Source organism: Tenrec ecaudatus, chromosome 16 (genome assembly GCF_050624435.1).
Source record: "Tenrec ecaudatus isolate mTenEca1 chromosome 16, mTenEca1.hap1, whole genome shotgun sequence".
Lineage (NCBI taxonomy): Eukaryota > Metazoa > Chordata > Mammalia > Afrosoricida > Tenrecidae > Tenrec > Tenrec ecaudatus.
In genome coordinates, this window is record NC_134545.1 from 56,939,164 (window position 1) to 57,011,252 (window position 72,089).

Below are 72,089 nucleotides of genomic sequence, written 5' to 3' on the forward strand. Positions count from 1 at the left end.
TGGTTGTATACTGTTGCTTTGTTTTCCTCTGTCTTGTTTTTGTGCATGTTATTATCTCCACAGGTCTGTCTAAATAAGACAGGCTAGATGAACTATCTGGAAGAAAAACAACAGGACCGACAGTTCCGGGGGGACTTGGGATAGGGGGAGGTGGGGGGGAGGTAAGGAAGTAGTGTTAACAAACACAGGGACAAGGGAACAACATGGGATCCAAATCGGTGGTGAGGGGGGAGTGGCAGGCTGGGTAGGGAATGATCAAGGGTAAGGTAACATAAGGAAGAGGTATAGCTGTAACCCAGGTGGGGACGGAGCATGATAGTGGGGCAGGAGAAAAGTCAAGGGAAATAGAGGAAAGAGCTAGGAGGCAAAGGGAATTTATAGAGGTCTAGACAAAGACATGTACATCCAAATATATATATGAGGATGGGGAAACAGATCTATGTGTCTATATTTATAGGTTTAGTATTAAGGTGGCTGAAGGACCTTGGGCCTCTACTCAAGCACTCCCTCAATGCATGAATACTTTCTTCTATTAAATTGGCATTCAATGATGTTCACCCTCCCGACACAACTGCTGAAGTCAAAGTGGGTGAACAAGTAAATGTGGTGAAGAAAGCTGATGGTGCCTGGCTATCAAAAGAGATAGTGTCTGGGGTCTTAAAGGCTTGAAGCAACAAAGCCCACATTGAAGCAACAAAGCCCACATTGAAGAACACACCAGCCTGTGTGATCACGTGGTTCCGAAGGGATCAGTTATGAGGCATCAAAAAACAAAAAAAATCATATCATTGGGTGCATACCTCCATGATATGATTGGCGAGGACAAACGGTTGCATAAGCAAATGTGGCGAAGAAAGCTGATGGTGCCCGGCTATCAAAAGAGATAGTGTCTGCGGTCTTAAAGGCTTGAAGGTGAACAAGCGGCTATCTAGCTCAGAAGCAACAAAACCCACATGGAAGAAGCACACTAGCCTGTGTGATCACGAGGTGCCAAAGGGATCAGGTATAAGGCATCATCAAAAGAAAAAAAGTCTTACCATAATAAATGAAGGGGGAGGTGCAGAGTGGAGACCCAAAGCCCATTTGTCGGCCACTGGAGATCCCTTCACAGAGGGGTCTAGGGGAGGATATGAGTCAGTCAGGGTGTGATGTAGCACCGATGAAGAATACAGCTTTCCCCCAGATCCTGGATGCTTCCTGTCCCCCAACTACCATGATCCGAATTTTACCTTGCAAGTCTGGATAGAGCAGAGGTTGTACACTGGTGCATATAGGAGCTGGAGGCACAGGGAATCCAGGGTGCATGATACCTTCAGGACCAGGGGTGTGAGGGGCAATACTAGGAGAGTAGAAGGAGAGTGGGTTGGAAAGAGGGAACCGATTACAAGGATCTACATGTGACCTCCTCCCTGGGGGATGGACAACAGAGAAGGGGGTGAAGGGAGACACCGGATAGGGCAGGATATGACAAAATAATAATCTATAAATTATCAAGGGCTCGTGAAAGAGCGGGGAGCGGGGAGAGAGGGGGAAAAAAAAGAGGACCTGATGGAAAGGGTTTAAGTGGAGAGCAAATGCTTTGAAAATTATGAGGGCAAAAAATGTACAGATGTGCTTTATACAATTGATGTATGTATATGTATGGATTGTGATAAGAGTTGTATGAGCCGCTAATAAAATGTTAAATAAATAAATAAATATCTTGAATTATTAAAAAAGGATTATCATGTCTCTTTTAACCTTGCTTTATTCTTACAGAATTATGTTGAAACTTTTTTAAAGCATATGGAATTAGAAAAAAAGAAAATTAACATATGCATATTATGTTAGAAAAATAAACAAATAATAGGTGTTACTATAATTTGCTATAAATCTATCTTCAAATATAAAGAAGAGAAAGAAAATTGAGACAAATGCTAGCCATGTGACTTCACATATTCAACAAGTTAATGAAAATGTTCTAGAAAACTCTATAGAGGGGCCATATCTAGTTTTCAACCAGTAGCTTTCCCTCCATTTTTCTTCTCTATTTTTAAATCCATGTTGTTCCCATCCCACACACAATGAGATACACCGATTATTTAACACTTTTATATATAATGCAGTTGATATTTATCTTTATGCCTCCAACCAACCCAAAATATAGACATTCCAAAAATCTAGATATGCTCCAAGTAAAATCTTCTTAGAAAAATATAGGGGGGAAAGTCAGTTCTAAGAATTTTGAGGAGAAATTCCCCATAAGGATGATATCATAAGCCATACTGGCATCCTGTGCCCTTCTCCATGTGTCAAAACATGATAGAGAATTGTACTGTGACAGGGATGGCACATTCTCCTCTATGTCAATTTTCTGCTACTGTCAGATGAACGACACAGATCTTACCCTAGACGAATCAGGATATTTTTTTAATTGTAGTTTTCATCCTAATCTAAGATGAGGCAGTTCTCTCAAAAAGTACAATTAAAACATCGTACTATTTTCAAATTTCTGTCTAGTTTTCAAACTTCACTAACTTTTCAACTTGTCATAAAAGTAGCAAAGACTTATTTATTATGGTACAATACACAACAATCTCTACAAAAAACTACTGCTTTTTATGTAACAGCATTTGTCCATAGTTGACAGTTTACCTGTGCTTGCAGCAAGAGATTCCATTTCTCTGCCTCCTTGAACTATGATGCTCCATGATGCTTCAAACTGCTGTGCAGCCCATTGTAACGCAAAGAGACCCACTAGGACCGAGTTCAGCAGCCGATATGGTTTCTGAGGCTGTATATCTTTATGGCAGAAAATGAGCTCATCTTCCTTCTGGATAACACCTGATGGCTTAGAACAATTGATCTTGTGGTTAACAACCTGGTGCCCAACAAACTGAGCCAAGAGGTCTCCATAATGATGTATACAGGAAGTTATAAGATAGACCTTTAAAGAAAGCTCCTTAAGTGAGGTAAACAGTTTGTGTGTGTTCTTCTAGCTTTTCTCCTTTTTCACTTCCTGCCTGTAATCTAGCCATGATGCCTGAAGTTCCCCTGTCACATACCTTGAGAAGAGAAATCAAGAACGTTGTTGTTGTTCAATGTCATCGCATCGGTTCCAACTCATAACGACACTATGTACAACAGAGGAAAACATATGAAAATTAACATACATATATTTTGCTAGTTTGTCATAACATAAATAATTAGGATGTTATTCTAATTTTCTATAAATCTATCTTTTCAAATAAAAGGAAAAGAAAGAAATTTGGAGCCAATGCAAGTGACAAAGTCTGGTGCCATCCTCAAAATTGTGTTTATGTTTGAGTCCATCGTGATAGTCACTGTGTCAGTCCATTTTGTTGAGTGTCTTCCTCTTTTTTGCTGCCTCTCTAATCTACAGAGCATGACGTCCTTCCCCATGGTCTCATCCTCCTTGATCACATGCCCAAGGTACTTGAGACAAAGTCTCTCACCATCATGCTTCTAAGCAACATGCTGGCTATGTGTGAAGGAGCCAGAATAGGGATTAAAAGGAGTTGTCTCCCCAGAAGCCTGCCCAGGACCACAACAAAGGGCCTCCAGAGAAATCAGGCACCCACCCACTAGACACCTATGAAGAGATCCAAACTGAGCATGCTCATACACAGGCTCCCTGGGCACAGGTGGGAGGTACACCAGTGTGCTCAGACTAGGCCCAGCTGCATGACATCGCACGGGTGGGCGCTAAACTCAGCCAATACCTTCAACCACACACCACAGCCTGAGCAAATAAAAGCTGCCACAGGCGATTTTTTTTAATAACTAAATCATTTTATTGGGGGCTTGTACAACTCTTATCACAATCCACACAAACATCCATTGTGTTAAGCACTTTTGTACATTTGTTTCCCTCATCATTCTCAAAACATTTGCTTTCTGCTTGAGCCCTTGGTATCAGCTCATTTTCCCTTCCCTTCCTCCTCCCCCCACCCCCATGAACCCTTGATAATTTACAAATTATTATTATTTTGTCATATCTTACACCATCCAACGCCTCCCTTCACCCACTTCTCCAGTTTGTCCCCCAGGGAGGAGGTTATATGTAGATCCCTGTGATCTCCTCCCCCTTTCTCCCTCGCCTTCCCTCCACCCTCTTCACCCTTTTACTCCTCAGTTGTCTGAGTGTGCTCTGCAATACAGAAAAACAAAATGAGTGGAGGAATTTAACTTGAGAAGCTCCGAAAACGGACAACAGTTCAATAAAACCCCATGCCTACCTTAAGTCAGAGCAGCTGAAAGTGCTGACTGGCACCACATTCCTCACTTGGACTAATTATCTGGAAAATGAGATATCTGCCTTTAGGTTAAATAACTAACTTTTGGATCTGCTTGTGGAGAATTACAGAAAGTTCAGATAGATCATACATCGCCTCAGGGGAAAAAAATGAACCCCAAATCCACGAACATGACCCATCTTCCACTGTTCCATGGTCCTCACAGAAGACATGGATGCGAAGGGTATCTCAGATCTAAAGATCAGCACGTACCTATGAATCCCCACGCATTCAAAAAAGAGAGTGATTTTGTGACTTCGGTAAAACTTTTCATAAACATTAGTCTCCCATTCAGCACATTACGCAACCGATTGCTTTATGATAATTGTTTGCAATCCCCAGATTGTGTCTACATTCTATTTCCAGCTGGGGTTGTCCTGTTCACCTACTTAACTTTGCTTTGGGGAAATTGGTTCCCTTTTGCTCTCTTAACTTTGAGTATTCTGAAGCGTGTATTCCTCTATGGGGTTTATTGAAGGGTGATCTCTGTGGGAGATCGAAATTATAAATGTCTCTAAGAATCATGGGCTCTATCAGCCCAGTAAATCTGCTTCTTTAATGAACTTTAATTTTATTCTACCTTTCTCTTTCACTCTATACCATAGCTTTTATCTTGTATTATCTATCTTTAATGTCTTATATTTTTATTTCTATCTTCTTTTATTATACATTTTATCTCTTCTCTTTCACTCTGTTCAGTACCTGCTGTTGTGATCCCAGTCCAAGTGGTAGTTGGGGGTAACTACACACCATCTAGTTCTGCTCTCAGGTTAAGGAGTGTTTGGTTCACAGGGTCCATTAGTCATTTTTTTCCGTGCATCTTTGGTTTTCTTTATTCCTGTTTGATGGCCACTCTATAGCTTTCAAGATTCCTGTGATGATTTGCCCAAGTAGGACATAGAATATTACGTTTAAGGTTTATGTTATGCTAATCAATATGGATGTCCCTGGAGATGATAGTTCCTATCCCTCAAGCCCCTTCCTGGGATGTGTTTGAATATAGCAAAGAGCATTTCATAACTGTGCCCACTCTAGGCCCTATTGTATGCATTGGTATATTAACAGCAGACACAAATAAATATGTAGAAAGATTCACTCTTAATCCTACATACGCATGTAGGTATTTTCTCGGGCATCCTCTCATCCATGTTCAGTTCAGAAAACTAGCTATGTAGCCCCCCATACATACATAATGTTTTATTATGACTGCTCTTGCAGGGTTTTAAGTGTAAAAGATTTGCCGTTGTTCTCTTGGACTCATATACTTTCAGTGTCTTGCTTTGCATGGTTGATATTGTGGTGATGTCTTTCCCTTCACCAAAATTAAAACATCCTCTTCTATCTAGTTTGTGATTTTGTCTTATAACCCCAACTGTTGCTTGTTGTTGTCGTTTTATTGTTAGTACCCTGAAGTCAGTTCTGACTCATCGCGACCCTCTCTCCAGTTGAGTGAAACACTAGTTTGTTCTTCCCATCCTCCCAGTTGTGGTTATGCTTGAGCACGTTGTGGCAACCACAGTGTGAATACATCTTGTTAAAGTCTTCCTATATTGTGCTGCCCTTCTCTTTTACCACGTATCATGCCCTTTTCCAGAGACTCGTCTCCCCTGATAACTGTCAAAAGTATGTGAAGCTATATCAAGTCTCACCCTCCTTGCTGCTCACAAGCATTCTTGTACTTCTTTCAAGACCGGTTTGTTTGCTCTTTTGGCAATTCATAGTCCTTTCAATTTTCTTCACCAGCACCATGATTCAGATGCATGGATTCTTCTTAGGATCTTATTCAATGTTCAGCATTCACAGCCAGCTGAGGTGCTTGCTGAGGGCAACGGTAATACAGAATAGGTCATAGTAGAAGGTAGTTCTACCTATCAATTATGACCACATGATCAATTGCAAAAGCGAGGTTTATAATTGTCAATGTATTTTCTTTTTATGTGCTTTTTGCATATCTTTCCTTTGTTCAGGTATGATGTATCAGATACAATTGGACTCAGTGTGCTTTCATTTATATGTATGATAGATGATTCATGATAAGTATAAGTGTGATTTCATCAGTGTCCGGAAATTATACAAGTATATATGACTAAAGAATTGTGTGCAGGTGCCAGGTTGGCAAGGGGTGGATTGAGATAGTTAGTGTATTGTGCCAGCCTGTCCGATAAACACAAGTGGGATTAATTGAAGGGTGGAGAGATAAATGGCTTGGTGAACCTGGCCTTTCTTGTCTCTTGTTCTTTGATCATCAGAGCAGTGTACAGCTGCCTTGCTTGCTCTGTGCCTCAATTTTCAAGCTACACTACCTGTAGGAAGCCTAGCCAGTGGACTGTGTCACTGTAAGTTGAGGTCCCTTTAAGGCCACATGATTGGAATGCACATCTCTGGAGCTGGGGACCAACACTTAGTGACAGTTGGTGACCTGCCTTGCTGTTTGCTGCCTGTGTATATATAGCCCAGCTCTCTCTACAGAGGATGAACTGGCGGCCCTCAAGACTTAAAGGAGTGCTAGTGTCTCACAACTCTCTCAGGGGAGTGAGTTGCGCTGAGCCATTTTTACTGCTTTATAATTTAACTGTTCATTTCTTGTATTAACTATCTATCTATCTGTACATAAGTTAACAGTTCATTTCTTGTGTTACATATCTATCTTTATAAATATATATAGATAATTGCTAGCAATCTGGTTTTGTCTCTCTAGAAAACCCTAACACATGAGGTGATTGAAAATACCATGGCTAATGTTAAGCATACTAAACTTAGTCCTCAAAGAGAACTTGTGCAGCAGATTTTCCCAATGCAGTGCCTCATCTTACCACATCACTGCTGCTTCTATGAGCATTGATTGTGGATCCAAGCACAATAAAAAATGTGATAACCTCGATCATGGCTGTTTGTCATTACATTATCAAAGCATGCTTTATTTTCTATGTGTAAACTATTTCTAGGTTTTCTATAGCAGTTTCCTCTTTTTTGTCCTTTTTTGATTAACTTATTTCACTTAGTATAATGTCCTCTAAGTATATCCATATTGTGAGGTATTTCACAGATTCATTATTCTTTAACCTTGTGCAGTATTCCATAGTATATATTACCTCAATTTGCTTATGTAGTCATCTGCTATCAGGCTCATAGGTTATTTCATATTTTTGCTAATGTTAATTATGCTACAACTCTTAGGTTTGTGGAGTGGGTTTTACCTTGATTCTTTGCTTTGCGCACTGAAAAATTTCACACCAAAGTATGTTTTGTACTCCAAGTGAGTTTTTATGAAGGAAAGGAAAAGTTTCAAGCTTTAGAGTCTCATAAGAGTACTCACTGTATCTGGAAAGTGTGCCGAGCTGCCTGAATGCTACCTGAAAAACCACGTGAAGAAGAACACTCGGAGTCCAAAAGACCAAGAGCATGTGGATCCTGAGTAGGTCCAGAGTGGGCCCTGAGGGAGCGTGCAGGTGTGTGTGTGTGCCCCCCACACTAGGGCCCCTCCTTACAGCATGCCCTAGAGTGAGGGCAGAGCAAAAAGAGACTGGCGGCACTTCAAAGGGGGGTGCCAAGAGCAAGTGCAAGTCTATGCTTCCTCTCTTTACTAGATCCCGTGCCCTGGCTGGGAACACATGGTTGAAGGTATTGGTTGACCGCGTTGGCTGAGTTTTGGTCCACTGGGTGATGTTAGGACCTCAGTGGAGGCTAGGTTTTAGATTTCACCTGTGCTAAGGGGTCCTAGTCTGTTCATGCTCAGTTTGGGTCTTCCAAAGGGTGTCCAATTAGTGTCTGATTCCTTTGCTTCCCTTCTATGTGGACATGTGAGCATGGGTGTACATATGTCTCTCTGTGCCATACTTTTTATATGTCTGGAATGTGTACTTAGTAGTTTGAGTGATGGATCACATTATATTTATTTCCATTTTGAGGAAGTATCATGCAGCTTTCAATTACAGGATTATAATTTTGCATATTCATCACCAGTGTATTGGAGTTCCATCTTCATATATTTGCTTGTTTATGTTTATTGGGCTCTTTTGTATTTTAATAAATGTCATTATTGTGGGTAGGAGATAGTATCTCATTGCCGCTTTGATTTGTTTCCCTCTAATAGTGAATGATTTTGAAGATATCTTCATGAATGTGTTCCCGACATGAAACTGTTTGGTGAAGTGTCTGTTCATGTCCTTTACATATTTTCATGTGGGTAATTTGTCATTTTATGGTTGAGATACAGTGGTTTTCTATGAATTTTAAAGATTAGATTATCATCAAATATAGCATTGCCAATTTCTCCCCAATCCTTAGGTTCTTGCTTTATTCTTCAGCCTTTTGATAGGCTTGTAGGAGGTCCTAGTTGTTTAGAGTATCTCCTGCTATTTGGGAAGCTATGTTATGAGTGATAGTCTATTGGTGTCATAAATTAGGTTTACCTCCATTTTTCTTCGATAATCATTATAATTTCAGGTTTTATATTTAAGTCTTCATTCCATCTTGATTTAGCTTTGATATATACATTCTGTTTCATTTTTCTTCAAATGAATATCTAGTTGTGCTAGCCCCACTTGATACAGGGCCACCTCTTGCCCATTTCATGGATTTTGACTCTTGGTCAAAGATAAACTCTTGTTAGGTAGATGGATTTATTTCTGGGTTCTCAATGCTATGTTATTGTTGTCTCTATTATTGCAATAGTACCAAGCTGTTTTGATTGTTTGGCTGTATAGTTATGTCCTGGTGGTTCTATAGAGTAAATATTTTGCATGTTTTGCAGTTGCCACCCACCAGCCATCCCATGAGAGTCAGATAAGGCTATTTACTTCCATAAAAATGTAAAGGCTCAAAAACTTAAAAAGGCAATATGAATCAGAATCCACCCAACAGTATTGAGTTTGGGTTGGCAACAGTTTAGATTCTGAGATCAAGTTGTATAAAGTCTACTACTGTATATTTTCACAAGTGCTTACATATCAGGGCTTTCCTTTCCATATAAAGTTAGTGATTAAATTTTACCATTTCATTAAATAATGTTGTTGAGATTTAGATCAGGATTGCATTATATCAAGGAACATACTTGGTACAATGCTTGGCTGGCTGTTAACTGAAAAGTTGGCAATTATAACTACAAGCTATTCCATGTGAGAAGGGAGTGGCAATCTATTTTCTCAAAGATGCATAGTTTTGGAAACATTGGACAGTTCTGCTCTGACTTATAGGATCTCAGAGATTCAGAATCAACTTGATACCTATGGATTTCAATATATCTAGAGATTACTTTGGGTAGTGTTGGCATTTTTACCATGTTAAGTGTTTCTATTCAACAGCATGTTATGCTTTTCCATTTATGTAGATCCCCTCACCCCCTGCCAAGGAGCATGGATGGCATAATGAATTATACTTTGAGCTGCTAATGGCAAAGTCAGGTGTTCAAACCCACTAGATGCTCTGAGGCACAAATATAAGAAATTTTGCTCCCAAAGGGGTTGCCAGCCTTTCAAATTCCAAGGGGCCAGTTCTACTCTGTCCGAAAGGTTTTTTGTGAGTCACAATCCCCTCAATGGCAGTGAGGGAGCTTTTTTATTTCTTACAATAGTATTTTGTAGTTTTTTGGGGGCGGGGGTTGTCCAAGTTTTTATGTTGATAGCTGGATATATTACTAAGTATTTTATCCTTAGAGAGATTTTGTGATTGGAAATTGATTTCCTGGGTTCCTTCTCAGTTCCTTGTTAATTTAGAGGAGTCTGACTAATTTTTTATTTTTGTTCTTGAACCTAACCACTTTGCTAATTATTTGAATTCCAGTAACTTACTTGTAGAGTCTCTGAGGATGTGTATGTACAGTGTCATTCATCTGTAAGTAGGGCAGTTTGAATTTAACCTTACTATTTCAGAAGCCTTTTCTTCCCATTCATGCCTTAGTGCTCTCGCACTTCTAGTTCAATATTGAAGAAAATGGTGATAGTGGAAGTCTTTGGTTTTCATTCTCACGAGGAATGTGTACATCCCCCTATCCCCTTTCCATTGAGAAGAGAATTCGCTGTTGGCTGTGTATGTATGACTTAATTTTATTGAGAAATCTCTCATATTATTATTTTTTCTCTCGTCATTTTGCTGAAAGTTTTTATTAGGAATGAATAGTGGAGTAGATCAAATGCCTTTCTACACCTAGTGAGATGATTACTTGAGTCTTTCCCTTTGTTTCACTTTTGTGGTAGATTATGCTGATTGGTTTTCTAATGTTGAAAAATCCTTGCCTACTTGCTAAAAATTCCACTCGGTCAGGTTCTAGTATTCTTTTGATATGCTGATGATTTATCTTGGTAAGAATTTTATTGAGAATTTTGCTTTTTTTATTCATGAAGGATGATTGTCTACAATTTTCTTTTTAGTGAAGTTAAAGTTATGCTTACTTCATAACAGGAACCAAGGAGTATTTGCTTTCTTTTCTCTGTCTTGGAATAGATTTTGTAAAACTGGGGTCAACTCTTGCTACAGATGCTTGGTAGAAATGAATTCCTGAAAGAAAACCAATCTCCTTAAAAAAAGGTAGCAAATCTGAGTAGAAAGAAGGTACTAACATTATTTTAAAGTACTACCAGAATTTAAATATTTAGGAAAATATAATTAACATATCCATACATTTGAGAGAGCATAATAAGAGTTATTAACAATCATGGACAAATAGCCTGGGTGATATAGTCAATGAGCAGATTCAAATAATTTAACAACTGATTCATTCCCTAATTATTGTTTTAAGTATAAAAGAAGCATATACAAAAGGTAGTTTATTATTTCATATAGTTAATATTTCACTAAGAACAATAAAAGAGGTACACATTTAAAAAGAGTAAACACAATAAATTTGTGATTTCCACACTGTAAATTGGTGATTCTACCTTAGAGAGAACCCTGATTACAAATATTATTTCAAAAATCATTTTACCAAATTCAGCAAAAAATTAAGTATAGATTCAACCAAACCAGTGCTAACCAGCCAAATCTCACCACTGGCATAGCAGGGCTGTAATCGCATAGTCAGCAGTTTAAAATCACAGCTTTTCTGAGGGAGAAAGAGGGGGCTTTTTATTGACATAAAGAGTTATATTCCCAGAAACTATAATTTTACCCTGTACAATGGGGTCATTATGAAATGGCCTCAATGCGATGTCAGTGAGTGAGTTGAGTGAGCGATCATGAAACTGAAAATAATTTATTCTGATTTTGGATAAGTAGTTTTCTATTTATTTTTAAAAGCATTTATTGTTCTCTTATTAAGTTTCAAATATTAATTTAGGTACTCTTACACTAGGGAACAGAATAATACAAGGCTTTTTTTTTTTTACAAAACTTTAATGTCTAGATGGTGAAGACACAATAATTTAAATATGTCTTGAATGCCTTCTTTTCTTTGAGGCTACTTTAAAAGAAAGAAAGGAGGATGAGAAAGAAGAAGAAGAAAAAAAAGAAAATAGAATCTCCATTGAAACTAGGAAATAGAAACATCCCTTTGATAGGTTTGATGTCAACTTGAGTGGGTCAGGAATTTCCCATGATATCATTTGATATAGTGTGGCCAACTCCATGAGCGTACTCATGCCTTTCATGATTTCAATTTTAAAAGTTGATCAAAAGGTAACTGAGACTCTAATTAAAAAGTACAAGAAGCCCACTACTCTCATTGCTCACTCTGAACAAAAGAAAACAAACTTTTTTGCCTGGGATTGGAATTAATTGACCAGTTGATGTCAGAAGGTTTCACTGCCCCTTTATCTAAACTCCCAATGATAATTCTCCTCTCCAAATGAATATATATGTTCATGTATTCATATGTATGCATTTAACGGGGCACCCCCCAAAATTCGAATTGCACTGGGCAGAACAGAGCTTTCATAGCATGCTTTTTTCCCGGTAGGTGAGCATCCAGCATCTTGCTCTGAGTTAGTGCACCCAGTGGCATCACCTGGAAAGCTTCTCTCTGGTTACAGTGAATTTTTTTGTTAAGTTGTTTTGTTTGAACCTTATTTTTTGTAATGACTGATTTACGAGAACAGTATGGGACTGTGACATTTTGTTTCCTGCTTAAGAAAAGTGCCGTAGAAATGGCTGTGATGTTGAACATAGCTTACAAGGACAGTGCTATGGGAAAAACTCAAGTGTATGAGTGATTTTCTCTTTTTCAAAAAGGTGAAACGTCAGTTGATTACAAACCTTGTCCTGGATGTTCATCAACTTCTCTAATATGAGAAGGTTGACTTTTAGTGAATTTGGTGTTTGTTCCACCAGCTCAGACTGTTAATCAAGCTTTCTATTTAGAGGTTCTGAGATGATAACATGACAGTGTGTGACAAAAAAGGCCTGCTTTGTGGCAGATGGGGCTATTTTTGCCACAGTGGCAATTTACCCTCTCTAACATTCATCTCCAAGCACCAACTGTGGGCAAAAAAGCACCAGCATACCTCTCTTGCCCCCATATACATTACCTGACCTTGTTCCCTGTAACTTCTTTTTGTTTCCACAAGCAAAGATGGACATAAAAGGACAGCAAATTGAAAACTTAAAAGTGAAAGACACAAGTAAGGTTCTATCATCCATCCAAAAAGCTGAGTTTGTAAAATGTTTCCAAGAATGAAATCGCAGGTTTCACAAATATATTAAGTGTAAGGGAGGCTACTTTGTTGATAATAAGGTTGTTTTGTTAAAAAAAATTAAATACATCCCTTTGAAAAAAAATCTGAGATTTTTTGCATCCCTTCATATATTTCTGTGAAGATATGCACAGTAATTGAGTGTCCTGTTTAATAATTGTATGACTCACCTGTGCAGTATAAGTGAGTGCACTCTTGAGAATGCATGAACATTCTCATTATTTCCCATTTTGGATGTTTTATTTCCATTATCTAGATGCCCTATCCCTTGCATTCTCCTTTTGGATTTAATGTAGTTGATGACTATTTGGTCTCATACATGTGAATTTTTAAAGACACATGGGAGAGGCAGTTTGGTGTTTAGATATAACATGACCTAGGTATTAGTGTTGTTGTAAGGTTTCATGAGGAAACCAAGGGGATCATCTCAGGAAGTCCTCCTGTCTCAATCAGTCTAATAAATCTGGATTTTTTTTAAGTCTTTGAGGTTTTCTTTTACATTTTTCTTCTATTCCATCAGATTCCTGTAGTGTGGCCCTTATCAGAGCAGTTGATAGTATTAGTAAGACATTTTACCGTTCTCTTCCCAGAGTAGATAAGTCATAGGCTCAGGTAGACTTTGAACACTGTAGAATCCAGACACTACTCAACTTTATAAACTACATTAATTGACTGAATTGGATCATGAGACTATGGTCCAAAGCCTTGAAACCCAGAAAACAAATCCCATGACATGTTTGGTTGTGCCTATAAAATATTATAATTCGTGTTCCTTATGTGCTTTATGATAGGAATATACATGAGTGCACATGCATACCTGAATATACATACATACCAAATGAAATTTTAAAGTCTATATGAGGTGGGAGTGTGGTGGAAAGAGTATTTGAAGGAAAATGAAAATCTAAAATGATGGTTCACAATTATTTTCTACAAAGATTTACACCAATTAATAACATTTTGAAAATTTTATTTTCCAAAGACAATGCAAATTTTTTAAACATTTTATTAGGGGCCCATACAACTCTTATCACAATCCATACATACATCAATTATGTAAAGCACACTGTACATTCATTGCCCTCATCTTTTTCAAAGCATTTGTTCTCCATTTAAGCCCTTTGCATCAGGTCCTCTTTTTTTCCCCCTTCCCTCCCTGCTCTCCTCTCCCTCATGAGCTTTTGCTAATTTATAAATTATTATTTTGTCATATCTTGCCCTGTCCCGTGTCTCCCTTCACCTCCTTTTCTGTTGTCCGTCCCCCAGGGATGAGGTTGCATGTAGATCCTTGTAACTGGTTCACTCTTTCCAACCCACTCTCTCTCTCCCCTCCCAGTATCGCCACTCACACTCCTGGTCCTGAAGGTATCATCCGCCCTGGATTCCCTGTGCCTCCAGCTCCTATTGCACCAGTGTACAACCTCTACTCTGTCCAGACTTGCAAGGTAGACTTCGGATCATGATAGTGGGAAGAGGGTTGTGTGGCATTTAGGAACTAGAGGAAAGCTGTATTCTTCAGTCAGGGTGCAATTTTTTTAAATTTTAATTTTAAATTATCTCATATGTCTAATAGTTCTAATGACTTAAAAAGGTATCAAGGCCATTAATGTCTATAAAAATTTCTAGAACAGATGAGATCTGGAGTGTTTAGGATAGTATGGCCACAGAAGGTGGAGAGAGGAGAGAAGAAGGGGAACTGATCACAATGATTGACACATAACCAAACCCTCCCTTCCAATGGGACCAACAACAGAAACCATGAGGGAAGGGAGACAGCAGTAAGTGTAACATATGAAAATAATAATAAATTTTTGTAGGGAACTGCATGTCCCTCAGCCCTGGATCAAAAGCCATATACAACTTTCATGTATTTACTCTCGGGTTTCTGTCATATAAATTGTGCCTAGTGGTCCTCCTGCCCTTGTTCCCCCTGCGGTCATTAGTTACTTGACCTTTGCTAGGATTGGTGTTCAATTGCTAGCAGCCGCTATGCTCATTGGACAACACACCTGGCAGCACTTCTGCCAGGCGCCCGGTATGCCTCATTAGCATGCGGACCGGTTTGAGCACAATCACCCGCCATTTGGCAGGTGCGTGGCTATTGGCTACCCCAGCTATACCTTATTTCCATATGATGTAATGGTGCCCACCCTTCACTGGCTATTTAAGCCTCTCCTCTCAGCTCAATGAATGAGACTTGATGGGACTCCTGTCTTGTCTCCATTATCCACGTCTCTTGCCCATCTTCATTCCCAGTCCCTCTTTCAGGTATCCACGTTGTTGATGACCCGTGGGATGGGTCAAATTTTAAATTATTAAGGGGTCATGGGGGAGGGAAGAGGAGCTGATACCAAGGGTTCGATAGAAAGTAAATATCTAGAAAAGAGTGATGGCAACAAATGTAAAAATAGGCCAGAGACAATTGATGTATGGATTGTTATACGAGTTGTAAGAGCCTGCAATAAAATTATCTTTCAATATAACATTTTAAAATTCCAGAACAATAGAGTAGACTAAGAATAAAGTGTCTCCTAGCATTCATGCTTATGCGAGATATTATTATTTTCAAAATCACAAATGAATAATAATTTAATGTGAACAAGACCTAAAGTGATACATATATCAATATACTTGGTTTGAGGGATGGGGTAATCTTTTTCTCTTATCATATAGAAAATATTTTTTATTATAATACTTATTCTCTTCCCTATTGCAGATGAGAAAGAGGAAAACAGTTATCAAAACCTACATAGTTTTTTTGGGAGATTGTTGTTGTATTTTGCCTAGGCTTTTATTTAGCAATTTGTCTGTTAGCTAGTGAAGAAATTCCATTAGTCGAATTTCTGTGTATTTGCATTTGTTACCAAATTACATGTCCTACAGTTCACCATGTATGAACAATGTAAGTTGAAACAGTGTTCAAGGCTAAAATTTAGACCTATAAATTAGAGGATTCTTTCTAAAAGAAGTTGTCCAATCTATACTTTTGCATTTAGTAAAACATTGCTTGAAGTGGAAATCAATTCCTAAGTTAATTTAAATCTAAAGTACTTTGAGTGTCCAGAAGTCTCAGAGCTCTTTAGGGCATCTTGTTACAGGATTTCCATCTGCCCACTACCCACTACATTTGAGCCAATTTTGACTTAGAGTAAACTGTCACATAGAGTTTCAAGATTCCATTAGGACAAATATATATAAAACAAAGTATTCATACTATGCATATATGTGTATTTGATTAACTAACAGGAATATTAAAAAATTATTACAATTTTCCAGAAAGGTTTTCAGATTTATTATTTCTAGATACATTATCTCAGATTTATTCATTGTTATAATCAAATATATATTTGAATATGTACATATGCATATATATGTTTTAAGTTTCCAGAAAAATATTATGTGTGTGAATATATATATGTATATATATAGTGTGTGTGTGTATGTTGTTTTAAATTTGGATGTTGACGTTTCCAGAATATATATGTCTGTATATGTGTGTGTTCATGTATACAGAAATATACACACATTACATATATATGTATATATTATATAATATAAATATAATAAATATATTTAGATATGTATTTATATAATAAATGTAAATTTCTAAATATATTTAGCAATGAATATCTAAGTTTTATATAAATACATTAATATATTTATATGTAATGTAGAATAAGTAGATAATATTGATATATATATTCTGGAAACTTCAATCCAAAAATTTAAAGCAATGTAAAACATACATGTAAATAATTATCAAAGAATAATATCGAAGAATTATCATGTAATATTTGAATTGATTGTGTTTTTTGACCATGGAAAATCCCCCCAACATTTTTTATTGTTTTATTTACAACCTCAATTACATTTAAAATATACATAAAATGCCTGTAAACTATTCAATATCTTTATTTGGAATATAAGTTACCTTAATTGAGTTTCTGGTACCACCAAACAAATAAGGTCTTCTTTATTTTAAAATAAAATAAGAATTTATTATAACTTTTAGGAATGCTACATAAAATCCCTCTCTCTTCCTTCAAGGTCTGCCTGTCTCTGGTTTGGGGGTCCCTCATCTCTAATACTATCTATAAGTAGTATAAATCTGATTAATGTCCAATGGTGAAAATCAAAATTCTGGACATTTCAGGACCCTCCTCAAATGATCAGCAAAAAACAAAACAGTAACAAATAAAGTCCAACATTATATATCTTTAAAAATATAGAAAGAAAGAGAGATAAACTGGAGTTAATTCCAGGATTTGTAAAATGGTTGTAGTGATAAAAGTTTTAGTCATAACATCAAGACTCATCTGGCTTCATGAGGAAAAATAACCAGAATTGAAGGCCCTGAAATGGCAGGGTACTTAAAGTGTTAGGTTTCTAAAAGGAAGGTTGGTGGTTTGAATCCACCAGTAACTCCTTGGGGTAAAAATGAGGCAGCCTGTTTCTAGAAAGGTTACAGCCTTCAATCCCTGAGGGGAAGTTCTCCTCTGACTTATACAGTCCCTATGTATTAGAATCAAGTCAAAAGCAAGTGATCTATTTTGTGTGCATATGATTTTGTGTGTATTGTATGTAGATATATATATATATTGTGTGTGTGTAATGACCAGGTTCAAAATGAAGATGATTCCTATGAAGTGAATGTCAGACGTACAACCATTCTCCAACCTGTACAGAAATTCTGACACCAGTCATTCCTCGACAGCAGTCTCTACTCCTCTCTGTTGGATAACCTTTTTCAAGGGCCACAGAAAACTCACAGACTATACTTATGTTCAAGGGGCTTTTAACTAATAAGGTGTAACTCGGGGTGAGGATCAGCAGGCTATCCTTCAGAATTAGGATCAAGAAGTATGTAGACAAAATCTTCATTCTTTAGTGTGAGCCAGCTCTCTCAGCTCTTCCCAATTGTGCAAGTCTCCTCTAGGACCTCTGAGGAGGTTTCTCCCAGCTCTTTGAGGACAGATTTCCATCACTTATGTCACTTCTGGATCTGACACTGGACCTTGATTTAGCTCTCTTAGTGGGACCCTTGCCTCCTCTCTCTCTCTCTCTCTCTCACCATTATCCTGTTTCATATTTTCTTCTGTTTCTTCCTGTTGATTCTCTTACTGTTTCCTTTTGTCTACTAAACTTCTGTGGACCTGACTTTAAAAAATAAACAAAAAGAACTCTTTATTGATTTCAACGATGACTCTACTATCAGGGCTATGAAGTGATTCATCTCCCTCCCCTGTAGGCCACAGATACTTTATATGCATATTGGCAATAGTTCAACTCATTTTCATAGTCTACTGACCAATCTCTGCAAGGTGCACACCACCAAGCAGAACGCACATTGTTTTCAGGGACTGTCAATTCAGCTAGGGCACGTAGTGACCTATGTTCAATGGAATTCAACATTGCCTATTCTCGCCATTCCCATGAAATAAATCACTGTGACAACATGATTCATTTAACCACAAGTTATGAAGTAAATTAAAAGTAGCATATCAAACCAACTTTACGTTATAAGCATAAAGTATATTTACAGAACAGACTAGAGAATAAAGGGGTATAAATAATGAATTTCAAGTGATATATGAAAAAAGGAAAGTTATTTGGGGGGGGGGAAGTCTTGAATTCATGATCTGCAACACTTGAGAAGTATATGTGTAAAAGCATAAATAAAAACCATGACCTAATATCATAAACAAAAGTTGATATGACATTATTGAAAACACCAAGTATTAGTCAAGCTGGGAAACAACACGAACAATCTTACAATTTTATTAGGACTGATTTCAAATCATTATATAGAGTAAGATAATTCAGACAAAACAAATTAAATGCTGTATTGTCACATTTCATGAAATTTAAGAGCTAGTAAAATTAATTTTTGGTGATTGAAATCATCACACCCATTTCTATGGGGTCAATAATTTCTACGATAAACAAGGGGATTGTGAGGGATGGGAATTTGACAGTAACAAGTTTGATCATTTATCAGAAGCAAATTTCACTTCATAAAATAAAGATGTACCATATATACATGTGTAGAAGCTGAGTTTTTCAGCACAAAAATGTGCTGAAAAACCGGGGTTCAGCTTATACACGGGTCAGTAGCATGAATGGATGTCATCTGGTCAAGCCCGACTAACAAAAGGAGGAAATCTCATGAAGCCTGACATAGAGTTAAGAGCAAAGTGGGTTTGAGATGCATGGGAAGACATTCCAGAAGACATGGTATGACGACGTGCCATCCAGAAATGTAGGATTAGTAATGCTATGGATGGCAGTGAAGACTGCACTTTGTATGACAATGACAGCAGTGATGGTGATGACGGCGATCTCAGTGAGGACAGCGTCTATGAAGACCTCACACCAGCTGAAGCTCTGCATTGGGATACGGATGATGATGAGCAATCCAGTTTTGCAGGATTTTAACTCTTTACATTTTAGCTTGGTTGCTGATTGAGCTCAGGGAATAGTACTCTTATGGCATCATTGTTGATACCTTATTGTTTTTGTTGAACCTATTTTCCACTTACTGTGCTGGTTTACGAATGTTAAATGACTTGTCCTTTTATTTATGTTTTTATTTAAAATAACTATTGAAATACATTATCCCACTGATGTCTCCATTTTTAGTAATTTTATTTTCATTTGTTTTGATTATTGAAACTCATCAATATTTTCTGCATTTTCCACCCCAGGCTTATACTGGAGTCAATCAGTTTTTCTGGTATCCCAGGTAATAATTAGGTACCTCGGCTTATACTCAGGTCAGCTTATCCTCGCATATACACGGTAAGTAGATATTTTAAATGGTGGAGAGGGGACATTTTGATTCATATAATCTAATCTGGAAAACTTCATTCAGAAAGTTGACTTTGACAAAAGTTCTAAGGGGGAGAATGTTGAAGAAAGAACATTCTGGCAGAGAGCTTCAGAGTACACCCCCCAAGGCCAGGGCATACTTGGAAAATAAGAGGAGGAAGGAGGACTCGTGGTGCTGGAAGCAGCTAATGTACAGTGCAGGCAGGGTAGTTTAGGCTGTTTCAAGGACATTGGATTATATGCTAAATTGAATGGGGAGCCAACATTGCATTACTGGTCTTTGTGAAGACTGCTTTTTCAAGGTCTCTATATAGAGAGATTATTTTCACATTGGCATGTATAAAGTTTAAGAAGTTGTAAATTTGGTTATTATGTTCATACTGAGTTCTACCAAGTTCAACCTCCATTAAAATAAAATTGATATTTTAATAAGACTGAATTGGGGAAAATGAAAAATAGTTTTGTTGTCTGTTACTCAGTCATTAGTCTTATCTATATTTCTAAACAGTATCATGTAACTGTAGCATTCTTATTTCAAAAATTACAAAGACCATAGATGGTAGACAACATAAAAGGTGGTTTTCTAAATTATAGAATGATAATAATATGAAAAGATCCTTCCTTCTAGATATGTGTGCAAGTATTCAACCAATCTACAAAGCAGAGAAAATTTTGAATACTTTAAACGGAGAATATTTTTGAAAACTTCCATTAATTTTTGCTGTCTTTGACTCTTAGAAAATGCATAATCAAAATAGTCTTGTGCTGCAGTATGCGGTGTGAAACACTTCTCAAGTGTGGCTTTATGTTTATAGGTTTAGGGACTGTTTGAGGAAGAAAGAGAGGAAAGAGCCTCTGGGGGAGAAAAGTAGAACCTCTTTAAGCCAGTGTGGAAGGCCACCACAGGCCTCATCCCAGCTAGCCTGTGAATGCTGCCTTGTAGGACGAAAGGGCTTTTACAGAGGTGCTTAAAGTGGGATGATGAAGTGGAAATGCCACTCTGCATTACGTGAGTGGGTCCAATATAATCCCAAGGGTACTTATAACTAAGAATGAGAAAGCAATCGATCAACAGAAGATGATATTATGAGGAAAGCAAATAGAGATTTTGAAGATACTATTGCTGGCTTGAAGCTGGAAGATGAGGTTATGAGTCAATGATGGATATCAGCTCTAGAATTTAAAAAAAAAACCAAGAAAATATTATATTTAAAAGCTTACCAATAGAATTACACTGCCAACACCTTGATGTGAAATCAGGGAAGCTGACTTCCATCTAATCTCCACACTGGAAGACTATTCATCTGAACTATCTCTAGCAAGGAATTCTGTGGTAACTTCTTATAACAGCACCTAGAAACCAATACACCCTCATTGTGAATTAGAAATATAAAACTTTCTTTATTGAAATATGAGCTAAATGGCTACTAAAAAGTATTACTCAAAACCAAAACATTTTCCCCCATGTACTTATTTTATTTGCTCATATTTTTAAAACATCATGAAAAAAATAAAAATTTTACTTAGTTATGATCACGAATAAAATATTAAAAACAAAAATATATGAAAGAAATCAAAGGCAATTTACTTTTTTCTTCTCAAAAAATAAAAAGGAATTTTGTATTTGTATTTTGTATTTGATCTATCAGAAGGCAGAACTATTGTAGAGCTTAGGAATTATTTATTGAGTACATTCTTCCTTAAATGGAGGAGATCTAATGATGGAAGCAACGTGAGAATATTATTGTATACAATTAGAAAGAAAAGGAAAAGAAAAGCCTGAATAAAAATGCTAATAGAAGAAGAGTGGGGTTTTTCACAATAATATTTCAGTGAACTTACTAATTCATGTTAACAATATTTGTTGAGCAATTATGTCCTATACAATGTGCTAACCACATAGAAAATAAGCTTATTGAGAAAATGGGCAAATAAATTGCAGTAGACCCAGTAAATGCTAATACAGAGATAGGAGCAAATAATCATGCCATAAAAGTTACAATATTGAGCTCTGTGTCAAGAAATGAGCTGGCATTTCCACAGCAGGTGATGTGTGAATTTTCCCCTTAAGATGAGTTGAGAAATCAAGTTTTTTAAAAAGGTGCTGGAAAACATTTTCTTGGGGCTAGAATGTGAAATTTCTTACAAAGAATGAGTCTAATTTGTCAAAAGCACTTTTAAAAGAGAAGGAAGAATGTGTTAATAAATAGAAGATATAAATTTATCATTAGTAGTCATGTCGGTGGTTTTAAACAAAGTAGCAGCTGAAATAACTACTTCCATTGAGCATTTAAACCAAATACTCTTTAGTTCTTTACCTGTTTTACACCATCTGTTTATCAAATTTATGGGGCAGATTGAAGGTCTGTTGTACTGATGAGAATGCCAAAGTTCACAAAAGGTAGAGGGTATTTTAGAACATGTGTGTACGAATACATATTGAGGCTAATGTTTATAAAGGAATCCTGGTGTACCATGGTTAAGCTGACTGCTAATCAAAGGTTAGTGGTTTGAAACCACCAGTCACCCCATAAGAGAAAGTGTGAGCAATGGGATTCTATCGAGATTACAGCCTTGGAAAATCCAGTGGCAGTTTTATTACATCGAGTCTGGTTACAGTGCCATCAGTCAGAATCTGGTTTGCTAGCACACAGAAACAATCGGTGGAAACATGGGCCCAATCAATAAATTGACATTTTCTTCTTTAGTTTTCATTACTATTATTAAATAGAAGAGTGATGGGATTGTTTTGTTTTGTTTTGTTTCAAAAGCATGGTGCTGGTAGAGAAAACATATCACAAATTTGGCAAGGAAGGAAAACTGAGGGGCTTTGATGAAGTAGCTGGAATAGGAACTTAATTAGTAGTTAAAGATAGTAAGATTCTTAAGCATTAGTTTCATATATTGCTTTTTGGAAATCTCAGAATTCATCTCAGAATGAGGCAATGGCATTCAATACATGTTTTTGCAGAATTTAAAAGAACTAAAAAATGAACTAGAATGATAAATCATTCAGAAAAATGAAAAAGAAATTATGTGAGAGCAAGGAAAAACTATTACTATAAAATCACATAAACCTTTATTAAACAAACATGCTAGCTATTGATTCTCAACATAGCCTCTTTCCAGGGCGACTCAGGTCTGGAGGCAGATTTCCTATCTCTCTAACCTTTCCCCAAAGAACTATGTAGTCTTCTACTTAAACCACACCAAAAAGGCCTTCCCAAAGCCTCCTGGGTGGTATGTGCCTGCACTGATTATTTTACATAATCATCAGATAAATCTATTGGGATTATTGTTATTACAATTTTAGGAACTATAAAACGAAGACCATTTCATACATGCATGGATTTGCTTCAACAACAAACAAGTGTTCAGCTATCTCTGCTCCCAGTGGATGGTTCTCGGAAGTCACTCACCCTGGTCTCATTAGAGTGCCTTCTAAAACAAGGTGTATTCAGAAGAGTAGCTTCTTTCATTACCAGCTGGCCAGGGAAATCCAGCACAGAAGGTTATAGTGATTATTTTTGTGGATTTCAAAGCATTAAAACTGTTCGATTTTATTGAAGAACACAAGATGATAGACTAATGAAGCTTTAAGACAATTAAATTTTCATTGGTGATAAAAAGACCTGGAAAGTTACTTTGAAGAACTCCCCCCACCCCTCAACCCCCCCCAAATCAGGACAATGATCATTCTTTGAAGCATTTCATAGGCAACCTTACCTCATTTAACTACAATCAAAATCTTGCCCCTTATGACTTCTTGTTGTTCTCCAAACTCAAAGAATACAGTAAAGCAACAATTTGTTTCCTTGATGGTTTTCAGAATCACTGTTTTTATGTGGTTTAAGTGAGAGTCCCTACTTCTTTAGGGAAAGGTTAGAAAGAATGAAAATTGCCTGAGGAGTGGGTAGACCTAGAAGGAGGCTATGTAGAAAAACTATAGCTAACCTGCTTGTTTAATAAAGGGTTATGTGACTTGATAATAATATTTTACTTGTTCTTTCATACATTCAATAATTGAACTGACTTTAGGTTGACTAATGTCCTGGTAGTGCTGGTGTATAGGTGCTGGGTTCCTACTTCAAGGCCGGTAGCCACTCCAAGGGAGAAGGATGCGGCTCTCTGTCCTGTAAAGATTTGTCATCTTGGGAGCCTGATAGAAGGTTATCATAAGTTGTAGTCGCCTGGGTGTTACTACGCTTGGAGATTGGGGTTCTGGCTAATCTAGGATGGCTCTAGCAAGACAGACTTGTTCCTTGTTCGCATGGCAATAGTACAAGCAAGAAATGCAAGACTGACTGAGATTTATGTCTAGAATTAGCATATCATCACTTCTACCATATTCTACTGGTCAAAGATATCACTAAATCAACCCCACTCATACAATATGTTAGTAGATTCTACTTCTTGATGGGAAGGTGTTGTGACTCTATTACATAAAATAAACAAAAATAGTGGTAATCACCACCACCCCCCAAAAGAATCAGTAACAAAACTGATTTGGAAATAGTATTGGAGGCAAAGCTGATCTGAAATATAGCCCCGGGGTATTGGCCCCAGGTGCTGTTGCCGCTGGTACTTTCTACCAGGTTACTCTCTGTTAGATGACTTTTGCAGTTCCTGAAAAGTATTCAATGAAATAAAATGAATCTAACTGATTTCTTAGCTTTATCATAAATATGAGAACGTTAAACAACAAAATATACTTAACCTGCCTCGAGCTTGGTTTTGAAATATGCCAAATGTTTTCCCTTAGGATATCAATTGCAGATTACCAGATCTTATTAAACTAAGCCCTGTTTCTTTCAATTAATTCATCTACCGACCTATTTGCGGTAGAGTGAAATTTCTTAATCTGACTCCTCTATCCATTTCTCGGTAATTCCAACCAGATGATTGGATGAGATAATGCAAATAGGGTGTGTGTGACGTGAATTGAAGAGATTGGTCAGTTTTAGTTTCTACTTGCCTGGCTTTAAAAAGGAACCATTTTGGCGGGGAGTGAGAGACACCCAGTAGCACTGGATGTGGAACACATTCACCGTTGTTGTCTGAAGTTCAGGAGGCTGAGACCAGAAGCACCAGGGGCTGAGGCAAGGAGACCATGAAACACAACGGGGGAACAGCATCCTGACTATGAAACTGTGAGGCAGAGTCATGAGCTGCTTCCTGAAGCACAGAAGCAGAAGCTGAAGGACCACATGGCTTAAGTGGCTAAGTAGTAGAAAGAGATTCAACGACTGGCTAAAGAGATATGTTTGTGTGGACCAATGACCGTGTCGTTGTTGTTTGCTCATCCTGTTTTGTTGTAATCCAGCGGTTCTCAACATGTGGGTTGTGACCCTTTTGGGGGTCCAATGACCCTTTCACAGGGGTTGCCCAATTCATAATGGTAGCAAAATTACAGTTATGAATTAGCAAAAAAATAATTTTATGGTTGGAGGGTGTCATCACCACATGAGAAAGTATATTAAAGTTTCACAGCAATAGGAAGGTTGAGAACCACTGCTATAATCTGTCAACTACCCCCCCACACACACACCCACACACACCCAAAGATCCCTTAATTGTGGTTAATGTCTGTGAGTTCTGTGTGGCCATTGCAATCAATTATTGAACCTAGCATAGAAATGGACCTCTGTCGGTTTAGGGTAAAGAAGATGGAGTGTGGAAACCTGTCTGACTCCTGTCTGTGTCAATAAGGAAGCCAGAGGAGGTCAGACACCACTGCTACATGTTGTTTATGGATTCATCAACAACTTTGGGTTAATAAGATACAAAAATGGGGGTTACTTTAGCTTTATGCCACACAAATTAAAAGAGTCGCATTTTTTAATTAGGCTCAGTCAATATCAGGATTGTAAGATGGGGTACCCCCCAAATAACAGAATATTTTTTCAAGCAATGTATTTAAATTTTTGTATAAAACAACCTTATCGCCTTCAAAGTATTTTCCCTTACACCCAACACATTTCTCAAATCTATGATTCCACTCTTGGAAACATTTTTCAAACTTCTCTGTTTGGATGGCTGACAGCACCTTCTTAGTTGTGGTTGTGGTTTTCTTCACCTATTCTACAGCACCAAATTGCTGTCCTTTCCTATCCCTCTGCATTCAGGGAAACAAAAAGGAGTCACACAGAGCTAGGTTAAGGGGTAACGTGCATGGGCAGGAGAGGCATGCTGTTTTTTGCCAAAAGCTGTTTCACTGTGTCAGCAGGTACATTGTTGTGGTGGCAAAACCAGTCCCCTGTCTGCCACAAATCAGGTATTTTTTTGCACACTGTTAAGCAATCTTTTCAGAACCTCTAAATATAAAGCTTGATTAACATTCTGACCTGGTGGAACAAACCCTAAATGCACTATGAGTCAACATTTTGTCACTTCAGGAAGTTGATGAGTGTCCTGAATGAGGTTTGTCATCAATCAAAATTTCATCTTTTTTGGAAATGAGGAAATCACACATACACGAGTTTTTCCCATAGCACTGTCCTTGTAAGCTCTCTTCAGCAGCACAACAGTTTTTGTGGCATTTTTCCTGAGCAGAAAACAAAATTTCACAGCTGCATGCTGTTCTTTAAATCAGCCACCACAAAAAAAGGTTCTAGCAAAAATGCTATTACAAACAAATTCACTGTGACCAGAGAGAACCTTCCCAAGTGAAACCACTGGGTGCACTAACTCAGAGCAAGCTGTTGCTAGATGCTCCCCTAGTGGGAAAAATGCATGCTAAGAAAACTCCACTCTGCCCTGCGCAATTCCAGTTTTTGTGTGTGTACTCCCTCGTATGTATTCCAGCCTGTTGTTCAACTTCCAGATCGTTATCTCGCTATTTACAGGAAGTCAAGGTGGTAGACGTAATGCTGTAAGGGAAATAATCAGTGTAGCGGAATGCTTTCAGGAGTTATTTTTTTTGAAAATATATGTAAAAGAGAAAAGTCCATAAGAATTGGTTATGAACATCAAGACTTGTTTAAAGTGGAAATTGGGTATTATGAAAACCCATGGGGACATCACCAAGAGGAAGGTGTCTCAAGAGAAGGCAAAATGTTTCTGCATGTAGGTGGAGCAAAAATCTAGGATGAGTAAGAATCAAGAGAACATTTTATGAAACAGAATGGACACTTCAAAAGTGACTCTAACCTCAGTCACTCAATGCTATCTAGTCCATGCTGACTCATAGTGACCCCTTGTGAGTTTCTGAAGCGGTACCTGTTTGTGAGAGTAGAAACCCCAATATTTCTCTCATGGAGCTGTTGGTGGTTTTGAACTTCCCACCTTGTGGATCACAGCCCAATGTGCAACTAACTGCAGCACCAGTCATGCAAGTAGTGAGCTCATTTTCTGATGATTGGGAATTGAGAATAAAGTGGATACATTTTAATGCAGTGTCTATAACATTTCTGAATTGGACTTGTTTATGGAAAAACAAAAGAAGTAGGCACCAGGGACAGTTGAGTCTGAACAGAATGAACTTGTATTGTTTTTACAAGTTCTTGTTTTACAGAATGGCCTATCACTACTGGTGCTAAAAAAAAAAAAGGTCAAAAGGAAACAGTTTGAGATAATTTCTTAGAAACATTCTATTTCAGTAAATTACCCCTCAAACATTCAGTGTATTATTATTCATGTTGCACACAAGTATTCTGATACATTACAATACTAAGAGCTTTATAGGCACTGTTATTAGTTATATTTTTCTGTTTGTCTGAAGGCTTCCAAAGTGTGCAAATAACTATCAATTCATTGAAAGTGTATTATTGAGTCTTTGAGGCTTAATGCTCTCAGTTGACAGTAATTTATTAAATTACGCTCCTTTACCCAGAGATGTGAACTCAAACAAAAAATTAAACATCCTATCCATCTTTTAAAAAGCTTAGTATAGGATTGTGATTGCACAACTCATGAACAAGAGTACCACACATCAAAGAAAGTGGATTCCCCTTTAACAATATATTATTTCCAATTGGCTTATAAAAAGGAAACTGGAATATAAAAAGTATGCAATTTTGCTAATTAGATCAGCATGATCTCTGACGTCTCCTGCAAAAGTGTTCAATACTTTTGGCAATTTAAATTCATTTAGCCCTTTTTGAAAAGAGCCAAGTGAAGAGCACATTTTAAGTAGTTGCTATAGCTATCCTTTTATGTGGGGAAAAGCCTGGCTTCGAACTCACCGAACATCTTGTCCTCAAGTAAAAGGAATTTATTTCATGTCAGTTCAAGCTGTCCTATCTACCACAAATGATCTGCATTCAAAGACACTCACATAACTTGAAGAAATCAGCTCAGTCTGGGGTCTCTGCAAGGCAGCAATGAAGATGATTCCATGCGCAACAATGAATGGCTCGAGGGCATTTTCAGACCTACACAAAATATTAGAACCATGGGGTGGGGGTGGGGTAGGCACTTGGCTAAGCACCAATATGTAGAAGATATTTAATTCCAAGTGATATGCTCAAAATGCATAAATGAAGAAACTTTCAGAACAGTTATAGATACTTTTTTACTATGTTTAATTTCAATAACAATTTATAGAGCACATATATTACTCCAAAGAGCTCATTAAAAATTAGTTTCTATTGGAATAAAGATAGCAAATCAATCAGGATTTAACTGTGAAAGACTATAACATAACATAACAAAATTTTGCACAAATGTACTTAATAAAACATCTCAATTAAATAGTTTGAGGTGCTGAATCAGATTTAACATAAATGCTATTCAGATTTGCATGTGCATGCATGTTCTTAGATAAGAAGTAAAATCTGTGAGACATGTTATTAGCAAGTGGGTCTGCCTTTTGATATCTAGGCTCTACAGATGTTGTTTCTGTAGATTCCCCCAAAAGGAATTAATACAGAAAAATCAAGGTAAGTAAATGCAATGAGAATATAGATTAGCTCAGAGGAAGTACTACTTACCTGAAGTATGGCTCTTTCTTTATAGTTTTCAAAAAGAGAATATTTGCAAATATACGTATTTACTTCGAAAGATAAATAGCAGAAGCTATTTTTCTTCACTTGTTTCTCCCATAGATATTGTTTCCTTTACAACAAAGAATGCTAATAACCAAATCTGTTCAAAGGTAGTATGAAAGGGAAAACTCAGAGCTAGTCTATGAGTGGAATTTTACTTACATCAGACTACTAAAATACATAACTTATATCCAGCTCACCATACTTATATTTATGCCAGTGATATGCTCCGTGTATTTAAAAGAGTAGGCTTGGAAATACCAAAAGAGAAAAATAAGTTATTCATATTTCATTTAATTTGTCACTCAGTATAGAAAATAAAATAATATTCATGTTTTGGAAGTAAACTATCAATAATGTGGATTGTTCTGTGTCAATGTTTTATTAAACAATGACAAGAATATTTTAATAGGTAATATTAAAAAACAGATTGAATGAAAAAAATCAGATGAACATTTTTAGTTTTAGCAAGCAGATTTGTTTTTATTCTGCTTCAAAGATAATACTTTCTGATGATTGAAAGCTTTTTGTAACCCTGAATAGCTGTCTAATAGCACCATCTTACTCACAAAAAGTGCTCACTTAATGTCTCTGTATCACATTTTAGTAATTTTCCCAAATTCCAAGTTTTTTTAAAAAAACACAATCACACACTTAGTAAACTAGTGAAACCAAAAAAAATCAAACTGACTGCCATTAAGTCCATCCCAACTCATAAAAATCCTATAGGCCAGGGTAGAAATTCCCCATGCATTTCGGAATCTATAACTCTTCAGTACAAAGCCCCTTTCTCCTATGGAAGGCTGGGGGTTTCACACTGCTGAACATGTGGTTATGGGCCCAATGTGAAACAATGTGCAGAGTGGAGACCCAAGGCCCAAGTGTCGGCCAATGGAGATCCCCTCATAGAGGCGTTTAGGAGAGGAGATGGGTTAATTAGGGTGCGAGGTAGTACCGATGAAGAACACAGCTTTCCCCCAGATCCTGGATGCTTCCTCCCCCCAACTACCATGATCTGAATTCTACCTTGCAGGCCTGGATAGGACAGAGGCTGTACACTGGTACATATGAGGGCTGGAGGTACAGGGAATCCAGGGTGGATGATACCTTCAGGACCAAGGGTGTGAGGGATGATGCTGGGAGAGTGGAGGGTGAGTGGGTGGGAAAGGGGGAACTGATTACAAGGATCCACATGTGACCTCTTCCCTGGGAGAGGTACAGCAGAGAAGGGAGGAAGGGAGACTCCGGATAGGGCAAGATATGACAAAATAACGAGGTATAAATTACCAAGGGCATATGAGGGAAGGGGGAGAGGGGAGGGAGGGGAAAAAAAAAAGAGGACCTGATGCAAGGGGCTTAAGTGGAGCGCAAATGCCTTGAGAATGATTGGGGCAGGGAATGTATGGATGTGCTTTATACAATTGATGTATGTATATGTATGGATGGTGATAAGAGTTGTATGGGTCCCTAATAAAATGTAAAAAAAGAAAAGAGGAGAAAAAATGATTAGGGCAAAGACTGTACAGATGTGCTTTATACAATTGATGTATGTATATGTATGAACTGTGATAAGAATTGTATGAGCCCCTAATAAATTGTTAAAATTAAAAAAAAAACTAGCTTCACAGAAGGCATTAGCCACAAACAAGCCTCCAGGGATTTATGGAAAATCCATTGAAATGTTTCAACAAACTGAGGAACCATTGGAAGCCTTCAGTCACATATGCCAAGAAATTTTAAAGGCAGTTGTATGGCCAGCTAGCTGGAAGAGATACACATTTGTGCCCATTCCAAAGAACAATATCAGAAAGCAGAAATCATCTCACAATATCCTTAATATCACATGTAAGGAAACTTTTGGTGAAAAATATTCAACAATGCTTGCAGGAGTACATCGGCAGAGAACTGTCAGAAATCTAGTGAGATTCAAAAGAGCACATGGCATGAAGGATACCGCTGCTGACATCAGATGGCTCGTGGATGAAAACAGGTAAAACCAGAAAGATGTTTCCTCGTGTTTTACTGACTATACAAAGGAATCCGACTGTGTGGACCAGAACAAATGATGGAAATGCTGGAGAACTGTTAATTGTGGAACTTGTACTTGAAGAAGTTGTTGAAACAAAACAAGGAACTACTCTATGGTTTAATTTCAAAAAGGGTGTGTGTCAGGTTTGTACCCTTCCATCTTACTTATGTGACCTGTATAAATTTATTCAATCTGTATGCTGAGCAAGTAATCCAGAAAACAAGACTAGAAGCTGGACTATATGAAGCGCAGCATGGCATCAAGTCTGGAAAAGGTTCATTAACAACCTGTAATATACAAATGACACAGTTTTGCTTGAAAAGTAAAGATGAATTGAACCGCATGCTGCTTATGAAAAAGAATTTCAGCCCTCATTCTGGATTACAACTGAATATAAAGAAAACCAAAATCTTCACAACTGGACCAATAAGTACCACTGTCACTCCACTTTACCAAACATGATGTCCTTCTCCAGGGACTGTGTTCACTCCTGACAATATGTCCAAAGAATGTAGATGAAATTTTGCCATACTTGTCTCTAAAGAGCCCTCTGGTTGTACTTCTTCCAAGACAGACTTTTTTGTCCTTGAAGTTCATGATACCACAATTCAAATGAATAGATTCTTCTTTGATCTTCCTTATTCAATGTCCAGTTTTCACATGCATATGAGGCCATGGAAAATACCATATCACAGATAGTGTCTGGGGTCTTAAAGGCTTGAAGGTAAACAGGCGGCCATCTAGCTCAGAAGCAACAAAGCCCACATGGAAGAAGCACACCAGCCGGTGTGATCACGAGCTGCCAAAGGGATCAGGTATAAGGCATCATCAGAAAAAAAAATCTTACCATAGCGAATGAAGGGGGAAGTGCAAAGTGGAGACCCAAAGCCCATTTGTTGGCCACTGGAGATCCCCTTACAGAGGGGTCTAGGGGAAGAAATGAGTCAGTCAGGGTGCGATGTAGCACCGATGAAGAATACAGCTTTCCTCCAGTTCCTAAATAATTCCTCCACCCACCCCCCTCCCCCAACTATCATGATCCGAATTCTACCTTGCAAGTCTGGATAGAACAGAGGATGTACACTGGTGCAGATAGGAACTGGAGGCACAGGCAATCTAGGACATATGATACCTTCAGGACCACGGATGTCAGTGGTGATACTGGGAGGGTAGAGGGAGAGTGGGTTGGAAAGAGGGAACCGATTACAAGGATCTATATGTGACCTCCTCCCTGGGGGACAGACAACAGAAAAGAGTGTGAAGGGAGAGATCGCACAAGGAAAGATATGACAAAATAATAATTTATAAATTATCAAGGGCTTATGAGGGAGGAGGAGTGGGGAGGGAGGCGAAAAAAGAGGACCTGGTGCAAAGGGCTTAAGTGGAGAGCAAACGCCTTGAAAATGATGAGGGCAAAGAATGTACAGATGTGCTTTCCATAATTGATGTATGTATGGGTTGTGATAAGAGTTGTATGAGCCCCTAATAAAAGGTAAAAAAAGAAAAGAGCCAAAGAAAGAAACTGATTAGGGCAAAGAATGTACAGATGTGCTTTATACAATTGATTTATGTATATGTATGGATTGTGATAAGAGTTGTATGAGCCCCTAATAAAATGTTTAAAAAAAAAGTTGTATGAGCCCCTAATAAAATGTTTTTAAAAGAAAATACCATACCTTAGTCCCCACAGTAAACTCCTTGCTTTTCAACACTAAAAATCTTGTGCAGCAGAGTTGCTTAATGCAACATGTCATTTTGTCTCTTCAGTGTTGAGTCCATGAACCCTGTGGATCCACATAAGATGGGTCCACTTGACTACTTCTATCTTTCGTGCATCAATCATGATGTTACCTATTGGTTTAGTTGTGAAAATTTTGATCTTCTTTACATTGGCAAGTGGTGGTCATACTTAGTACTGTATTGGTAATGAAGAAAGAAGGATATTGGGCTAGGATCTATGCATTGGCAATTCTTTCTCTTCCAGTAAATATTTTTCTAACCAAGGCTGTACCTTGTAGACTATGTTTGATCAAATAATATTAATTTGTAATAATAGTTAAGAGAATAAACCCTGAAAAAATATCAGTGTTCAAATCATGGCTATGTCATTTGTCAGCTGTGTGATATTAACCTAGTTATATAATTTCTATATTCCTCTTCAGATCTAAAATATTAGGAAATTAATAATATTACTAATATATTACAGGGGCCTTAAGAAGACCAAATGAATTTATGTACGTAAGGAGAATCAACATTCATGTTAAACAGTATGATGAAAGATCTGTTTACTATAATGATTAAGAAGACAGAATAGTAACCAGGCTGCCTGGATTCAAATTCTGGTTGCTCACATACTAACTATACCAGAACAACCATAAACAAGGTACTCAAAATTGTTCTTTTTCTACTTATTCACCTGAAAATTAGGAAAAGTAATTGTTGAAAATTTCATAAGAATTTTGTAAAAATAAGTAATTACTTATAGAATTCTCAGAATAATACCTTGCAAAAGTAACAGGGTCTAGCCATCACCAAAAACAGCTGGGTTCAGTTAATTCCAATGTATTGTCCTCCCACGAATGTCAAGTCAGAACTGGGTTCGACAGAGTTCATATGGCTGATCTTTTTTCTTAAGACTATCACCAAGATTTTTTTTTTAAGTTCTTAATATAAATATTCAAAGTATTATTATTATTATTATTATTGGATTATGGATTACAAATTTGTTTTTTATAACATCATATAAAAATCATAGGGATTGGTAGACCTGAAAGACTTAAACATAAGCTCCCAATATTGATGCTAGTCTCCCTTTTTTATATTGTAAACCCACAACACTAGTCTCTTAGTAATTGCTGCAAATAAGTTACAAATTTAAGTAAACGTGGCCAATGTATTAAGAACAAAAATGAAAAACTCCAACACGTTTTACCCAAGGTCAATGCTGGGGTGGGGAGTGATAGGCAAGAATACTTTCATCAATAACCGCATGCACACTGAGATATCTGCCTTTATCTGGAACAAATAGCAAGCCATGTGTTTAGAAAATAAGTTCAGTGAATTATATTACTGTAAATATGCTGTACTATAATTATGCAAAATGTTACCACTGATAAAATTGAATAATGGGTTCCCTTTGCATTTGTCCTTACAACTTAATGCAAATCCACAATTAACTCAAATATACTTCCATTAAAAATATGTTTATGTGTATGTTTTAGAGTTTAAAGTATCCAACTCTCCAATCTATCAGGGACAATGTTAATAAGAAAAAGAACGTTCCCCACCTCCCCCACCCCCCACTATCATGATCCCAATTCTATGTTATAAATCTGGCTAGACCAGAGGGTATACACTGGTACAGATAGGAACTGGAAACAAAGGGAATACAGACAGATGAACCCTTCAGGACCAGTGGCCAGAGTGGCCATATCGGGAGGGTGGAGGGAAGGTGAGGGAGAAAGGGGGAACCAATTACAAGGATCTACATATAACCCCTCCCTGGGGGACAGACAGTGGAGAAGTGGGTGCAGAGAGACATCGGGTGATGTAAGATATGACAAAATAATAATAATTTATAAATTACCAAGGTTTCATGGGGGTGGAGGGAGCAGCGAGGGAGGGGGAAATGAGTTGCTGATACCAAGGGTTCAAGGAGAAAGCAAATGTTTTGAGAATGATGAGGGCAACGAATGTACAAAATGTACAAATGTACACAATGGATGTATGTGTAGATTGTGATAAGAGTTGTACAAGCCCGTAATAAAATTATTTAATTATTTCAAAGAAAGAATGCAAGATTAAATTTTAAAAAGTATCTGTGTGTCTACAGAAGATTCTACAACATGAATACAGAGAGATACATAAATGATACAGAAAGGTAACATGTACCAGCCATATTCAATGGATAAAGTTTACTTTTAAATGAACGAGTGGTCTGTTGCACTTGGGTTGCTAAACACAAGGTCAGGAGTTGGAATAATATAAAATAGTTGCTCCACAGGGGAAGTGGAGGCTTTCTACTCCCCTAAAGAGTTACTGTCTCGGAAGCTCTCACGGGGCTGGACTACTCTGTCCTACCGGATTGCTATGAGTGGGACACAACTCAATGACAGTGAGCTGGAGAATGAACGGAGAACCTGTAGTTCATGTTGGGATTTGGGGCATCTGCAGAGGTAAACATTAAACACTTTCTACTAGTTTGAATGCCTTCATTTTTTTGAATTTTGGTAAAGTAATTGCTTTTGTGAGTATTAATGTATAATATATTTCTACCACACTATTTATATGTTGGAATTGTTCAAACATATAGTTCCACAAAAATACTATTTTATATTCACAAAGTTATGTAATTCAAAATAATCCTTTACACAAACACCTGTGTAACCATACAAACCCATCATGCATCTTTGCAATGTTGTCTGTGAGTCTTTTGAATATGCTTATTTTCCTTTCCCTTAAACTCTCTCAGGTTTCTCAGTTCTTCATTGCATAAGCTAATTTTTTCTGCTGCTAGACACAACAAAATATTTTTATTACCATTAGAACTTGTTTCTTCCTCTAGGCTGGTCCCAAAACAAAGCTTAGACATGGTAGATTTACAAATATTCTGTTTTACCTAGTCATCCACAATCTTTTTTTCCTAAAACTCCTTGGGTCACATCTAGTTTCTCAGGCAAAATTTGAATTTCATAGCTCACGCTTTAATTTAGGCAATCATAATTCAGATCTATAAAATGATGTGGGAAAATAAATTAAATTCATATACTATAGACATTCCTTTATCTTTTCACATCTTACAATAGACATAGAACTACTTTTCTTTCACATTTCTTTCTTTTTGTGGGAAATAACCTCCCTTGAGAAAAAAATTTTTAAAGGGTTAAAACCAAAATAAAATGGATCTTCTCTGAGACTTGCTGTGATTGAGGAATTATTGGAAACCCACATGTGTTTCAGAAGAGAGAGAACAATAATTAAATAGTGCTACAGAAAGATAAACTTTTAAATAAATAAGTTGTGTGCATTCTCAAGAGTACAATATCTGTGACCAATATTTATATTAAAAACATAAAAGCTGAACAAAAACACTATTCAATAAGTGAATTCAACTACCGAAGTGAAAAAGGGAATCTCACCAGAAAATTAGGGAATAAAATATAAAAGTCATTAAAAAGGAAAATGTATCAGTTTGGTAAACTATAGAAACAAATCCACAAAAGCTCATATATATATATGTATATGAGAGAGTTTTATATATAAAGGGTAAGTGTACATTAAGAAAGCATCCCAACCCAGTGCTGTACAAACCCATAAGTCCAACATTAGCCCATCTGTCTGACAACGATCTACAAAATCCATCCTGCTTAATCTCACTAAACACACACTATGATGCCGACTGCAGGAGGAAAGCCGAGTCAGTGAACGTGTAAGCTTCTCAGTCCTGGCCCCTGGTCTGCATATAGCTGCTCCAGCATCCAGGGTTGCATTCAGGGTAGGTCCATGTGGCTTCTACTCAAGGATGTCTCACAGGAAGTGAGCCTCGCCAGCTGAAGCAGTGAACTGGCTAAGCCAGTTGTACACTTGTCCAACCTTCAGAGAGCAAGAGACCTGAGAACCAGGAAGGTGAGGCTCACCAAGCCATTTATCTCTCTGCCCTTCAATTAATCCCACGTGTGTTTATCAGCCCGGTTGGCACAATAAACCTTGACCATCTCAGAAAACTATGACTAAACCACTGTGAGAAGTATAAAATATAGAAACTGAACCTTAAAATCTGAATTTTATGAAAATAACAATGTATACATTGGAAAGTGAAAATGTATATAAATGTAGTTTTACTGTTCTCAAATAGGCTTCTATTAACTTTCACAAGGTAATATTTGACTTGAATTAAATGATGAAAACATTTTGGCCTCACAGAAAATGCAAGGGTCTTTTCTTTTCTGTTTGTTCCATGGGCTGCATAATTGATTGATGTAAAGTCGAGTTATGCCTTGGTTGTGTCTAGAAACATTCTAATTCATGGCAGGGGTAACTCCCTCCAAAATCTGGGAAAAACCTCCACTGGGCAGAGTTTCCATAATACACATTTTTCCAGCTATGCAAGCATCAGGCAACTTGCTCAGAATTAGTGCACCCAGTGGCATCACCTGAGAACGTTCTCTCTGATCACAGTGAATTTTTTCCTAGAAGCGGTGTCTCTCAAACCTCATTTTTGTGATGGCTGATTTAAGAGAATAGCATGTAGCTGTGAAGTTTAGTTTCCTGCTTAGGAAAAGTGCAAGCTTAAAAGGACAGTGCTATGGGGAAAACTCAAGGATATGAGTGTTTTTCTCATTTCCAAAGGGTTAAATGTTGATAACAAACCTCACTCTGAATGTCCATCAACTTTCTGAACAAACAAAAATATCGAATTGAAGTGCATTTGAAGTTCATTTTAATCAGGTCAGACTGTCATTCAAGCTTTCTATTTAGAGGTTCTGAAAAGATTGTGTAACAGTGTGCAATTGAAAAAAAAAAGACCTGATTTGTGGTAGATGGGGGACTGGTGAGGCACCATGGTGATGCACCTGCTCACACAGTGAGCCAATTTTTGGCAAAAAACAGCATGTCTCTCTTGTTCCATGTACCTTACTCACCTGACCTCACCCTGGGCAACTTATTTTTGTTTCCTTGAATGCAGAGAGTCATGAAAGGAGAGCAATCGGGTGACACAGAAGAGGTGAAGAAAAAATGAGGGAGTTACTGCAAGCTATCCAAACAGATGAGTTTAAAAATGTTGCCAGGAATGGACTTGCAGATTTGACTAATGTATTAAGTGCAATGAAGAGTACTTTGAAGGTGATAAAGTTGTTTTATAAAAAAAAAATACACATTTTTGAAAAAATAATTCTTTTTTGGTGGGTACCCCCTCATCTGTATAATGTGACTATCGATTTTTTGCATGTAAAATGAAATCATTTCTAAAGTAGTTTTCTAATGTGTATTTAAAGGTACTAAACAAAGCTTTTGGCATCTACTACTTGTGAGAAAAATAGCTTGAGTATACATACTTCTTGAATAGGAGATACATTTCATTAAAATACAGGTAGTACCTGACATTCAACATTACACTGGCTTTGTCATAAGTTAGTTATGAATTTTGTTGTTTCCATTGTTCCTGCCTTCAGATGTTATAATCGGTGTCTTTATACATCAACAAATTATTGCTGCAACACTGTATGTAATATATATTACTAACAAGAAGATATTTTAAAAAATACACCAGGGATTTTTTTTTATGATTTGATAAAGTCATAATTTAAGGAATGCTTTTATGTACTTAATATTTCATGTTTCTATATATTCTCATTGTTCATGACTTTAAAGATATTAAGAACATTAGCTAAACTATTAGCCTCATATTGCTGTTTTCAAACTTCAGTTACAGATTTTTGACGTGGTTATTAGTTGCCGTCTAGTCACTTCTGACTTCCAGTGACTCCTCCTGACTCCACCTGACTCCTCCTGACTCCTCCTGACTCCTCCTGACTCCTCCTGACTCCTCCTGACTCCTCCTGACTCCTCCTGACTCCTCCTGACTCCTCCTGACTCCTCCTGACTCCTCCTGACTCCTCCTGACTCCACCTGACTCCTCCTGACTCCTCCTGACTCCTCCTGACTCCTCCTGACTCCTCCTGACTCCTCCTGACTCCTCCTGACTCCTCCTGACTCCTCCAGGCTGTAACACCATGTGCTCCTAACTGTCGCGATGCCTCCTTACCAGGGGCTGGTCCTCACTGACAACATGGTCCAAGTATTTGAGGTGAGGTGTTGTCTTGCCATCCTGGCTTCTAAAGGGACAGTCTGACTTTCCATCTTCTAAGACAGATTTGTTTGTTGTTTGGACAGTCCATGAGCTTTTCAATATTATTCAACAGCATTATAATTCAAATGAACTGATTCTTCTTTGGTCTTCCTTATTCAATGTCGAACTTTCACATGCATTGTTTCAGTGTTGCTTCCACGAGCATTGATTGTGTATCTAATCAAGATAAATGTCTTTGACTACTTTAATATTTTCTCCATTTATCGTGATATTACCTGTTGGTTCAGTTATGGGGATTTTGGTTTTCTTTATATTGATTTGTAATCAACAATGAAGGCTGGAATACTTGATCGTCTTCATTAGCAACTGCTTAGAATCCTCACTTTAAGCTTCAAGATTATTTCATCTGCATATTGTAGGTTGCTAATAAACCTGGATCTATAAAATCTTAGAATATATAAAATAGTAGCTACATTTTAACTGGATGAAGTGTAAGAAGACTTCAAATGTGGTCTGCTTTTGTTTCCTTATTTGTAAAATACAGTTTATTTGTAGCAATATAGCTGTGAAGAATAAGTAAATGATAATTTCAATAAACAAACAAATAAATAAGTTATTTTCCTGCCTAAATTATATAAAATAACTAATGAATAAATAATTAAACAAATAACAAAACCATGAAAGTATAAATATAAGTATGTATAAATTAAATTAAAATTTTGAATGAGAAAATCCTTATAAGATAGTATCCAGAAAGAAAAAATAATAAAATCTACTACATGTGTATTTAGAATGCTTGGAGATTAAACATATAAAAAATAAAGTCTTAAAAAATGACCACTTGGAAAAATATCTTCAAAACCTATGGAGAATAAAGTGTATGTTCTTATTTCACAAAACTCTCATGCAAATGAAATATTAAAGTGTAGGACTAAACTGAAGAAGGACTGGTTGCGTAGTGGGTTTTGTGTTGGGCTACTTACCACAAGGTGAGTAGTTCAAACCCATCAGCCACTCCTAGGAGGAGAGATGACAGTTTCTGCTCCAGTGCAAGTTTATAGCCTCAGAAACTCCCAGAGGCAGTTCTCCTCTCTCTTACATGACACTCTCAATCACACTTGATCAGACAACAGTGAAGATTTTATTTATATTTTTATGCAACCAAATTAAGATGTAGGCAAAGGACAAAAACATAGTTGCATAGGAAAGAAATACAAATGGCCAATTGAATATGATTTTTCACCTAACAGATTAGAGTCCATCGATTATGTATGCAAATTTTCCTCATACATATTTAGTGTGCTCACAATTATGGCGAATTGTCTAGAAGGCACGTTGACAAGTCCTGTCAAAATATATGTCTCTGTGAACAGGATTCAAATGTCAACAATTTGCTAACAAAAAATCCAAGGGCTTAATTGGTATTATCATATATAAGCACACAAGAAAGATTTCATTAATGATAGAATTCTGGTATATAAGTTGAATTATATGCATACTGCAAGAAATTCAAGCCATATTTAGAAGAGGACTTGGGTGAATCTTGGCTGAAAGCAGAGAACACTAGAAAGCTTTTTGACGTTTGTGTTAGGCAGGATTCTCTAGAGAAGCAAAACCAGAGCACTTATGATTATATATATGGATAAGTTTATACAGCAAGAAAGACTGTAACAACTAAGTAGTCCACACATCAGTATAGAGGGCTCAGTTCAAATCACTTTCATGGAAGAGTTAATGTACCAAAAGTCCCTTCCACTCATGTGGGCTGCTGGTCCATTTCCAAGGAAGCAGAAGGTGGAGTCTGCCCTCAGGCAAAACAGGCAGATTCTGAAGCAGGCAGTAGATAGCAGAGTGGGGCATCACCAGTCAGTAGTTCAGACCATAGGGAAGCAGGCCCCAATTGGCTCTAGAGATCTAATGATGTACACAGCTGACAAGATCCACCAGCAGCGTGATTAAGTAGATCTCTAAGGAGCCCCAAGCTCTAACAATGCACGGGAAGGTGGAAAGATTCACAGGTTCGCTTGACCTACAGTTAATCCAGCACAGAGTTGAGGCAAAGAACTAGCGCAGGCAGCAGCGTGCTGGTCAGATCAGCAGAGAGGAAGAGAAAGCCTCAGAAAGCATTTATCTCAGTCACCCTCCAATCAGTCTGCGACCTGATTAAATTCTGCCCACATGTTTCTACGGAAGCCGAGTTGTCACAATAAATCTATCCACAATGCTATTGCCAGACAAAGAAATTCAATCGTATGGATTAGAACAAATTAAGAATGACATTGGAATGGATGAGAAGTCCAGAACACTTAAGTGTGCTCATATCGACCCTCCACCCTGACCAGGAAGCAGTTATTTGAACAGAACAAAGGTCTAGCTTTCATGGTTTATAATAAAGGAAGTCCTGCCCGAGGTTGTTTCCTTTCACATACCTTCAATCTCTATGCCGAGGAGATAATCTGAAAGCTGGACTACATGAAGAGGAACTCAGCATCAAAACTGAAGAAAGATTAATTAACAACTTGTGATGTGCAAGTAGCACAAGCATGCTTGCTGTCGTAGAGAGGACTTTACGCATCAATTGATGAAGATTAAAAACAAACTACAGCATTCAGCAAGAATTACAGCACATGTAAAGAAAACAAAATCGTGATACACATTCAAGTTTGAAAGGGTTCATTTTGCATGGATCTCAAATCAATACCCCAAAACAGCAGTCAGTCAATCAAACAGCATATTGTATTTGGCTAATCTGCTGCAAAAGATCTCTGGAAGTGTTCAAAATAATATGTCACTTTGAAGACATATGCTTAATACAAGCCAACATATTTTCAAAGGCCATATATACATGTGAAAACTGGACAAAGAAAATCAAAGAAAATGTATATCTTAGTTAAGATGTTGGAAAAGAATATTGAATATACTGTGAGATAACAGAAGGGCAGACAAATCTGTCTTGGAAAAGCTGCCACCAGAATGCTGCGTAGAAGCCAAGGTAGTGAGACTTAATTTCACGTCCTTTGTACATGTTATCAGGTGGATAACAGTCCCTAGAGAAGGACATCATGCTTGGTAAAGTAGACCCAAAACAAATAAATAAACAAACAAACAAACAAAAATTCCAACAACCTCATTGGCATCGAGTCAAATCTGATGTATACTGACTTTATAGGGCAGAGTAGACCTGTCCCTGTGGGTTTCTAAGGCTATCAGTCTTCACGGAGCAGAAAGCTTCATTTTCTTCCTATGGAGCATTTAGTGGGTTTCAACTGTAAACCGTAAGCATAGGAGCCCAATGTGTAATCCACCTCTCCTTGAGGGTTCTTCAATGTTATGAATTGACACAATGGCTACACAAATGGTCTCAAACATAGTACTGATTGTGAACGTGGTGCAGGACTGGCAATATTGTATAAGGGTTCATTGTGAGTGAGCACCAACTTGGTGGCACCTAATAACAGCATATACTAAAGATAAAGTGAAATGAAAAATATGTTTAAAGTGAGGTTGTTGCCACTGGTACCAAAACCAAACTCACTGCTATCAAGTTGATTCCAACCTGTATAGTGACCATATAGGACAGAGTGGAACTGCTCCTACAGGTTTCAGAGGCTGTAAATCTTTACAGGGATATAAAGTTTTGTCTTTCTCCTGTGAAGCGTCTGGTGAATTTGAACAACTGATTTTACAGTTAGCAGTCTCTCCCAGAACCACCTACCCCACTATGGCTGCCTATGAACTTGGCCCAACCTGGTTTAGGCCAGGAGATCAAATAAGATTGGGGGTATTCCGGCTGTTACGGTAGTAGACCATGGTGCTGGTAGGTGCCCCCAAGTCCGTTCTGAAACATAGGAACCGCACCTACAACAGAAGGAAATGCAACGTGGTCTTGGGGTGTTGGAGGCTATTATTGAAGTTATGGTGTCCATCCATCTGGTTGAGTATCCTTCTCCTTTTCATTGACCCTCTATTTTCCCAAGCCTGTTGACCTTCTCCAGAAATTGATCCCTGATAACAACATGTAAAAAGTGTTTAAGACAAACTCTCACCATCCTTGCATCGAAGAAACCTTCTGGCCGTACCTCCTCCAAGACAGATTTGTTGGTTCTGGCCCTTCATAGAATATGCAATATTCTCACAAAATTCAAATGTGTCAATTCTTATTCAGGTTTTTTTTCACTGCCCACTTTTACGTTCATATGAAATCTGTGGAAAATATCAACATGCTTAACAAAATTCACCTTGCATATTATGAAGGAAAAAAAACTGCAAGATGCAGAGTTATATGGAAATCATGATGTTTGAGAGTAAATAATGATAAAATAATATAAAAATATGTAAGAATATTTGTCATCAAAGAATTTATAAATAATGATAAAATGAATTCATTTGGAGAAAGAGATAGATACAGGGAGCTGAAGCTTTCCAGAAGCATATATGTGTGCATGTGCATCTAAGAGTATGGAGAATACAGGAAACAACAGGGCACAGAGAAGATGATCGATAAATAGCAAAAGAGTCTAGAAGCCATACTAATTTAGGGGAGGGTGGAGTTGGATCATAATTCTGTGAAACCCACTCTTCAAGGACTGTACAGAAATTAGAGGATGGATTCTGATCGTCCTTATGACAATAAGTGGGCCTGTCTGGAGATAATTCCATCTACATCTCAAGAAGATGGGACATCCAAATTATATTTTTGAATTATACAAAGAAAAATTAGTTTTGTTGTGTGTGCTGGAATAATACAAATTATCTGTCTGACATTCCAGGTATAATTTTTCCTATAAACTTCACCTATAGTTTTATCCATTGGTGTCAGTCAAAACGTTATATGAGTTCGCATTATTGTCATTTGCTCACAGGCATAGCTATCCCTCAACTATAGCTATCCCTGTTCTACTACTGCTATCACTTCGACTACTATTACTACTACTACTTCATCATCTTCTTCTCCTCCTTCTTCTTTCTCTGTCCCTCTCTCTCTTTATATAGTGTCATCAAATATTTTTCTTCGGTGACATCAGATTTCAGCCATAATGACTTTCTAACATTGAACAGAAATGAGCAATTCTTGTCACCTCTCTAAACTTCAGGATTTTCTTTTTATTTTTCTACAAAATAAAGGAATTAAATTTGAAATCTCTGAGCTCTAAATTCTGTGAACTTCTAGTGTAATTTAAGAAATTCACTGTTGAATTCAGATCTCTCTAACTCATGATCAATATGTGAAAATATTTTTTGCTTTTTCTAGCAAATATAATTTTGAGTTTAAGTCTATATAGTTATCAAAATTATGTATATGTGATTTTCCCTAAAACTGTAAAACAATGACAAATTAGATTACTTTGCAAAGAGAAACGTGGTGTACAGGGACACAAACTTGCTAAATTGGAAATAAGTATGAAAAAACAAAATACTACAATTTTAGTTGGTATAAAATATTAATTTCTCATAATTTAGTGAATGCTGAAGTTATTCCTGAAATAACAATAGTAGTAATGACAAAAATAGACACACATTCATTCACTACCTCATAAGTAAAAGTAGATGCAACAAAACAATTTGAAAGGACCACTAAATAAATTTTTAAAAACTAACAAAACAGAAGACAATTATATCAGATTCAAAGATTATGTTATGTCCTTATCTATGTGTGTGTTTGTGTGTGTACATACTTACAAGTGCTATATACGGCTCTTTTATAGATAATTCTCCTGCTGTACATTTCTCCCATTGGCATTACTTTTTATCTGTGAGGCTCGGGAAGATATATCTCTGCATTTAAAGAAAGCTCATTCTTGACTACGTTAGAAAGTCATAAGCCAGTATTGATTTTCTAGATAATAGAAATTCAAAAGTAGGAACAGCAATAGCACTTTTAAGATTCACTTCATAATAGTATTTTATCTTTGGGAGGTGTATTCTACAGGGAATTTCAGAGCCTATCAATTCATTTGGGTTGAATCCAAGAATTGATAATAGAATGAATTTTGTTGCAAAGAAAGTTGACTTACACACACATGTAGAGGATACCAAATCTTGCTAAAAAAACCACATTAATTTTTTGGATTCCTATCTAAGTTAGAGACAGAGCTAATGCCGTAAATCAGATGTTATAAATATACCTGATTAGTTTTATAACACAACTTTTTAAATTATGATATTTTATAGGCAAAAGGAGAACAAATGCCTACTTATAGAAAATGTTATATCTACAATAAAGCAATCATCTTCATACAAAATAATAGCAAAGTCAACAAAACAATAACAATCATCTTTCATGAAAAAATTTTTAAAATTCAAAACATGACCACTGGTTGTTAGAAGGCATTAACGTTGAGACTATCAAGATGTATCATACGTTTCCAGAAAAAATAATAGCTAGTGACTCCGGTTTATATGCTACAGAGAGAATTTTCATTAAAATATAGTCTTCATACTATAACTCTAACACTAGTAGATACATTTATCACTGAAATAAAATAAAATCATGTATGCCTATATCTAAAGAAAAAAGATTAAAGTGGTTCAGAATTTCATCTTTTGGGAGTCTACAACCAATTCTCCAGGAAGCCGCAGTCAATAAAACAAACGACACATTGCATTAGCTAATTATGCTTCACAAGACCTCTTTAAAGTGTTGAAAAGCAAGGACCTTATTCTGAGGACAGAGGTCCGCCTGACCTAAGCCATGGTATTTTTCAATGTCGCATATGCGTGTGGAAATTGGACATTGGATAAGGAAGACTGAAGAGGATCCGCTGCATTTAAATTGTAGTGCTGGTAAAGAATATTGAAAATATACCATGAACTGCCAACACAAATTTGTCTTGGAAGTAGTACTGCTAGAATGCTCCTGAGAAGCCAAGGTGGTGAGACTTTGCCTGGCATACTTTGGAGTATGTTATCATGAGAGACTAGTGTCTCAAAAAGAATATCATACTTGGGAAGTAGAGAGGTGTCAAAGAAGAGGAAGAGTCTCAGGAAAAGGAATCAACACACTAGCTGCAACAATGGGCTCAAGAATAAGAACAATTGTCCTTCGGCTGCTGCAGCCATGAAGGCCGAACTGTACAGTTGCAGTAATACAAGATTTACCCCGGACACAGCAGGCACTACGCCAGGACGGATGGAAAAGTTTTCCAGTTCATTAATGCAAAATGCGAGTCGGCATTTCTTTCCAAGAGGAACCCTCCGCAGATAAACTGGACTGTCCTCTACAGGAGGAAGCACAAAGTGGAGCAATCGGCGAAATTTCAAAAGAAAGAACCCGCCGTGCAGTCCAATTCCAGAGGGCCATCGTGGGTGCATCTCTTGCTGATATCATGGCCAAGAGGAATCAGAAAGCTGAGGTTAGAAGGGCCCAACGAGAGCAGGCCATCAGGGCTGCCAAGGAAGCAAAAAAGGCAAAGCAAGCTTCTAAAAAGACAGCAATGGTCGCTACTAAGGTCCCCACCAAGGCAGCACCTACGCAAAAGATTATGAAGCCCGTGAAAGTGTCCGCTCCCCGGGTTGGTGGAAAATGCTAAGTTGGCAGCTGAGACTTTCAAATAAAGATGCAACTACATTAAAAAAAGAAGAACAATTGTGAAGAGGGTGCGATACAGAGCAATGGTTCATTTTGTTGAATATAGAGTTGGTACGAATCTGCAATGACTCCATGCTCTTCAAAACACCCCTAGGGAAAAATATTCTTCTGCGAGTAACTCTTTAGAGTCACAAAGTTATGATTATATATGTCTGCAAGATTAAAAGCCTCCCTCTGATGGCTTTATTTCAAACATCAAAATACTGCTTGAGAAAGATAAATACTTTATTGATTGAAATTACCTAAATCAATGTGATTTTGGAACAACTTCAGTCTCGAGGTTGTTCAAGATCCCTGGTGGTGTAGTGTGTTACACAATAAACCGCTAACCAAAAAGTCAGTGTTCACACACCATGAGTCTTCTCCATGAGAAATATAAGGCTGTCTATGCCCATAAAGACTTACAGTCTCAAAAACTCAAAGGGCAGGTCTCCTCTGCCATATAGGGTCATTTTGAGTCTGAATCCAATTGATGGTATTGAGTTTGGTTTTTAGTTTTATGAAAATTCCCAGACAAAAATTGCTTTTTAACAGAAAACCACCAAGCACAGATGTACTCATTATTTTATGGGTATCTCACATTTGGAAATATGATATTTCATAAATAGAATTATTTCAGCAATGAATAAGTGGTTACCTTATGCCGAGTACAAATAAAAACCTATATAAGAAATCACGCCCACTCTACTACTGTGATGCTAATGAGTTCTGATGCATTGTGATACATTTCTAGAAATCCCAACATGAATGGACTTTGAAAGGTTCATTTTAAAAAGGAACTGAATAAATCTGTTTCTTGAAATAGAACTAGTGCAACAATCAGTGGAGTAGACTTTATAGTCTGCCTCAGAAATCTAGCCATAATATTATAAAGGAAAAATAGAGCCAACTACTTGGACTAACTGGAATCGCAACAGGAATGAATGCTAAACAGACACTCAGCTCCATATTTGCCATGTCTGCCCTGATTGTAATACAACTGAGTAGTGAAATGTGCCTCAGTGTCTGCCTCTGACCTCTATCAATCAAATCTCCTACTTAGAAGAGGTACTAATAAGTAAGGGCTGGGGATGGGCAATGAAGCAAGCATGGTAAGATGTGTCCTTTTAGTTCTAGGAAAATATAGAAATGAGGAGAGAATCTAGTAATTCCTTCCTCACGTATATAAACCATAGTATTCATATGCATAATTTCTAGTAAGGAATCTCTGATTCCACCTCTTTTTTGGTCTCATTCAAAAACAAGATCATTTTTAATAATGAAATCAGTACAATGATTATATAGCATTGAATTAATTATAAAAATATTTAACACATGTTTGATAAGTTCATCATGGAAGTATATATTCTGAAAGTGTAAGTAATACAAAAACCAGAATAACTGGGCACAATTACTGATTCTGTTTTCTCCTTTACTTGGAATGTAAAATTGATTTATTTGGAAGGTAACCAAATTTTCTAATCAATTGATTTGGAAGATAACCAAAGCCATCAATTAACTTTTACTCATGGGAATCTTTTGAACCTATCTCAATCTTTAAATAAATAATAATCACAATCTCTCCCCCTACTTATTGCAAATGCTGATTTCATTTCTCATTGTGTTACTCTGAGCCACTCAATACATTTAGTTTTTAGCATGAAAATACTAAATTTATGAGTTTATCCCATGCATTTCTACTGAAAGGAACTACTTGAAAGAAAGGGTGTAAAACACACAGTTGCACAGGGTGCTGAAGATTCTGAGTCAATGAGTTAGTTTCCTTGGAATTTACATGGTTAGTAAAAATTTCAGGTTTTTTTATAACCACAGAAGTTTAGGAACTAACAAGTGTGAGGATGGCAATCCAAATCCTACACATCAGAATTCCAGAGATGGAGCCTTGTAACTGCCCTGTAATTCAGTAATTTTATTACAAGATGTGTTTGAGGAACTTACCTTTGGGTTGTTAACTGCAAGATCTGAGATCGGAACCATCAGCAGGAGAGAGACAAGGCTTTCTACTCCAGTTATGAGTTACAGTCTTAGAAACTTGCAGGGGCAGTTCTAACCTGTCATGTAGAGTTCTCTGAGTTAGCATCATTTATGGCAGTAAGTCTGGGTGTTTTGATACATTGGATAGTTACTAAGGACCCAACCAGTTCCAAAATTATGCGGATACCATAGAGATAAGATTCAAACTCACTGCCAAGGGCCATAGAGTCTATACCAATACTTAGCTACCCTATAGAGCAGGGTGGAATTGCACCTGTAGGTTTCCAACACTGCAACACTTTATGGGAATAGAAAGTGGGGCTGGTGGTTTCAAACTGCAGACCTTGAGGTTAGCAGCCAAACTTGTAAGCACTACATCACTAGTGCTCCACAGATTAGATTAGGACAGATATTTTCTAGTAAGTGCCCTGTCCGAAACATAAAATTGTTTCACTTTCAAGTACCACAGTTTATTTTCAACACTTGGAAGGTAGTCAACGGCAGCAATTGATTTCTACTCACAGAAACTCCATGTGTGTCAAAGCAGAGTTAAATGCCCCGAAAGATTTTCTATAGTTGAGGTTTTTGGGTTTTTTGCATGTAGAATACCAGGCCTTTATTCCCCAAAATACTGGGAACATTTGTATGGAGTTTAGTCTTCAACATTTTGGTTATCAGTTGAGCACATTAACCATTCACACCATCAGGGACATGTGGGCACTACAATGTCCAGTAAGGGTACAATGCTCAGTGTACAATGAAAGACTTGCTTTCCTGTTACCTCATTTTCCATTTAGAGGGAGTCTAAAGCTTATGTATTTACATGCTGTGTTAATATTGTTCTTTTTCTTTTTTTAAGTGTCGGACATAATTTACAATAGAAACTAATCTGACTTTGAAATATTCTTTAGTAGTCCTTCTTCCTTCCAATACTAAGCAATTTTGAGGAGAATCTGTTTTCAGTTCCTAATTACTGAGTGCTGACTGTACTGAAAAGTGATTTATCTGGTAATTATCCTGAAAACAGAATGGACAGTATATTTTAGGGGTACAGTGCATTTACCTTTATTTTATTATCTATTAACTCATATAACAATGGTAAAAAATCTGTAACATTAAATAGCTGTTTGCTTTCATTTGTTCAAAAAAATATATTGCATTTATGTGGAATTTGACTAGGTAGGTATAGACTACATTTTCTACCAAAGTCACTCATAAGATATTTTTGTGACATATTCCCTCCTCTTCTAACTCAACCTAATTGATAAAAAATGCGGCTCAATCTTATTTAGAAAGTTCTTGAATATAGTTACAAAAATTAACCAATAAAAGCTGTGTATTACAATGTGGTTTGGGAAAGACATTAGCATCAATTGGGATTGAACTGGTAAATAAAGAGTAAGGATAAAGATATTCTAGAAAATGTGATAGCAAAGGATGAAGCAACACAGAGTAAGGATGCAATAGAGGAGATGAAATCCACAAACCAAAAGGAAATATGATAACTAATGGATGAGGTATCAGAAGCAAAACACAAGACAAGGGAACTCACCAAAAGACCAAAATAGGCAGGGAATCGTACCAGGGATCATTAGGAAAATCAGGCAGACTTCAACAAATGGGAAAGACAGTCATACAAGACAATCAAAGAAGCAGAAGAAAACTTGAGAACAATGACAGATTCTATGATATGGAACAATATTTAAATAATTGGTCTTCCATAGCAAGACAATGAAGAAGTCAACCGCTAAATTATAGAGAGAATTCCTGGAAATCAACTTTGCCACCTTAACAAATGAGAAGAATCTAGTATTCATTCAGGAAGGCGAGGAGATGCCAATTAAACTAAACCCCAGAAAGAACTCGCCAAGACACATAAGAGTTACATTATCCAATTTTTGAGGAAAAAAAGTTTTAAGAGCAGCAAGAGAATAAAAGGCAGTTACATACAAACATGGTCAGGTTAGAGTATTCTCAGAACTATCAGCAGATACCATGAAGAGGAAAGAGTGGAGCAACATTTCCTAAAATCTGAAAGAAAAAAATGCCAGCTCAAATATTCTCTACCTTGATAAACTATCTATTAAGATAGACCGTGAGTTAAGCATCTTCCGGAAGAAGGAAAAACTCAAAGAGCAAGCCATAAGATACCCAACCCTGTGGAAAATCCTTGCCGACTAATTGTGGTCAGAAGACCAACATCCACCAAGCACAAACAGGACACCATCATGTAGCAAAACTCCATTCAGACATCAAAGTGCTGAAAACAATTACCAAGGTAGCATTGCCTTAGAAAGAAAAGAAGGCAAGGATTGAAGCCCCCATATAAACACAGCACACTGCTATGAAGGGAGAGAGGAAAGCAACCAGCTCAAAAGGCACGAGATGACAGCAATGAATCCACAGATGGTGGTAATAACTCTGAATGTCAATGGCATAAATACGTCCATTAAAAGACAAACATTAGCAACTTGACTCAGAAAACATAGCTTGTCAATCTATTGCCTACAAGAGAAGCATCTTAAACTCGCAGAGTAAAATAGACTAAAAATAAAAGACTTGTGGAACATATACCAAGCAGACAGCAACTTAAAAAAAGCAAGTGTTGCAATCCTAAATCCTGACAAAACTGACGTCTTAAAGACTTGCTGTTAAATAAGCAGCTATCTAGCAGGGAAGCAAGATGCCAACTTTGAAGAATCACACTAGCCTGTATTATCATGAGGTGTCTAGGGGATCAGGAAACAGGCATCAGATGACCCAAAACAAAGCAAAACCAAAACATATTATTGAGAATGAGGGAGTTTGGAACAAAAATCCATAACCTATGTGCATACAATAGGACATCCCCTTACAAAAGGGTCACAGTAAGAATGAGTCAACCAGTGCACAGTATAGCATGGATGAAACACACAATATTCTTCTGGTTCTTTCAGGCTTTCTCACCCTCCACTTTCATGACCCCAGTCCTGCCGTTCAGTTCTGGTTACACCAAAGCATGTACACTGATACAAGTAAGAGCTTGCATCACATGGAACCCAGGCCAGATAAAGCCCTCAGCAGCAGAAATGGGAGTTCTGATACCAGTAGGAAGGGGGAACTGTTTGCATTAATGAGTGCTTAAATACCACCTCCCACCCCCCAATAAGGAAGACAAACAATAGAAACATGGGTGATGGGAGACGGCAGTTGGCATATTAATATAATGATAATTTATAATTTATCCAGGGTTCATGAGGATGGCAGTGTGGGGAGAAGGGAGCTAATACCAGTGGCTCAAATGTTTAAAAAATAATCACAACATATATACGAATATGCTTGATACAATCGATACATGGATTGTTACAAGAGCTATAAGAGCCCCAATAAAATGATCTTGGGGGGGGGGAATATGACATGAGTAAAAAGAAAACATGAGTTCCTGTCCAAATGACTTGTAGAGACTCTTATTTGTGGCCATTTCAAAGATGAATGATCCGAGAGAAAGCAGAAATCACGGAACTATATAATTAATATCACTCAAAATTGTATTGAGATCATTTTAAAAGTTTGCAGTAGGACATTGACAAAGAACTGCCAGAAATTCTAGCTAGATTCAGAAGAAAATATGGAATAGGGATGTCATTGTTAATGTCAGATAGATTTTATCTGAAAGCAAAGAATACCAGAAAAGTGTTTATCTGTGTCCAAGTGACATATAAGGACGTATGGATCTTAACAAATTGTGGATAATATTATGAAGAATTGGCATTTCATAAGACTTGATTTTCTCATGACGAAACACATTTTGACTAAAGAGCAGGTGTTGGAACAGAACAAGGAGCTACAAGTAGTGTGGCTACCGCTCAGTAAAGTTATACACTAGGATTGTATCCTTTAATTATACTCAGGAAATCTGTTTATAAAGTAAATAACCCAAGAGGTTTGGCTATAGGAAGAAGAAAGTGAATTAGAGGAAGACTGCTATACGGAGAAGACACAACTTTGCTAAAAGTGAAGATAACTTGAGGCCCTTATTCATAAAGATCAATTACTCTATCCCAACATAAAATAAAAGTCCTCACAATTGGACCAATAAGCAATAGCATGAAAAACGAGGGAGGCAATGATGTTATTTCTTGAGGGTTTTCTATTATTTTGCTCTACAATTAACCCTATGAGTTATAGCAGTATAGAAATAAAAGGATGTATTGAACTGGACAAATACTACAAAGAAATTATTTAAATTGTTAAAAGCAAAGATGCTATGACATTTTGCATTGCTTCATGTGCATGTGGAAGCTGGATAGTGAATAAAGGAGACATTGGAATTGATGTCTTTTAATCATGCTGTTAGCGAAAATTATATTATATATACCACAGATTTCTTAGAAACAAATAAACTTGTTTTGGAAGAAGTGACTTAGAAGCAAGGAGATCAACGTTTACTCACTTACTTTGCATATATTCTGAGGAGGGACAAGTTCCTAGAGAAGGATATTATACTTAGTACAGTAGCTAATCAATAAAAAAAGGAAGATCCTCAGTGTTATAGATTGACACAACAGTTACAACAATGGACTGAACAATGACAAATTATCGTGAGGATGGTACAGCAATAGGCACGATTTTGATTTGTTGGGCATAATGTTTCTAGGAGCTGGAACCAACTTGACAGCACTCAATAAATCTAAGAAAAAATAGAGAAGAAAGAAGAAAATTAATTCCAAAATCTCATTGTCATGTAACAGCAACCTAGAGCACTGTTCGTGTAGTGGTTATTCGTTGGACTGCTAACCACAAGGTCAGCAGTTCAAATCTACTAGCCTCTCCATGGAAGAAAGATGAGATTTCCTGCTCCCATAAAGTGTTACAATCTTGGAAATGCACAGAGATGGTTCTACCATGTCCTAAAACATCACTATGAGTCAGACGAAAGAGGATAGTAACAAGAATGCAATCATGTTGTGGGATAAGGGTCTAAATCAATGGGCCATATAAAATTAATAAGAACTTTGTAATGGGTAGAGGAGTCTTTGGATCGTGAAAATAGTTAATGTACTTGGCTGATAACCGATAGGAGTGGGAATAACAATCTATCTAACAGTCAGCCCTTGAAAATATTGTGTGGCACTGTTCTACTGTGACACAATGGGGCCATGATAAGTTATATTCAACTCAATAGTAAATGGTTAGCTCTAAGTATAATGTCTTTGGGGAGGGTTAAGATAAAATCTTTAAAAATGTAGAATTAGCAGATCATGATTACAAATATAATAGAATGTCAATGAATAAGAGAAAGAAATTATTTAAAATTATTTTCATAAAATGTTTTCATAATCAGATTAAATTTGAAGACATTCACTGAAATAATTAAAATCTAGTTTATTTCAATATGGGTGCAGAGTGACATTAAAGAAGAGTATATGCTTCATGGTACAAAAGGATATGGGCCAGTTTATATTATAAGTAAATATTCTATCAATAGATTTAGTGTCAGAGAGGAGTTCTAGACAAATATCTATAATTTGGATTCAATCCTACAGGTGACAGTTTAGATTGAGGCAGTAGGTGCTAATTGATGCCACACCATATGGTTTACTCTGAATGACCCTAGATTTAATTTTACTAGCTCTATCTCTTAAATTCAGAAGTATTACAGTTTAGATCATTGATTCTCAACCTGTGGGTTACAACCCTTTTGGGGGCAGAAATACCCTTTCAAAAGAGTTGCCTGACTAATAACAGCAAAACTACAGTTATGAAGTAACAACAAAAATAATTTTATGGTTGGGGGGTCACCCCAACTTGAGGAACTATATTAAAGGGTCGCAGCATTAGGAAGGTTGAGAACCACTGGTTTAGATGATCCATGTTTCAGTCTCCCTAACTATAGTTTATATACCTCCTGAGTAAGTAAAAAAAAGAAAAGACTCAAGGAAAGATCTTAAAGTTATGTTCACGTGGGCTTTGACATACTATTTTAAGATGTTTTGAGAGATTTTTAAAAAGGAGAAATGGAATAAATTTTCAAACAAGCCTTGCTGTCAATTTTAATAGTATGATTTATGTAAAGTGAGGCATAGATGTGACTTCCACTTCTGGGCATGATGAAATAACTGGCATTGGATCTAGTATGCCTTTCAAACAACAATACAATAGAACAAAATATTTGAGGCAACTGTTGAAATATCAAAAAGGAGGCAGTGAATGACTGTGATTCTTGACAGAAAGAAAATATACAGATAATCTCCATAATAGTGCAAGATGATATTAGTTCCCTTTCTGACAGCATTTATTTTCTGGAAAGTACCAAGTTGTTACCAAAGTTGCTTCACTGGGCCAAGTTGACAATGGTCAGAGTTCAAAACTTCAAATGCTGCAAGTCGTGAAGAACTATATCTGAGAAGTGAAATAGGCTCATGAATTCTTGATTGAGAACTATTAACAGGGCCAGACTGCATGGGGCTCAGAGGAAATTTTCTGTTGTAAGGCTGAGGGTTGATTCGCGAGTTCACAGTTAATAGACAGCTGGGTTTCCGGTTCAGAAATAAAGGTGAGAAGCTACACTGAGTATTAAGTTGAGACATCAGAAAGGCCACACGTTAAAAGTCAGAACGATACATGAGGGTAACATCCTAGAACAAAATTCAAACCTAAAACAGATATATCTCAGCAATACTAAATCTTACCATATGAAAAGGATCTGTCAATATTGTAGCCATCTTTCAACATTAAATCAATACTATTTAAGTAATAATAACATAAACCAGACTCCTTAGAATGGACTAAACAATGCTTAGTGTATAATAAAAAAATTACATGCAAAGAAATAAGAAAATGTGACTCATATTTAAGGAAAAAAATGCTTCATATAACTAGACTCCAAGATGATCCAGATACTAGAATTGGTAGACATGAACTCTAAAATACTTATTATAATTATGTTTATAGACAGCCTATTTGAATATTGGATAGTTAGAAATATAATATATTTTATATCTAAGTATATTAAAATACACACATATTATATATATAGATCATATATTAATTTTATTTTAAAAATAAACATATATTTTAATAAAATAAAATATACCTTTGAGTGTTCATTATGAAACCAGGCATTTCACAAAGGGCATGCCTTACATTACTTATTTAATGCTTTAAAAATCTCACTTGAGACTTAGTATCATTAGCCCTTTACTAAAGAAGAAAATCTGAAATCTGGAGATAATATGTGTGTATACGATGAGTATATAATCTATAGGGTTAAAATTATTTGTCTGCAAAAACCAATTAGAAAATCATATGATTCTCTGAGAGGGTCATCATTAGAAAAGTTTATGGCTAAAGAGTAAATTCAATAATTTTGAATCAAGATTGTCCCGGTGAGACTTTAAGTTTCGAACGTAAAAGTATTTGAAACTATTAAAATAGATTGCTTGCAGCATGGGTCATACAACTGCTGTGAGAAGAGATTAGAAACAAGATTGCTCTCTTTACTCAGTATTTGAAAATATCACTCCAAGGACAATAAAATGTACCATGTGCATTAATACAATTAGAAATGAAATTTTTATTCTGTTCTGTCAACAAAACTTGCCTTGACCCTCACTAGTCAAAAACATTGACTCTTGCCCGAGAACATATAATAATCAATAAATTGCCCTGTCCTCAATACAATAAACTTATCCGATTTGAATAGACTTACCATATATATTCGAATATAAACCGACCGGAGTATAAGCTGAGGTACCTAATTATTATCTGGGAAACCAGAAAAGCTGATTGACTCGGGTATAAGCCTAGGGTGGGAAATGCAGGATGTGGATTAACACAGACACCAGAGGGGAGAGAGGGAGCTCAGTCACAGACACATCCTTACTAGTTCAGCTGCCGGTGTAAGTGAATCCTACGGGTGCTTCTGCGAATTGCAGCCGTCTCCGATTGGTTAGATGTGAATAAACAAACATTCAAAGCCCTGCAGTGTCACCGGGGCTTTGAATGAACAGCGGAGGAACGACAATCACCCACGAGATGTTACACCTCGCTGGGGTACCGCTGACCCGTGTATAAGCTGAACCCCAGTTTTTCAGTACATTTTTTGTGCTGGAAAACTCGGCTTATACACGAGTATATATGGTAACTCTCAATTCCTTTTGGAAAAGAGATGAATATAAATATGAGAATAGGGTTATATGGAAAGGAGAGCGACCTCGGATGAGCTAAAGACTTAAAGAAGAGCCGAGTAGAAGGCCTCGCATTTTGCAGTCTCAAAACCTGCTCACAGCCATAGTAGACAAAAGCACCTGCTGCTGGAACCACTGCAGCACAGAGACAAACTGAACCGAATTGAGAGCACAGAAGAAAATCTCTCCACCCATGGACAACTGATATTGGACAAAGGGCCAAAACACCTTAAATGAAATGGTACCGGCAAAATTGGATATTCATTTGCAAAAGAATAAAACAGGACTAATATCTCATACACAAAGGTGAAATCAAGATGGATCAAAATCTTAAATGTGAACTCTACAGCTATAGAAATCGCCAGTGAAAAATTAGGGACAAGCTTACAGTCTCTATTGCATGGCATAAACGCACCATCAAACAACTGAACGTACCCAAACAGCAGAAGACAAATTAGTTGATAGGGACTGCTTAAAAGTTGGTGCTTTCTGGGCATCAAAAGATTTCACACCAAGGTAAGACAAAACCCCACAAATTGGAGGGACAATTGGAAATGACAAAGGACAGAGCCTTAAAATGTACAGAAAACTTCAATATATCAACCAGGAAATCTAAAACCACAATTTAAAAATTGAACAGAAGCCAAAAACAGACACACTTCACCAAAAAAGACATTCAGGATAGCAAATTAAGAAGTGCTTGCCATCACTAGCCACCATTATAGTTTGTTGTTAGGTGCCACCTAGTCAGTTCTGACCCATAGCGACCTTATGCACAACAGAACAGAACACTGCCCAGTCCTGCGCCCTCCTCACAATGGTTCCTATGCTTGAGCACATTGTTGCAGTCGCTGTGTCAATCTATCTTTGAGGGCTTCTTCTCCTTTGCTGCCTCTTTACTTTCACAAACATGATGTCTTTCTCCAGGGCCTGGGGTTTCCTGACAGCATGTCAGAAGCATGGAAGGCATTTTTGTAGGAGGCGGTTGGCTGGTCCAGGTGTTTCCTGGTATGTGACTATTCAGTTCCCTGTGCCTCTGATGACCTTGCACCTAAATACATTGCACAATAACTCAGTTCCTTGTGATTCTATTGAACCTTGCATGTCCTTGTGTTTATCTTAGGATGTAGTGTTCTTATTATTCAAGTGTTTAGACAGTGTGCCTAGTTAAGAAATATGTTTTCATAGATAAGATGTTCAGGATGTTTTCTGAAGCAAGTGCGTTGTTCTGTTTGTGACTATTCCCTTATATCAATAGTGTATAAACCAAGTTTTGAATACACTCGAGGATTCAGTCCAGCAGACTGTTGCCCTCCCAATGCCATACTTTGTACATGTCTCTTTTTTCCTTTCATCCACTCATTTTGGAGCTTTAAGGACCATTCTGGCTGTACTCCTTCCAAGGCAGATCAATTTCTCCTTTTATCAGGATATGGGACTTTCAATAATCTTCTCCAGTGCAACAGTCCAAATGCATCAATTCGTCTTCGTTCTTTTTTTAGTCAATGTCCAACATTCACACGCAGAGGATGCAATGGAGTATGCAATCGTATGGGTTAGGCACACCTCAGTCCCTGTTTTTCTATACTCAAAGGAAGTTTTGTGCAGCAGATTTTCTTAATGCAACACATCTTTTGATCTCTTGAGTGCTTCTTCCATGCGCATTGATTTTGGATTCAAACAAGATGAAATCCTTGACAATTTCTACCTTTTTCTCCATTGATCATAATATTACCTATTCGTTCCTTTGTGAGGAATTGGTTTTCTTTTCATGGGTTGTGCTCCACACTAAACGCAGAAATCCTTAATCTTCACTGGGAAGTGCTCCTCACTTCTAGCCAGCACGATCGTGTCATCTGCACGTCACCAATAAGCCCTCCTCCAATCCTGATGCTCTATTCTTATTTATATAAGCCAGTGTGTCTGATTATTTTCTCAGTACGCTGATTGAATGAATATGGTGAGAGGATTTAACACACATTCCTGATTTTAAATCACGGGCTATTCCCTTGGTCTGTTCCCTGAACTGTACTGAGTAAAATTAGTCAGTCACTAAAGGGCAAGTATTGTCTGAGACCACCGTTGTAAAAAGTAATATTAACGCTAAAGGAAACATTCTTTGACAATTATCAGAGCCGGGAGGAGAAAACAGGGAAAGTCACTGGCTAGAGGGAAGACAAGTGTTCCCTTGGGTAAAGGGGAAGTCAATACACAACAAGAAGATGGTTAAGGACAAATGGTGAAACCAGAGGAACGCACTGCATATGTATGTATATTTACCTTTGCTGAAAATATATCCATGAATATGGTGGGGCATACGGGGGAAAAAAGAAACAGAAATTAAAGAAGTTGCTTGCTTAATTATTAGGTCATAAAAAATCAATATTGCTACAAAATTACAGAAACGTTTATTAAGCAAAAGTATTAAATGTGAAGTTATTGTTTCTTGACATATGATTCCTCTAGATCTATACACTCTCCAAGGTGATATTTCCAGATCTATAAACTTGTTTTGAAGAATTCTGCACTTTTCACTTCACACCATGTCAAAACAGCAGTTAGAACTCAAATTGTATTGTTTTTAAGTGTTCTAAACAAGTAAGATCAGCACTGTAGGGTGGATAGGATAGGCAAAATCCCCATGAAATTCCAAAGGACAGCTCTTACTTGCTACCCTTAAATAATGAGCAAAGGCATTGTGGTTATAGAAAAATGCTCCTTAGTATAATTTTCCTGGCCTTTTTGTTCAGCAATGCAGCTTTCAATTTTCTTAAAACTTCTTTGTAATAAGCCTAGTGATCATCCTGTGTCCTTTAAAAAAATCTATCAAGGTTAAAGCTTGAGACTCTCCAATGAGCTGATCTTTCTCTCTCTCTCTTTCTCTCTATCTCTCTCTCTCTGCTTTGGATTTAACTGACCCAGTAGATCCTCCCAGAATATATATATTTGTAGGGACACACCATAGCAAGCAAAGAAACATGTATCAGAGAATTTGGCTGTAATTGTGTGTTAACATGTCCTGTTTGAACTAAATCTGAACATGTGTGACTCTTACTTTTTGCAGCAATAGTTTTTTAATTAATCTCATACATAGCATGCAAATATGCATATTTGTTGAATAACTTTTTTCCTAAATTTTTACAAAAGGTCTGAAATATTTACGATAACTTGAACAGAAATTAACTGAAGAGTCCCTATTTAGAGCAAGTTTAGAAACTTACTCTTGCTTTAAAGGGGTCAGAAATTCCCGTTTTTGTCAAATTGACAACTTCACAAAATATATCAGATATATATTCAAATTGTTAGACTACAGGTCCTGATACATTGACTTGATACAACAAAGAAGATTTGAATGCTCGGCGTATAAGGGGAGAAAGAGGGCTTACGGGGGGGCTAGTGAATGAAGAGTGGTCTACACTGATTCTCCTTTGACCCTTCCCAGACTTTGGATTTCCATTTTCTATATGACACACTGCATCTTTTGAGTATTATGGACTAATAGTAATAGGATTTTCCCCTGCCAATCAAAGAATTATTTGACACAGCTGCACCTCCCTACAACAACCAGTAGAAAATCGGCAGGAAAGAAGGATAAGGGGGTCTGAGATCACCCAGAAAGGCTTTAAAGTTAAGTAAATCAGAATCCCTACTTCCTAAAGGTTATGAGGCTGATCAGGGAGAGAGGAAAAGGGCATTGACTCAGGTGCAAGGTGCCTAGCACATTCATCTGCCCCCACCTCTTAGGGAACCACCCTCTTGGGCCTTCCCAGGGCACCAGTGAACAGCCTCAAGAACAGGCCTCTGCAGGCTGGCATTCAGGCCTCTGCGCTCCCATGTGGAATTCCAAGACACCAGGTTCCAGGTCTCTGCTCAGGTCATATGAAGGCAGCCACCAGGCTAAGGAAGAAACTTCCTTGGGGTCTACATCCGGGCCCTTCCCCTAGAGTCAGAGACCGGCACTCAGCATGCCTTCCCCGTTGCACCAGCAAGGAGTCCCCATTGCGACTTTGCACTACAGATTCATGCACCAACCCACACCTGTCCCAGATGTGCAGCTGGCACCAAGCATTTTCACAAACCCACACCCTCTAGTTCATAGCTCCCCCACCATTTTATCTCCCTCTCAAACTCCCCTTTTTCTTTTTTAGTTTTCTTTCAAATGAGCTAATTTTCTTTTTCTTTCTCCACCTGCCCTTCCTTGTTTTCCCCCCTCTCTCCTTTTCCTTTTCCTGTCTTGCTCCGTTCATTTAATGGTTTCCATTACTTACTTCCAGCTCCCCTCAACAGTTCTACTTCCCCCAGATACTCAGCAGACAATCCAACACAGAAAGCTACACCATAATGCACAGAAACCATAGTCAAGTGCAGTAGAGACACACACAACATACACACACACACTGGGGTGTGTGTGTGGGGAGGGCACAAAAAAACCAGATCCATAGTGTGTAAGTAAAGGCCCTGAAGCTTGCAGAAATAAAATTCAGATGAATGATATTCGGGTATTTTCAACAGATGGAGGAAATGTTGTTGAGAATAACAGAAAAATTAGAAACCTTATGTCAATTAAAAGTCCAGAAGGTAAATAATATGAAACTGAGTAAGGTAACACAGCAACAAAGTAGAGTAATAAAATAAAAGAAGTGAAAGCCAATTTAGTAGTTTTAAAACAATCTGTCAACTCTATATGACAAGAAAAACAATCATGAAAAAGAGCTAAGGAATTTGGAAAAAGCCTATGGATTATATGGGGAAATCTACCTATCACTGAGGACAATCTATATATCACTGAGCTCTCAGAGCAGGAAGAAACAGCGCAACTGCAGAGAAAATAGTACCAGATGAAAATGACCCTAACACCATAAAAAGAGAGGAAAAAACAAGAAGCAGAGAAACCCCCACACAAGATAGATTCTGTGGCAGGTACATTTTATGTCACTTTGAACCTATGTGAAAGTGGAAGGATGGAGTCAGGTCACAGGCTATTCATGCGTCTTTGAAGGTGTGGGCTTTTGCAAGAGAGACACTGTAAAGTTCTCTTTTCCGGCCCTCTGCTTCCTCCTCACTGGGAGGGACTCTCTGCTGGCCTACAGGGGCAACCCCAAACCAGGGAGCTTCCAGCGTCCTGCCAGTTTCCCACAAACCTTGAGCCTACTCGACTCTGCACCCACAAGCCTGTGATCTCCTTTCTGCTTCACTGAGTGGCGTCAAAGTGAGTCTAAAGAAGGCTCCAGCTAGTATCAGACCCATGGACTTGACTTAGAATGGGCTAGAATACCTTCTTCATATATATTTACTTATTAATTTTATATGTATAAGTTCTTATACACATATGAATATTGCTGATTTTGTTTCTAGATAATGCACCCTCAAAGATGCCAAAATGTATTTTGGAGTGGAACTCTCCAAATTCAAGGAGCAGGAGAGAATCCCGAGAGAAACCAGAGAAAAAAAGAAAAGTTACCGTCAAAGGGAAACCAATAAGAATAACTCAGATTTCGCAGCACAAACCATGCAGAACATAAATAATGGAACGGCATATATATAATCTTAAAATTAAAAAAACTTGCCACTGAGAATCTTAGATACAGCAAATCTATTCCAAAATATGAGGGAGAAATAAAGGTATTTACAGACAAGGAGCACTTAAAGGAATTTGTGAAACCAAAACCAACGTTACCAAAAATGCTAATAGGGACACACACATTTGAAAGAGAATTATAATAGCACCCAAAGCTGAGAGCAGCATACGGGACACCACCGCCCAAAGATTAACGCTCTGAAGACCGTACTCAAGACAACACAGAAATAGAGGAAGAATAAAGAAACTAACAAAATCACAAAATAAACAGCACCTATCAATTCTTGTTCCAAGGTCTCCTTAATTTACGGGACACTTCTATAACGGTCTTCAGTGAATTTCTTGACTACAGGAGAGTAGGTAGTGTCTTATATGGCAACTCCATTAAATGAACTGGGTTTTACCTTAAACACGCCATTGACAGATTTAAGAAATCGAAACACTCCTCTAGACTTAGAGCTGAAACATTCTAGGCTGAGAAGAAGCTGATGACAGCTTTCCAAGGTTGTAGACATTGAAGTCTCTGAACTTTGGTTCAAATCTCTAGCTCTCGAGATTGTCTGATAATAGGCAACTTAAGAACCACATCTATTTGCTATTTTCAAATGTTCTTTGCCTTTTGTGGCACTGCTTAGTTCTGGGAACATACTTTTGCCCAAGTGAATGAACACTGTTGAAACCTTTGCCTTGAACACAATCCTCATTGTTTTCTTAAACAGTGTTCAGACACTTATATTTTAATCTGTATAGGTGAACATATTATTGTCTACTAATCCCTCCTATTCATGTATATTTTCCTTTGATTTCAAAATCCCTGTCATTGGGTAGACTAGAAATTATTATCAGAATTCCAAATGCCCCATGTAGGTTATTTATTTTACTTCTCAAGAAGTAATTACTTTTGAAGAATGTTGCCTCTAAAGTAGACTAGAAACAAACAAAACTTAGATATATATGAATGGATTTTGAGCTAAAACACTCCTTGAGGCTTAAAGCTGAAACATGGATGGATTTTGAGTTTACATCTAATCATAAGCCCTCATCTAAGAACAATTACTTCTTATAATCAGCTCATGAAGTGATCACTGATGATTTGTGTATGATAACAAAGCTCAGTGAAGAAATCAGATGGTGTCTGGGTATCAAAGAGACTAGCATCTAGGGTCATAAAACTTGTCTTGGCAAGTAGCAATGTAAGAGAAATGTCAACTAAATTCACATAGAAAGAGCATACCTGCTTGTGTGAATCAAAGATTGTTAATAAAATTTATGTTCAGAAAAAGAAATTTAATTAAAGTCTACATTCTGAGCTCCCAGTTTACAGAAGGCTATGGGAAACAGTGAAAATCCAAAATCTATTGGCAGAATCCCTACATGGGTTAAGCCTCAGTTGAATCCTTTCTGACTATTGGCCAGGAATAGGAATAGTCTTGTCATCAGACAGAGGGCATTGAAAGAGTATTACCTTCTCCCCTCCCCCCACCAGGCCAAGGGGGAACAAACTCTCCTCCAGGCTGACCTCAGTGTGTCCTTTATGTAGATTTTTGTACTGAGGGCCAAAGCTTTAAGTCCTTGCTGTTGTGGGGGAGCCCCTGGACCAATATTATAAGCTCATTTGCCTTACATAAAGCACGTGCCTAATCATGGACCAAATCGCACTCTAGGAGTCCCACCAGTAGCTATATTATACAGATCTGCTAGCAACCATGTTTATCTGACAATTTTCTTTGACCTCACATATCTTTTAAAAAGCTATGTATCTTTTTTAAAAGCAGAGTTATTCTTACTAGTTTCCCTTTGCGGGTAACTCTTCTTTTTTCCCTGGTTGCTCTCAGGATTCTCTCCTGCTCCTTGAATTTGGAGAGTTCCACTCCAATATATATTTTCGAATCTTTGAGGGTGTGTTATCCAGAAACAAAATCAGTGACATTCATGTGTGTATAAGAGCTTATACATATAAAATTAATCAGTAAGTATATACACACAGCAAACCCTTGGACACCATTACGACCTTGTGCTGATGGTCTCCTTCATCTGGATGTTGAAATTGACCCAATAGACCTAATAAATGTTTCCAACATAAGTCATGCATGTGGAAGTGAATTTAGAACATTAGAATTAATGAGCATACATTTGTTCCAACACATCAATTAGCATAAAGAAATATATATTATCGAAACATAACGTATGTCTTCTAAAAATTTGTCAAATTTAATCCTTTAATGAATAATGTTTTGCCTTTCATGGTTTGGGGATTTATCAAGAAAAAATGATATTCAATTATATTTTATAATAAATCTAAATATTATTGTTTCAGCCTCATCAATTCTCATCAAATAAATAACTAGTTTGTCATCCAACACTTTCAAATCTAAAAAAAGTAAAATATTTTCAATGCCCCACTGTTAAGAGGTCACTCTTAGATCTTCTTACACAAAAAATATTTGAAGATGATTGGAGGCAAGTAAATAATCTAAGACTATTACTAGAATAATGCCGAAAGCATCTACAATATGCATATTAAAATTATAATAAAACAACAATGATTTTCCCCTTTGCATATTTTCTTCCAAGACAAATATTTTAAACTTTACAGAAGCATATTATTGTAAGTCCTTTACTCATTCTGTAATTGCTTGTTATCTTTTTTAAAAAGAAGTTTAAAAAATTGAAGTAATTTAAACAATTACTATGTTATTTCTAAATGATTAAGGTGCTATTAAAGTATTACAACAACACAAACAGATGATAAATTGAAGCTACTTACCAACAAAATTTAGGGTGGCATATTAGAAATGTGTTTCTAATTTTTGTAGATGGATTTTGGATTATTTTTAGTTTTACTTATTTTACAACCAGTTGGAGATTACTCTCTCTCCAATCCTTGCCCCCAGACAGAGAATGGCCCCATATTCCCATTATCATCTTCTCAATAGTCTTCATGAAATCAAATTTCTGGGTCAAAATAGCCATTTGAGTACAAACAGCATTCTTTATAGCTTATCATTATCACAAAATATTCCAATTACATTCTTAACTAAAAAAAAAAGAAAAAGATTCCACTGTCTTAATGTCTGCTGCTTTCATACAGGGTTTTGCCTAGAGAGGATAAGAGAAACTCCTGTGGACCTCTTAACCTTTACACGTTCTAACATACCAAAGAAGCAACATAAAGATCAACCGGCAAAGATGAATGAGGAAGGAAAAAAGAGGTAACCAATTTTCTCGGAAACTGGTCAGAGGCACTTGTTTTATTTGTGGGAGAGAATTACTATTAAAAATCACGATTCGTAAAGATGAGTCAGTACATAAAGTATCTGAAAGTTGAGCAACTTATTGAAGTACAGTAGGGCAAACTGTCACTTGGTGTGCTGCAGACACCATAAAAACAGAGGACAAACAGAAATTGCTAAAATCTGAAGCTATTGGAAATTACTATATCTACTTTTTACAGCAAAATGAACTAGCAGATCCAACTGATTCATGGGGTAAATTATGTTCATGGATGTTTAAGATGGTTCTGTTAATTTTGGAAATCATTAATTCATAAAACTGTAATAACTAATTTCTCTTCACTAGACATTAACATTTGCATAATCCTGGACTATCTTTCTCTGAGAGTCTTTCATGAACTCTCCTTGATTCATACTGTTTCCATTAATAAGATGTCACATATGCGATTTATTATATTCTTGGATAACAATGTATCTACAGTCAAGACTGATGACTCAAAACTTGGTAGGCAAGCAATAATGGAGGCATTCTCTGAGGAATGAATACCCCTAAAGTTAATACCTTTCTGGGGGAAAAATTATGGTATCATAATATTTTGAACTGATGCAAAGGTATTTGGGATTGGGCTCATTTTGAGTCCGGGAGAGTGGAAAATTCGTTCTGAGGAAGGTAGCAGTAAGTCTTTGAGCGTAAGGAGAGATGCAAGGAGCAAGCTCCTACCAATTCACAGGAAGGAAGATGCAGCGAAGCACAGCATGAAGGTAGTACAGCTCTAAGATGGTCAGGATGTGAGACAGCATTATTGAGTCTTCCAGAGAACAATAAGCATTTACACAAAACCAATGAGATCAGAGCCCCCTCAATAGGATCCAAGCAAGACTTCACCACCAGTCACTGACCTAGAATCAGAAGTGGTTGTAAATAATAGGGGAAAGGCTAGATAGAAAAATCCAAGCTGACTTGCTCAGTGATTTAAGAATAACAAAAGCTAATGAGCAATACAGGCTGTAAAATCCTCAGAAAAAGCAAGATCTTGTCAGGGACTTTAATCTCTTGAAATTAAGTATATGAAAGATTGATATTTTTTTAAAGAAAGAAGTTCGTGATATTGGGCATGCAAAAATAGCAGAATTTTTTGTTTGTTTTCTCACAAAATAGGTATCATATCACAAACAAATATGGGAATCATTTGGTTTTAAACACACCAGACATAATAAAATTAAATGGATGCAAAATCATTTGAGCAGTTATTAAAACAGATTCTTGGGACTCATTCCAGGTCTGGGAAAAAACAATCATTAAGGATGTGGAGCATAAATATTTTATTTTATAAGTTCTTCACATTCGTTTTTATGGGAGAGTCTGACAGCTGCCTGCTAACTGGCAGTTGAAAATTCCAGTATTCATTGTTAGAATAGAACAATTTTTAAATGAATAAAAACTACTTCATTTTATTGTTGATGTATCGTGTCTAACTAATATTTTGCCTCAGTGGAGACCTATTTTTGTCACACAATATTTCATAAGAATAAAAATTATTTCTATTAATCCTGGATGCTAATAATCCTGGATGCTGTTGTATACTTAAAATAACTCCAACGGTGACATTGTTGTAGCAATTAGAATGTAATAAAATTAATCATAGTAAAATAAGTCTATATATAAGAACATTTTCTATACTTCTCAAATATACCATTCTTTGCGGTTTCAAGTTTCAATTAAAAGAACAATAATTTATGTAATACATGTTAGTTTGACCTATTTTAAGGTTTCAGTTTTTAATATTTCTTTAATAGAGGTCTTTCTGTTTTGTCTAGTCATTATTTTTGCTTGTTGTTTTCCTGTTTGTATTTTGTATGATTTTCTGTAGAAGAAATCCAGGGGAGGTATTGTATAGAGACAGTAATAGTATTAATTATTTCCTAGGTGCATCGCAGGGGAGGATGGGAGACAATGTGGAGGTAATAGGTACAAGTGCAAGAAGAAGATGTTCTGGAATTGATTGTGGTGATGATTGGACAACTCTTCTTAATATGACTGAATGATTAAATTGAATTATATGTGAAGTTATTCTAATAAAGTTCTTTTTAAGAAAGAACAATAGTTTATAGAAAAATCAAGATAATTTGAAAGGCTACCTAGCAAAATTATCTTCAAAAACTCTGTTACAATTTCAATAAAAGGCAATATTACTCTAGGCAAGATGATGGAATAATTACCTAATGATAGTTGCTTAACATAAAACTGAATATCTTAGTCTCTTTTTCATTTAATAAAGGGATGCTGATTTCTGATTGCATCAGGTGAAAAAATCATACTGCTGAACTGAAAGTTTTTAATATTCTCCAAATACAAAAGAGGCCATTTGCCTTAGAAAATATTCCAGTTCTGATCATTAACATTGCTTTGAGAGGCATAATAAGAAACAGAGATTATTAGTCACAGCCTTTGGACCTGGCTTCTTCTTAGGAACATTAAACCAAATATAATCTTTAAAATATCCATTCTGTGCTAGTTCTCATGGCTCTAACATTTGTTACTTTGACAAAGGTGTCAGACTAGGAGGAAGTTTGACAAGATTCCATTATATTTAATTTCATTTTTCTATTAGCATTTTGAAATCCCATAATATAATTTATTAATAAATTTATCTTTGAGGGAGAAAAATATTAGATCATTGGTTAAAAAAGGAATAAATTTGTTATTGATACATGTGTTGGGTTTTATGCGTTGCAGTACAAAAACTCAAGAAAAAAATACAGACTTATTTATCTCTGTTTTAAATCAATGATCTCTCTCTTAGTTTGTGGAAAATCCAATGAGAATCTCAGGGAGCGCCCACTGTCCTAAACTCACTACTTCTTAGAGGAATTCTGGAATCTCATAGATTCACCTTCTTTTAAAAGCCTATCTATTGGCTCAGTCATCCAACTGCACAAGGCATCAGTTTGCACCTGGGAAATGCCACTCCATGACCACGGTGATGCCTTCAGTTCTAGTAGTTTTGAAAATTCTTTGGCAAGCTGGGGAAAGAGATCCCAATATTCTACAAAAGTGGAAATCCTGCTCTGCCAATGGATCCACTTCACTTACAACGCATTACTTCTTAGGGTATTCTGAGGGACAGCAGCCCAGTTCTCATGGTGTATGAGCCACAAGAGACTCAAATGGTTAAACATGTCTGGGAACTTCAAAAATGGGATCGCACATTTCATTTTCATTCTGTTTAAAAAATGTGTTGCAGTAGAAGTTGTCTTCTTTTCCCAAGGAGGGTAAAATATTAGTGAAAAACTAGTGGTTCCTTCTGGAAATATGCAAACTAGAAGCAAGAATGTATTCAGTTGCTACAATTATAAAAGGTAAGGACCCCACCCACACCCAGTACCATCAAGTCAATTACATCGCATCGTCTGCACACTATAGGAAGAAGTTGAGGTGCCCCTTTGGACTTAAGAGGCTTGGTTATCAACTCAGGGATCTTTTCATCTCACGGAACATATTCTATCCCACCATTCAAAAAGTCCAGCTTAGGACATCCCTTTGCAGAGGGCCAGAGTGCAGTGTAGCATCGATGAAACACACAGCTTTCCTCTAGTTCTTAAATGCTTCCTCCTACCCCACTGTCATGATCCCAATTCTACCTTAAAAACTTGGCTAGGCCAGAGGATGTGCACTGGTACAGATAGGAACTGGAAACACAGGGAAACCAGGACAGAGGACCTCTTCATGACCAGTAGTGAGAGTGGTGATACTGGGAGGGTAGAGGGAGTGTAGGGAACCAATTACTAGGATGTACATATAACCTCCTCCATGGGGGCTGGACAACATAAAATTGGGTGAAGGGAGACATCTGGCAGTGTAAGATATGATAAAATAATAATAGTTTATAAATTATCAAATGATCATGAGGGAGGAGAAATGAGGAGGGAGGAAAAAAATGAGGAGCTGATACCAAGGCTCAAGTGGAAAGCAAATGTTTAAAGAATGATGAGGGCAATAAATGTGCCAAAGTGCTTGACACAATGGATGTATATATGGATTGTTATAAGAGTTGTATGAGTCCCCAATAAAATGATTTAAATTTTTTAAAATTGGCCAAAGTAGGAATTCTTATACTTCCTACGTGGATGGATGTTATATATCAGAGCATTTTCTTCCCCAGAGAGATTTGTTGTTGTTGTTGTTGCACACCACTATTTGTTATGTTGCTTTTTCTGGATTTATATATAAATCCAATCACTGAAATTGTCAGTGATCTCATATACATGCAATAGCTAGACAATGAAAAGGAATATCTAATAAGAATTGATGCATTTAAATTATGGTGTTGGTGAAGAACTATATCTTGGGTGGAGGGGGGAGGCAGAAATAGAGAGCTAGCAATAGTGAGTCAAGAAAGAAAAAAATGTTTTGAGCTTGATTGTGATTATTGCACAACTCTTCTTAATAGGATTGAACTATTATGTGAATTACATGCCAATAAAACAATTTTTTAAATTAAAAAAATCCAGTTGAAAAGAGCTCATATTTAAAAGAACATAACTATTAAAAACAGAAGGAAAAAAGGGGAGTAGGTAGGAAGGTAAAAGGAAAAACTAAACTCACTGCCCTCGAGTTGATTCGAACTCAGAGTCTGGGACCTTATAGAACAGAGGTGAACTGCTGCTTTGGATTTCTACTGCTGTACATCTATAAGAACAGAAAGCTAAAACTTCCTCCTGTAATGTGGCTGGTGGGTTGAACTGTTGAACTTGCACTTAGCAGACCAACATATAACCCTCTATGCCACCAAGGTTCTTTTGGGAGGGAAGGAGGGCAGGAAAAACTGCCAGATACCAAGAAACGATAAGGTTTTGTTATTGCCATTGTTTTTGGCTCCTGAAAGCATCCATTTCAAACCAGTATAAGGTGCTAGATACTGGGAAACTCTGGTTTAAAATTATTAACATATTCCTTTCTGTTAGTTACGACTTGATAAAACTGTGGGTGAATGTATACTATTCTGTTCAGACACTAGTCAAGCTCAATATTCTAGGGGGGCTGTTAATTTTTTAGTTTAGCTATCATATAGCTAAAGTTGAAGAAAGCAACCTTGCTTTATTTTCCAATGATGATTTTCAGCATGACAGCTATTATTAAATGAATCTGAGGCATTTTAATGCTTGAAATAATTTACCTAATATTTAGAGAATGAAAATATTAAAGGGATAAATCAAATAGCTATTAAGCTAAAATATGATAATCCAGTAGTAATTTGTTCAATTAATTTATAAACTGCATCATGAGTCAATTGATATGGTCTTAATAGATATAAAGCTAAAAATCCAGTGTGGAGCAATAAACTTATAAAAGTGAACATATGCATTAAATAACCTTAGGTAATATTTAGAAAATGTTCATGTATTGGTCAATATTTCTTCTCATGGATTTTAGTCTTTAACTATTTTACAATCAGACAATAATTCAAGTTTAGTTAGTTTATACCTAACATGACATGTCTTTTATTTTAAATTTCTACCAGCTCTTCAAGTTCTGCAGTCTTTCAAAAACAATAGCACGATTAAGTCAATGTATTGTGATTTTTCTTATAGGTTTATTGTGCCTATATGAAATTTGCACATACTTAAACATTCCAAGCATTCTTTAACCTTTTCTTAGAATAGACCGCTGGTAAGTTTTCTATTGTGTTTTAATTATATAGATTTTTGTTCTTAATGTCCTTGTCTAAGGAAGATATAAAAAGTAAAAGATTCCTTTATTTTAATATCACAATTATATGTTCATGAATTGCCTCACTTAGCAGCCAGGCTATTTCTTGTTTCTACTATATGAAATTTTTAGTATTACTAATTATTCTCATGTTCTATTTTATTTTTCCTCTTTATCTTTTCACAGAAAACCTTCATAGCTCTGCAATATTTTATGAAATCTTCTTTAGGTTGCCCACATCCATATAACAATATATGTGTTTTCATCAAGCAATTTTACCAATAAGCCATGTCATACACCATCAATTTAGTTACCCCACAAAGGATATTGGTACCTAATGAAAAAAGTAAAAATTAGTCATCACAGTTCAGGAGTTAATGAGTACAATCTCTGATTGTCGAATGAAGGACAATAGAGTTCAGAAGAAGGAAAAAGTGAGATAATAACTGAAATGTAAGCTCCATATCAGAGCTCTGGTGGAGTAGTGGTTATACACTGGGCTGCGCTCCACACGGTCAGCACTTCAAATCACCAGCAGCTCCGGGTGAGAAACACTGGGCTCCCTACTCCCATAAATAGTCACCATTTTGGTAACCCACAGGGGTCGCTATGAGTCAGCAGTGCCTCCACGGCAAGAGGATTTTGTTGTTGTTGCCGTTGTTATTTTATACATGGAAGGTGCTTCCGGATGGCCTAAATAGTTAAGTGCTCAAAAGGCTGACAGGTTGTCCAGAATGGTGCCTCTGAAGAAAGATCTGGTGATCTACTTTAGAAAGACCGGCCATCTACTCAAACACCCCCTCAATGCATGAATACCTTCTTTTATTAAATTGGAACTCTATGATGCTCACTCTCCCGACACAACGGCTGGAGCCAAAGTGGGTGAACAAGTAAATGTGGTGAAGAAAGCTGATGGTGCCCGGCTATCAAAAGAGATAGTGACTGGGGTCTTAAAGGCTTGAAGATAAACAAGCGGCCATCTAGCTCAGAAGCAACAAAGTCCACATGGAAGAACACACCAGCCTGTGTGATCGAGTGGTCCCAAAGGGATCAGTTACCAGGCATCAAAGAACAAAAAATCATATCATTGACTGCACACCTCCATGATAGGATCGCTGAAGACAAATGGGTGCACAAGCAAATGTGGTGAAGAAAGCTGATGGTGCCCGGCTATCAAAAGAGATAGTGTCTGGGGTCTTAAAGGCTTGAAGGTGAACAAGCGGCCATCTCACTCAGAAGCAAATAAGCCCACATGGAAGAAGCACACC

General features: G+C 37.0%; 1 pseudogene; it reads left to right on the plus strand.

The window, feature by feature from the left end:
* Positions 1-38,513: 38,513 nt before the first annotated feature.
* Positions 38,514-46,099, plus strand: LOC142428607 (large ribosomal subunit protein eL24-like; annotated as a pseudogene).
* The last annotated feature ends 25,990 nt before the right edge of the window (positions 46,100-72,089 follow it).